This window comes from Amia ocellicauda, unplaced genomic scaffold, assembly GCF_036373705.1.
Source record: "Amia ocellicauda isolate fAmiCal2 unplaced genomic scaffold, fAmiCal2.hap1 HAP1_SCAFFOLD_234, whole genome shotgun sequence".
NCBI classification, from domain to species: Eukaryota; Metazoa; Chordata; class Actinopteri; order Amiiformes; family Amiidae; genus Amia; species Amia ocellicauda.
The window spans coordinates 1-58,128 of NW_027102797.1; the positions used below are offsets into that span (position 1 = coordinate 1).

General features: G+C 44.1%; 5 non-coding genes across 5 annotated transcripts; all 5 read right to left on the reverse strand.

Annotated features, from left to right (window-relative positions):
- Positions 1-10,102: 10,102 nt before the first annotated feature.
- On the reverse strand, positions 10,103-10,174 carry trnaq-cug (transfer RNA glutamine (anticodon CUG)). Its single transcript has one exon. It is a non-coding gene; the product is annotated as a tRNA-Gln (tRNA).
- A 5,819-nt stretch (positions 10,175-15,993) lies between these two features.
- On the reverse strand, positions 15,994-16,065 carry trnaq-uug (transfer RNA glutamine (anticodon UUG)). The gene has a single exon. It is a non-coding gene; the product is annotated as a tRNA-Gln (tRNA).
- Positions 16,066-21,886: 5,821 nt separating this feature from the next.
- trnaq-cug (transfer RNA glutamine (anticodon CUG)) lies at positions 21,887-21,958 on the reverse strand. The gene has a single exon. It is a non-coding gene; the product is annotated as a tRNA-Gln (tRNA).
- Positions 21,959-37,548: 15,590 nt separating this feature from the next.
- trnaq-uug (transfer RNA glutamine (anticodon UUG)) lies at positions 37,549-37,620 on the reverse strand. Its single transcript has one exon. It is a non-coding gene; the product is annotated as a tRNA-Gln (tRNA).
- Positions 37,621-53,203: 15,583 nt separating this feature from the next.
- trnaq-cug (transfer RNA glutamine (anticodon CUG)) lies at positions 53,204-53,275 on the reverse strand. Its single transcript has one exon. It is a non-coding gene; the product is annotated as a tRNA-Gln (tRNA).
- Positions 53,276-58,128: the final 4,853 nt, after the last annotated feature.

Below are 58,128 nucleotides of genomic sequence, written 5' to 3' on the forward strand. Positions count from 1 at the left end.
TAAAACTATTATCACACGCACATTGCATGTTAAAGTATGTCAGTAAGGGAGTAATTAAAAGGGCAAATGTGTGAAGTGCAAGGAGTGGCCTTTAGTCGCAAGGTAAAAAAGTAGACAGACAAACTAAAAAATGACTTGATACAAATCATTTATTTAGTGCAGACAGACCGCGACCAGACACAATAAACTATTCGCACTCAATATAAATTCACAGCAAAATAGGTTCAGTTCACAATATCCTATAACAAGCTCTATTCAACGAATCGGTTAAACGTTACAAAGGGCATTACACTTGTTGAAAAACAATAGCACACGGATCGAACATGCTATCCTCGCTGTTTTATTCGATTTGATTAGACGACTGAAATGTTTTGTGTGCGGACTGAAAGCACACCTTAGCCGAGCACGATCACAATCTATATCCACAGTTAATTTAAGCAGTATCATATTGTAACCGTTTCAGTTTGTTATCAACCCTTCCGGATCCAAAACCAGGAGTCAGACACCCTTTTCGGTAGACACGCTGTTGACTTCTCACAAGCCCCATCCGCCTTCACAAAGGCAGTGCTAGCAGTGGAAAGAAGGAAGAACTGCAGGAGAAACGCCTGGGGCTATTTAGAGCCCGATTACTCATGTAGCGTTATGTTGGGAACAGAGTCCCTGATAAGAGCATTTGGGCTCTGAGCTGAAGCACTGATCTAAAGAAGACCTCTCCCCCCCCAAAGTTATCAGATTTCCTTAGCTCATCAGCTTGGAACTGGTTTGCATCAAAGTGACAGTTTTGGGGAGGATGGCACCAAGAAGAGGCCAAATAGTTTGGAATTCTGCTATGAGATGTCTGGAGAAAGGGGCCTGTAGGTGATAAAAACTCTTTGAAGTGGACGAGAGCCGAAATCCCGACATAGAGCTACGAACCCGGGCCAACCGGCATTTCCAAAAGATGGCATGGATTGACATCAGTCATAAATCAAGCCCCCCTCCAATAGGACACTGGGGGCTGAAACCGAAATCCAATCTCAAGAACTCAGGAACCAATCACCTATTGATCTGACAGACTATAAGGAACAGCGGACGGTCTTTCTCTCTCTCTCTCTCACCTGAACCAGTAACTCGCTGCCACAGCTCAACCTGTAGCTCTGTTGCCAGAACCGGAACCAGAAACCAACCAAGTCTTTGCCGGCAACAGAAGAGTTAAACTGGGAGAAGGAGATTGAGCCGTACGAAGAATTCTTTTAAAGGACTTTATTAAATAAAGAACTTTACAGACTGCGCTGCCCGCCTGTGCCCACCTGATCAGTGGAGTGAATACAGCTGGACAATTGACTAAGTCGACTGTATACGAAAGTGTCAGTCATTTAAATAGCTATTTGAGTCTTAAGAAACTTGACCCTTGGAACAAACAGGGCCCTGCTTTCCTCAAAGAAGATTTTGTGCACAACCTTGGAGCCTTCAAACCAGTGGAAAATCTGTTTGGAAACGACACTACTTTCGAGAAACCCCAATTTCCAGGTGCATCGACTGAGTGGAAGTTCTTGGACAAAGCCGAACCGGACTGCCTTTGTTCCAAACCACACGGACCTCGTGCCGTGTGCTGTTATCTGAGCCCGAAGCCAGAGAGGCCTCTCTGCGACGAAGTTCAGATAAGTTTAACAGTTTGGAGTTCATGATTCATGACATTTGAGAAATCAATTAGAAATGTTAATCTGTGATTCATAACTCTAGAATGTGTAATATCATTTAGTTTTCTTAAATATAAATGTGTGTTGCATTAAACTGTTTTGTTGATAATTTTAGAAATAAAATCTGTCAACGTCGAGAAATATCTTCTCATTCCTGTTTAACTGTTTAGTCTGAAATTGACACAAGTTAATAGACATTAGATTATTGGTGGCCCTGCCTATCCTAAATCATTGAATAATAATCAGTTAAGGGAAAGTGTGGTAACAAGTAATGATAGGATCTTTCTCGGCACCTAAACGTAAATGAGACTGATATATATATAACGAGAAGTTACCTGACATAAATACTAACCTGCGTAGTTATTTAATGTCTGACTAATAATACTAACGAGAGACTCACCTTCGTCTTACTAACCGGTATTGTAGTCAATGTGTTTATAACCTTTTTTGTTAATCGATTTGTGTTATCATATGAAATCCCATGGTCTTTGATTTGGTCACGGAAGTGATTTGTTGATCTAGAGTTGAATTTTAATTAGTTCTTCCCTTTTGTATAATTAGTGTAGTGCTACATTTAGTCTTTGTTTTGAATAAATTTGACAATTTATATCTTTGGAATTGGTGTCTGCGTCCAATTATTACAGAAATTGAGTTCTACAAGATTCCAGGATTCGTGATATGGTGACACTATAAATTCACTTCTTTACTTGAAATTTATAAGTGTACCTTACGCTACAATGTTTAACTTGTGAAAATGAGCCTCATTTTAACTGGGCTGAGGAATGTGTGGCTGCTGTTGCAGACTTGCTGGAGTCAGAGGAGGCCCTTCGGGATCAGGGTTGAAAACCACTGCAGGCTATCATAGAAAAAGCTTAATTTCGAAGGATGTTCTGCAGGGTATGATTAAGTCACTTTGAGTGGCTAACTTACGGATAGTGTCATGTTTGGACAGCAGAACTTGTTAACTTGCAAACCGCATCAAAATGGTCTGAAGCTTTCACTTTGAAACAGTTCAAATACTTATTATGGGGCCAAGCAACACATTTGCTGGAAGCCTTTTGTTATTGTTTAGATTTTATTTTCTATTCCTCCAAAACGCATCTTCTCTGAAAATAATGATGCATAGGATGTGTGACCTGCTGTATAAAGTTGTGTTCAGGGTTGTTCAAGAAAAGTGCATTGTTTATATCGTTTGGCCATGTTGGATTGGTCAGAAATAATTTGTGTGCAGTGTAATATATTTTTGTTAAGTAACAGTGTACAAGCAAACTCTCAGTTGAAAATAATTCCTTCTGAAGTTTTTTATTTTATTATTATTTTACTTTTATGGTTGAGTTTTAAGGAGACACTTCTTAGTAGATTTGTGTTCAGTGCAGAACCTTGTAACTCCAATGTCATAAAAAACAAACAAATGAAAAACAATATAGGCAGTCACAGTAACTTGTCAGCTTAAACTGGCTTGGTCAAGCTGCCTCCCTTCTTGAGCTTAAGTTGCTTGACTGGTATACTGGTTTTTCCAGTTTTTCCTCTTTTGTTTCTGGGAGCAACACAGGTGCTTTTGAGTTGCGGGGGTGACTTCAGGATCTCTAGGTAGCACACTGTTTTAGGCAGGCTCCTTTGAGCATCTCCTGGGAGCACACTGACTCATCAAGGCTCAGGAGCTGGACTCCGTTTTTTAGCAGAAGCACCGTCCTCAGATTTGCGAATGCGTTTCTTCCCAGGCACTTTAAAAACCCTGCTGTCCTGACCAGGATCCGTCCCCACTTCCATTCCCGTGTCCCACACACTGCTCAGTGTTGTCTTCACAGTCTCCATCTTTTCAGTCTGGTCACCAGCCCTCTCGCTGCTCACCCCCACTCCACTACCTGATGCCCCGTCCTGCTGCTGTATACTGCCATCCAGTCCAGTTAAACGGCTGTCATCCGTACTGTCTGATGCTCCACAAACATTAGCTGACACACCGCTAACACCTGGGACCTCCACAGTCGGCACGGTACCGCCGCGGTCGGAAGTCCTCTCAGCGCCCACACTCTCCTGTACCTGGACCTCCAGACCCTCACTCTCTTCAACAGCCTCCCCCGCAGCCCCTCTTCTCGCCTCCTCTGCCACTTCGGCTGCTCCGCTAGTAGGGCGGCCGGGCTGCTCACCACTCCCCGACCTGGCCTGCTTGGGCTGACCCCCCCGTCGACTGGGACCAGCACCCTCATCCTGATCCTTCTCGGGGCAATGCCTAACAGTGTGGCCTTCATTACCGCAGTTGAAGCACTTCATAGAATCAGATGTGACAAAGACAACATAATCATTGCCATCAACCTTGAACTTAAGCACAATGTTCAGATCCCCATTTATGTCATTCAAAATCATGAATACCTGCCTTCTGAACGAAACAACATGTTTCAACTGCTGTGACTTACACCCCAGCGGTATACGTTTCAAACCCGACATTATCCACCCATGTCTCGCCAGTTCCCTCTCTAATAGGTCGTTTGACAGAAAACGAGGGACATTAGACAAAGTAACTCTCCTGGCCGGAGCTGCTAGTGGGGTGACATTGATCAAAACACCACCGATCACTATACCAGTCTCAACGATACGCGAGACCAACTCAATGCTGCTCAGAAACAGCACAACAGACCCGCTCATACGAGCTGCCGACTTTATATTTTCACAACCGACAACTTGCCCGATCGCCAGAACACACTCCTCCAGGGGCAAAAACTCATCAGAGGTCACTTTAACGCCATGCCGACGTGTTAAAGTCTCGAATAAAAAACTCTGATTCCCCCCCTCCCCGACCCAGCCCCAGACATCCCGATCGCTTCGCTGACTGCAGGAGTCAGCTCAGCATGGGGAAACTCTTCAGAAAAACCTCTTACAAAACTGTCAAAGACACATTCAGAAAGAAAGAAAGAAAGAACGAAAAAAGTAGAGGAGAAAAACCACAAACAAACCTGGCAGCAGCAAACATGCACACCTGCACCTCCACACTCACTCCCAACAATCACAGCGGCAGACAGCAAATGTCGATAGTCAATAGTCGATAGATAGATAGATAGATAGATAGATGAGTGAGTGAGTGACAGTGCAGAATCAAATGTCTGGTTGTTACAATAAAAGACATCCTCTTCTATATAGATCGGAGAAAACCAGTGGTATAGGTATCTAGGTATCTAGGTATCATCTCACCTGAATGGCAACAGGCTGCTAAAACTATTATCACACGCACATTGCATGTTAAAGTATGTCAGTAAGGGAGTAATTAAAAGGGCAAATGTGTGAAGTGCAAGGAGTGGCCTTTAGTCGCAAGGTAAAAAAGTAGACAGACAAACTAAAAAATGACTTGATACAAATCATTTATTTAGTGCAGACAGACCGCGACCAGACACAATAAACTATTCGCACTCAATATAAATTCACAGCAAAATAGGTTCAGTTCACAATATCCTATAACAAGCTCTATTCAACGAATCGGTTAAACGTTACAAAGGGCATTACACTTGTTGAAAAACAATAGCACACGGATCGAACATGCTATCCTCGCTGTTTTATTCGATTTGATTAGACGACTGAAATGTTTTGTGTGCGGACTGAAAGCACACCTTAGCCGAGCACGATCACAATCTATATCCACAGTTAATTTAAGCAGTATCATATTGTAACCGTTTCAGTTTGTTATCAACCCTTCCGGATCCAAAACCAGGAGTCAGACACCCTTTTCGGTAGACACGCTGTTGACTTCTCACAAGCCCCATCCGCCTTCACAAAGGCAGTGCTAGCAGTGGAAAGAAGGAAGAACTGCAGGAGAAACGCCTGGGGCTATTTAGAGCCCGATTACTCATGTAGCGTTATGTTGGGAACAGAGTCCCTGATAAGAGCATTTGGGCTCTGAGCTGAAGCACTGATCTAAAGAAGACCTCTCCCCCCCCAAAGTTATCAGATTTCCTTAGCTCATCAGCTTGGAACTGGTTTGCATCAAAGTGACAGTTTTGGGGAGGATGGCACCAAGAAGAGGCCAAATAGTTTGGAATTCTGCTATGAGATGTCTGGAGAAAGGGGCCTGTAGGTGATAAAAACTCTTTGAAGTGGACGAGAGCCGAAATCCCGACATAGAGCTACGAACCCGGGCCAACCGGCATTTCCAAAAGATGGCATGGATTGACATCAGTCATAAATCAAGCCCCCCTCCAATAGGACACTGGGGGCTGAAACCGAAATCCAATCTCAAGAACTCAGGAACCAATCACCTATTGATCTGACAGACTATAAGGAACAGCGGACGGTCTTTCTCTCTCTCTCTCTCACCTGAACCAGTAACTCGCTGCCACAGCTCAACCTGTAGCTCTGTTGCCAGAACCGGAACCAGAAACCAACCAAGTCTTTGCCGGCAACAGAAGAGTTAAACTGGGAGAAGGAGATTGAGCCGTACGAAGAATTCTTTTAAAGGACTTTATTAAATAAAGAACTTTACAGACTGCGCTGCCCGCCTGTGCCCACCTGATCAGTGGAGTGAATACAGCTGGACAATTGACTAAGTCGACTGTATACGAAAGTGTCAGTCATTTAAATAGTTATTTGAGTCTTAAGAAACTTGACCCTTGGAACAAACAGGGCCCTACTTTCCTCAAAGAAGATTTTGTGCACAACCTTGGAGCCTTCAAACCAGTGGAAATTCTGTTTGGAAACGACACTACTTTCGAGAAACCCCAATTTCCAGGTGCATCGACTGAGTGGAAGTTCTTGGACAAAGCCGAACCGGACTGCCTTTGTTCCAAACCACACGGACCTCGTGCCGTGTGCTGTTATCTGAGCCCGAAGCCAGAGAGGCCTCTCTGCGACGAAGTTCAGATAAGTTTAACAGTTTGGAGTTCATGATTCATGACATTTGAGAAATCAATTAGAAATGTTAATCTGTGATTCATAACTCTAGAATGTGTAATATCATTTAGTTTTCTTAAATATAAATGTGTGTTGCATTAAACTGTTTTGTTGATAATTTTAGAAATAAAATCTGTCAACGACAAGAAATATCTTCTCATTCCTGTTTAACTGTTTAGTCTGAAATTGACACAAGTTAATAGACATTAGATTATTGGTGGCCCTGCCTATCCTAAATCATTGAATAATAATCAGTTAAGGGAAAGTGTGGTAACAAGTAATGATAGGATCTTTCTCGGCACCTAAACGTAAATGAGACTGATATATATATAACGAGAAGTTACCTGACATAAATTCTAACCTGCGTAGTTATTTAATGTCTGACTAATAATACTAACGAGAGACTCACCTTCGTCTTACTAACCGGTATTGTAGTCAATGTGTTTATAACCTTTTTTGTTAATCGATTTGTGTTATCATATGAAATCCCATGGTCTTTGATTTGGTCACGGAAGTGATTTGTTGATCTAGAGTTGAATTTTAATTAGTTCTTCCCTTTTGTATAATTAGTGTAGTGCTACATTTAGTCTTTGTTTTGAATAAATTTGACAATTTATATCTTTGGAATTGGTGTCTGCGTCCAATTATTACAGAAATTGAGTTCTACAAGATTCCAGGATTCGTGATAAGGTGACACTATAAATTCACTTCTTTACTTGAAATTTATAAGTGTACCTTACGCTACAATGTTTAACTTGTGAAAATGAGCCTCATTTTAACTGGGCTGAGGAATGTGTGGCTGCTGTTGCAGACTTGCTGGAGTCAGAGGAGGCCCTTCGGGATCAGGGTTGAAAACCACTGCAGGCTATCATAGAAAAAGCTTAATTTCGAAGGATGTTCTTCAGGGTATGATTAAGTCACTTTGAGTGGCTAACTTACGGATAGTGTCATGTTTGGACAGCAGAACTTGTTAACTTGCAAACCGCATCAAAATGGTCTGAAGCTTTCACTTTGAAACAGTTCAAATACTTATTATGGGGCCAAGCAACACATTTGCTGGAAGCCTTTTGTTATTGTTTAGATTTTATTTTCTATTCCTCCAAAACGCATCTTCTCTGAAAATAATGATGCATAGGATGTGTGACCTGCTGTATAAAGTTGTGTTCAGGGTTGTTCAAGAAAAGTGCATTGTTTATATCGTTTGGCCATGTTGGATTGGTCAGAAATAATTTGTGTGCAGTGTAATATATTTTTGTTAAGTAACAGTGTACAAGCAAATTCTCAGTTGAAAATAATTCCTTCTGAAGTTTTTTATTTTATTATTATTTTACTTTTATGGTTGAGTTTTAAGGAGACACTTCTTAGTAGATTTGTGTTCAGTGCAGAACCTTGTAACTCCAATGTCATAAAAAACAAACAAATGAAAAACAATATAGGCAGTCACAGTAACTTGTCAGCTTAAACTGGCTTGGTCAAGCTGCCTCCCTTCTTGAGCTTAAGTTGCTTGACTGGTATACTGGTTTTTCCAGTTTTTCCTCTTTTGTTTCTGGGAGCAACACAGGTGCTTTTGAGTATTGCTCTACAGCCTGCGGGGGTGACTTCAGGATCTCTAGGTAGCACACTGTTTTAGGCAGGCTCCTTTGAGCATCTCCTGGGAGCACACTGACTCATCAAGGCTCAGGAGCTGGACTCCGTTTTTTAGCAGAAGCACCGTCCTCAGATTTGCGAATGCGTTTCTTCCCAGGCACTTTAAAAACCCTGCTGTCCTGACCAGGATCCGTCCCCACTTCCATTCCCGTGTCCCACACACTGCTCAGTGTTGTCTTCACAGTCTCCATCTTTTCAGTCTGGTCACCAGCCCTCTCGCTGCTCACCCCCACTCCACTACCTGATGCCCCGTCCTGCTGCTGTATACTGCCATCCAGTCCAGTTAAACGGCTGTCATCCGTACTGTCTGATGCTCCACAAACATTAGCTGACACACCGCTAACACCTGGGACCTCCACAGTCGGCACGGTACCGCCGCGGTCGGAAGTCCTCTCAGCGCCCACACTCTCCTGTACCTGGACCTCCAGACCCTCACTCTCTTCAACAGCCTCCCCCGCAGCCCCTCTTCTCGCCTCCTCTGCCACTTCGGCTGCTCCGCTAGTAGGGCGGCCGGGCTGCTCACCACTCCCCGACCTGGCCTGCTTGGGCTGACCCCCCCGTCGACTGGGACCAGCACCCTCATCCTGATCCTTCTCGGGGCAATGCCTAACAGTGTGGCCTTCATTACCGCAGTTGAAGCACTTCATAGAATCAGATGTGACAAAGACAACATAATCATTGCCATCAACCTTGAACTTAAGCACAATGTTCAGATCCCCATTTATGTCATTCAAAATCATGAATACCTGCCTTCTGAACGAAACAACATGTTTCAACTGCTGTGACTTACACCCCAGCGGTATACGTTTCAAACCCGACATTATCCACCCATGTCTCGCCAGTTCCCTCTCTAATAGGTCGTTAGACAGAAAACGAGTGACATTAGACAAAGTAACTCTCCTGGCCGGAGCTGCTAGTGGGGTGACATTGATCAAAACACCACCGATCACTATACCAGTCTCAACGATACGCGAGACCAACTCAATGCTGCTCAGAAACAGCACAACAGACCTGCTCATACGAGCTGCCGACTTTATATTTTCACAACCGACAACTTGCCCGATCACCAGAACACACTCCTCCAGGGGCAAAAACTCATCAGAGGTCACTTTAACGCCATGCCGACGTGTTAAAGTCTCGAATAAAAAACTCTGATTCCCCCCCTCCCCGACCCAGCCCCAGACATCCCGATCACTTCGCTGACTGCAGGAGTCAGCTCAGCATGGGGAAACTCTTCAGAAAAACCTCTTACAAAACTGTCAAAGACACATTCAGAAAGAAAGAAAGAAAGAACGAAAAAAGTAGAGGAGAAAAACCACAAACAAACCTGGCAGCAGCAATCATGCACACCTGCACCTCCACACTCACTCCCAACAATCACAGCGGCAGACAGCAAATGTCGATAGTCAATAGTCGATAGATAGATAGATAGATGAGTGAGTGAGTGACAGTGCAGAATCAAATTGTTGTTACAATAAAAGACATCCTCTTCTATATAGATCGGAGAAAACCAGTGGCCGCGAATCAAGCAAAGGAATCCCGAGTGGCAGGCGAGACCTCTACCACTGTAGAGATAGAGATAGATAGATGAGTGAGTGACAGTGCAGACACAAATGTCTGGTTGTTACAATAATAGCCATCCTCTTCTATATAGATCGGGGAAAACCATTATTTCCAAGAAGGGTTCAACACAGGCACCTTCTCCGTTAAAGCCACGCAGTCGCCACCAGGGGGCCCCAGGCCTCGGTGTTTCAGGAAGGTGAACGCAGCACGCCAACCCGGAGGTCTCGCCACTTCGTCTCCAAGCCTCCCAAGAAGAACGTAAACGGCCCTGATCGCAGACACAGGCCCTCACCCAGGGAGACCACCGCTTTGCCGCCGCTGCCCCAGCCATGGGGCCCAGGTCCCACCGAGACTTGAACTCGGATCGCTGGATTCAGAGTCCAGAGTGCTAACCATTACACCATGGAACCAAGCTTGATGCTTGTGCTAAAGGTCTCTGCTCTACGCACACGTCTCGCTCTGTCGCACGGCCAGGTCCCGAGTGAGCCAAGTTGCGCCCAGAGTGCTGTCTGTGGTGGGTCACTTGCGGCGGGCCTTCCTGGTGACAATGAGATATGCAGTTGCATCTAGGTGTGGTGTCCTGTCCTCTTGGCTTCCTTTGGCAAATATCCAGCCTGGCAAGTGTTGTCTTCCTGAGGAAAGGCAAGCAATGCAATCAAGGAATTCCTGGAACTCTGAGAGATGTTTTTGCTGTTGACGACGTGTCACTTTAGAACAGGACAACATGCATCTCTACTTGACTTGGCACAATCTGTGAGGGTTGGGCCAACACAACCTACGCAATGTGTCCACACATTTGCTCGTGTCTTGAAATACTTGGAATGACCTGTGACCCCATGCCATGCAGAAGTCCACAGCTATGCGGGTCAGCATGCACTGCTCCTCATCCCCAATGTGCCACTTGTAAGAACTGTGTAAAAAGCGACATAGAACGTGATCAGCAAAGAAACACAATTCTCCTGAGAACGGATTTTCTAGGTATCGTCTCACCTGAATGGCAACAGGCTGCTAAAACTATTATCACACGCACATTGCATGTTAAAGTATGTCAGTAAGGGAGTAATTAAAAGGGCAAATGTGTGAAGTGCATGAAGTGGCCTTTAGTCGCAAGGTAAAAAAGTAGACAGACATACTAAAAAATGACTTGATACAAATCATTTATTTAGTGCAGACAGACCGAGACCAGACACAATAAACTATTCGCAGTCAATATAAATTCACAGCAAAATAGGTTCAGTTCACAATATCCTATAACAAGCTCTATTCAACGAATCGGTTAAACGTTACAAAGGGCATTACACTTGTTGAAAAACAATAGCACACGGATCGAACATGCTATCCTCGCTGTTTTATTCGATTTGATTAGACGACTGAAATGTTTTGTGTGCGGACTGAAAGCACACCTTAGCCGAGCACGATCACAATCTATATCCACAGTTAATTTAAGCAGTATCATATTGTAACCGTTTCAGTTTGTTATCAACCCTTCCGGATCCAAAACCAGGAGTCAGACACCCTTTTCGGTAGACACGCTGTTGACTTCTCACAAGCCCCATCCGCCTTCACAAAGGCAGTGCTAGCAGTGGAAAGAAGGAAGAACTGCAGGAGAAACGCCTGGGGCTATTTAGAGCCCGATTACTCATGTAGCGTTATGTTGGGAACAGAGTCCCTGATAAGAGCATTTGGGCTCTGAGCTGAAGCACTGATCTAAAGAAGACCTCTCCCCCCCCAAAGTTATCAGATTTCCTTAGCTCATCAGCTTGGAACTGGTTTGCATCAAAGTGACAGTTTTGGGGAGGATGGCACCAAGAAGAGGCCAAATAGTTTGGAATTCTGCTATGAGATGTCTGGAGAAAGGGGCCTGTAGGTGATAAAAACTCTTTGAAGTGGACGAGAGCCGAAATCCCGACATAGAGCTACGAACCCGGGCCAACCGGCATTTCCAAAAGATGGCATGGATTGACATCAGTCATAAATCAAGCCCCCCTCCAATAGGACACTGGGGGCTGAAACCGAAATCCAATCTCAAGAACTCAGGAACCAATCACCTATTGATCTGACAGACTATAAGGAACAGCGGACGGTCTTTCTCTCTCTCTCTCTCACCTGAACCAGTAACTCGCTGCCACAGCTCCACCTGTAGCTCTGTTGCCAGAACCGGAACCAGAAACCAACCAAGTCATTGCCAGCAACAGAAGAGTTAAACTGGGAGAAGGAGATTGAGCCGTACGAAGAATTCTTTTAAAGGACTTTATTAAATAAAGAACTTTACAGACTGCGCTGCCCGCCTGTGCCCACCTGATCAGTGGAGTGAATACAGCTGGACAATTGACTAAGTCGACTGTATACGAAAGTGTCAGTCATTTAAATAGCTATTTGAGTCTTAAGAAACTTGACCCTTGGAACAAACAGGGCCCTGCTTTCCTCAAAGAAGATTTTGTGCACAAACTTGGAGCCTTCAAACCAGTGGAAAATCTGTTTGGAAACGACACTACTTTCGAGAAACCCCAATTTCCAGGTGCATCGACTGAGTGGAAGTTCTTGGACAAAGCCGAACCGGACTGCCTTTGTTCCAAACCACACGGACCTCGTGCCGTGTGCTGTTATCTGAGCCCGAAGCCAGAGAGGCCTCTCTGCGACGAAGTTCAGATAAGTTTAACAGTTTGGAGTTCATGATTCATGACATTTGAGAAATCAATTAGAAATGTTAATCTGTGATTCATAACTCTAGAATGTGTAATATCATTTAGTTTTCTTAAATATAAATGTGTGTTGCATTAAACTGTTTTGTTGATAATTTTAGAAATAAAATCTGTCAACGTCGAGAAATATCTTCTCATTCCTGTTTAACTGTTTAGTCTGAAATTGACACAAGTTAATAGACATTAGATTATTGGTGGCCCTGCCTATCCTAAATCATTGAATAATAATCAGTTAAGGGAAAGTGTGGTAACAAGTAATGATAGGATCTTTCTCGGCACCTAAACGTAAATGAGACTGATATATATATAACGAGAAGTTACCTGACATAAATACTAACCTGCGTAGTTATTTAATGTCTGACTAATAATACTAACGAGAGACTCACCTTCGTCTTACTAACCGGTATTGTAGTCAATGTGTTTATAACCTTTTTTGTTAATCGAATTGTGTTATCATATGAAATCCCATGGTCTTTGATTTGGTCACGGAAGTGATTTGTTGATCTAGAGTTGAATTTTAATTAGTTCTTCCCTTTTGTATAATTAGTGTAGTGCTACATTTAGTCTTTGTTTTGAATAAATTTGACAATTTATATCTTTGGAATTGGTGTCTGCGTCCAATTATTACAGAAATTGAGTTCTACAAGATTCCAGGATTCGTGATAAGGTGACACTATAAATTCACTTCTTTACTTGAAATTTATAAGTGTACCTTACGCTACAATGTTTAACTTGTGAAAATGAGCCTCATTTTAACTGGGCTGAGGAATGTGTGGCTGCTGTTGCAGACTTGCTGGAGTCAGAGGAGGCCCTTCGGGATCAGGGTTGAAAACCACTGCAGGCTATCATAGAAAAAGCTTAATTTCGAAGGATGTTCTGCAGGGTATGATTAAGTCACTTTGAGTGGCTAACTTACGGATAGTGTCATGTTTGGACAGCAGAACTTGTTAACTTGCAAACCGCATCAAAATGGTCTGAAGCTTTCACTTTGAAACAGTTCAAATACTTATTATGGGGCCAAGCAACACATTTGCTGGAAGCCTTTTGTTATTGTTTAGATTTTATTTTCTATTCCTCCAAAACGCATCTTCTCTGAAAATAATGATGCATAGGATGTGTGACCTGCTGTATAAAGTTGTGTTCAGGGTTGTTCAAGAAAAGTGCATTGTTTATATCGTTTGGCCATGTTGGATTGGTCAGAAATAATTTGTGTGCAGTGTAATATATTTTTGTTAAGTAACAGTGTACAAGCAAACTCTCAGTTGAAAATAATTCCTTCTGAAGTTTTTTATTTTATTATTATTTTACTTTTATGGTTGAGTTTTAAGGAGACACTTCTTAGTAGATTTGTGTTCATTGCAGAACCTTGTAACTCCAATGTCATAAAAAACAAACAAATGAAAAACAATATAGGCAGTCACAGTAACTTGTCAGCTTAAACTGGCTTGGTCAAGCTACCTCCCTTCTTGAGCTTAAGTTGCTTGACTGGTATACTGGTTTTTCCAGTTTTTCCTCTTTTGTTTCTGGGAGCAACACAGGTGCTTTTGAGATGCGGGGGTGACTTCAGGATCTCTAGGTAGCACACTGTTTTAGGCAGGCTCCTTTGAGCATCTCCCGGGAGCACACTGACTCATCAAGGCTCAGGAGCTGGACTCCGTTTTTTAGCAGAAGCACCGTCCTCAGATTTGCGAATGCGTTTCTTCCCAGGCACTTTAAAAATCCTGCTGTCCTGACCAGGATCCGTCCCCACTTCCATTCCCGTGTCCCACACACTGCTCAGTGTTGTCTTCACAGTCTCCATCTTTTCAGTCTGGTCACCAGCCCTCTCGCTGCTCACCCCCACTCCACTACCTGATGCCCCATCCTGCTGCTGTATACTGCCATCCAGTCCAGTTAAACGGCTGTCATCCGTACTGTCTGATGCTCCACAAACATTAGCTGACACACCGCTAACACCTGGGACCTCCACAGTCGGCACGGTACCGCCGCGGTCGGAAGTCCTCTCAGCGCCCACACTCTCCTGTACCTGGACCTTCAGACCCTCACTCTCTTCAACAGCCTCCCCCGCAGCCCCTCTTCTCGCCTCCTCTGCCACTTCGGCTGCTCCGCTAGTAGGGCGGCCGGGCTGCTCACCACTCCCCGACCTGGCCTGCTTGGGCTGACCCCCCCGTCGACTGGGACCAGCACCCTCATCCTGATCCTTCTCGGGGCAATGCCTAACAGTGTGGCCTTCATTACCGCAGTTGAAGCACTTCATAGAATCAGATGTGACAAAGACAACATAATCATTGCCATCAACCTTGAACTTAAGCACAATGTTCAGATCCCCATTTATGTCATTCAAAATCATGAATACCTGCCTTCTGAACGAAACAACATGTTTCAACTGCTGTGACTTACACCCCAGCGGTATACGTTTCAAACCCGACATTATCCACCCATGTCTCGCCAGTTCCCTCTCTAATAGGTCGTTTGACAGAAAACGAGGGACATTAGACAAAGTAACTCTCCTGGCCGGAGCTGCTAGTGGGGTGACATTGATCAAAACACCACCGATCACTATACCAGTCTCAACGATACGCGAGACCAACTCAATGCTGCTCAGAAACAGCACAACAGACCCGCTCATACGAGCTGCCGACTTTATATTTTCACAACCGACAACTTGCCCGATCGCCAGAACACACTCCTCCAGGGGCAAAAACTCATCAGAGGTCACTTTAACGCCATGCCGACGTGTTAAAGTCTCGAATAAAAAACTCTGATTCCCCCCCTCCCCGACCCAGCCCCAGACAACCCGATCACTTCGCTGACTGCAGGAGTCAGCTCAGCATGGGGAAACTCTTCAGAAAAACCTCTTACAAAACTGTCAAAGACACATTCAGAAAGAAAGAAAGAAAGAACGAAAAAAGTAGAGGAGAAAAACCACAAACAAACCTGGCAGCAGCAAACATGCACACCTGCACCTCCACACTCACTCCCAACAATCACAGCGGCAGACAGCAAATGTCGATAGTCAATAGTCGATAGATAGATAGATAGATAGATAGATAGATGAGTGAGTCAGTGACAGTGCAGAATCAAATGTCTGGTTGTTACAATAAAAGACATCCTCTTCTATATAGATCGGAGAAAACCAGTGGCCGCGAATCAAGCAAAGGAATCCCGAGTGGCAGGCGAGACCTCTACCACTGTAGAGATAGAGATAGATAGATGAGTGAGTGACAGTGCAGACACAAATGTCTGGTTGTTACAATAATAGCCATCCTCTTCTATATAGATCGGGGAAAACCATTATTTCCAAGAAGGGTTCAACACAGGCACCTTCTCCGTTAAAGCCGCGCAGTCGCCACCAGGGGGCCCCAGGCCTCGGTGTTTCAGGAAGGTGAACGCAGCACGCCAACCCGGAGGTCTCGCCACTTCGTCTCCAAGCCTCCCAAGAAGAACGTAAACGGCCCTGATAACAGACACAGGCCCTCACCCAGGGAGACCACCGCTTTGCCGCCGCTGCCCCAGCCATGGGGCCCAGGTCCCACCGAGACTTGAACTCGGATCGCTGGATTCAAAGTCCAGAGTGCTAACCATTACACCATGGAACCAAGCTTGATGCTCACACTCACGCCAAAGGTTTCTTCTCTACGCACACGTCTCGCTCTGTCGCACGGCCAGGTCCCGAGTGAGCCAAGTTGCGCCCAGAGTGCTGTCTGTGGTGGGTCACTTGCGGCGGGCCTTCCTGGTGACAATGAGATATGCAGTTGCATCTAGGTGTGGTGTCCTGTCCTCTTGGCTTCCTTTGGCAAATATCCAGCCTGGCAAGTGTTGTCTTCCTGAGGAAAGGCAAGCAATGCAATCAAGGAATTCCTGGAACTCTGAGAGATGTTTTTGCTGTTGACGACGTGTCACTTTAGAACAGGACAACATGCATCTCTACTTGACTTGGCACAATCTGTGAGGGTTGGGCCAACACAACCTACGCAATGTGTCCACACATTTGCTCGTGTCTTGAAATACTTGGAATGACCTGTGACCCCATGCCATGCAGAAGTCCACAGCTATGCGGGTCAGCATGCACTGCTCCTCATCCCCAATGTGCCACTTGTAAGAACTGTGTAAAAAGCGACATAGAACGTGATCAGCAAAGAAACACAATTCTCCTGAGAACGGATTTTCTAGGTATCGTCTCACCTGAATGGCAACAGGCTGCTAAAACTATTATCACACGCACATTGCATGTTAAAGTATGTCAGTAAGGGAGTAATTAAAAGGGCAAATGTGTGAAGTGCAAGGAGTGGCCTTTAGTCGCAAGGTAAAAAAGTAGACAGACAAACTAAAAAATGACTTGATACAAATCATTTATTTAGTGCAGACAGACCGCGACCAGACACAATAAACTATTCGCACTCAATATAAATTCACAGCAAAATAGGTTCAGTTCACAATATCCTATAACAAGCTCTATTCAACGAATCGGTTAAACGTTACAAAGGGCATTACACTTGTTGAAAAACAATAGCACACGGATCGAACATGCTATCCTCGCTGTTTTATTCGATTTGATTAGACGACTGAAATGTTTTGTGTGCGGACTGAAAGCACACCTTAGCCGAGCACGATCACAATCTATATCCACAGTTAATTTAAGCAGTATCATATTGTAACCGTTTCAGTTTGTTATCAACCCTTCCGGATCCAAAACCAGGAGTCAGACACCCTTTTCGGTAGACACGCTGTTGACTTCTCACAAGCCCCATCCGCCTTCACAAAGGCAGTGCTAGCAGTGGAAAGAAGGAAGAACTGCAGGAGAAACGCCTGGGGCTATTTAGAGCCCGATTACTCATGTAGCGTTATGTTGGGAACAGAGTCCCTGATAAGAGCATTTGGGCTCTGAGCTGAAGCACTGATCTAAAGAAGACCTCTCCCCCCCCAAAGTTATCAGATTTCCTTAGCTCATCAGCTTGGAACTGGTTTGCATCAAAGTGACAGTTTTGGGGAGGATGGCACCAAGAAGAGGCCAAATAGTTTGGAATTCTGCTATGAGATGTCTGGAGAAAGGGGCCTGTAGGTGATAAAAACTCTTTGAAGTGGACGAGAGCCGAAATCCCGACATAGAGCTACGAACCCGGGCCAACCGGCATTTCCAAAAGATGGCATGGATTGACATCAGTCATAAATCAAGCCCCCCTCCAATAGGACACTGGGGGCTGAAACCGAAATCCAATCTCAAGAACTCAGGAACCAATCACCTATTGATCTGACAGACTATAAGGAACAGCGGACGGTCTTTCTCTCTCTCTCTCTCACCTGAACCAGTAACTCGCTGCCACAGCTCAACCTGTAGCTCTGTTGCCAGAACCGGAACCAGAAACCAACCAAGTCTTTGCCGGCAACAGAAGAGTTAAACTGGGAGAAGGAGATTGAGCCGTACGAAGAATTCTTTTAAAGGACTTTATTAAATAAAGAACTTTACAGACTGCGCTGCCCGCCTGTGCCCACCTGATCAGTGGAGTGAATACAGCTGGACAATTGACTAAGTCGACTGTATACGAAAGTGTCAGTCATTTAAATAGCTATTTGAGTCTTAAGAAACTTGACCCTTGGAACAAACAGGGCCCTGCTTTCCTCAAAGAAGATTTTGTGCACAACCTTGGAGCCTTCAAACCAGTGGAAAATCTGTTTGGAAACGACACTACTTTCGAGAAACCCCAATTTCCAGGTGCATCGACTGAGTGGAAGTTCTTGGACAAAGCCGAACCGGACTGCCTTTGTTCCAAACCACACGGACCTCGTGCCGTGTGCTGTTATCTGAGCCCGAAGCCAGAGAGGCCTCTCTGCGACGAAGTTCAGATAAGTTTAACAGTTTGGAGTTCATGATTCATGACATTTGAGAAATCAATTAGAAATGTTAATCTGTGATTCATAACTCTAGAATGTGTAATATCATTTAGTTTTCTTAAATATAAATGTGTGTTGCATTAAACTGTTTTGTTGATAATTTTAGAAATAAAATCTGTCAACGTCGAGAAATATCTTCTCATTCCTGTTTAACTGTTTAGTCTGAAATTGACACAAGTTAATAGACATTAGATTATTGGTGGCCCTGCCTATCCTAAATCATTGAATAATAATCAGTTAAGGGAAAGTGTGGTAACAAGTAATGATAGGATCTTTCTCGGCACCTAAACGTAAATGAGACTGATATATATATAACGAGAAGTTACCTGACATAAATACTAACCTGCGTAGTTATTTAATGTCTGACTAATAATACTAACGAGAGACTCACCTTCGTCTTACTAACCGGTATTGTAGTCAATGTGTTTATAACCTTTTTTGTTAATCGATTTGTGTTATCATATGAAATCCCATGGTCTTTGATTTGGTCACGGAAGTGATTTGTTGATCTAGAGTTGAATTTTAATTAGTTCTTCCCTTTTGTATAATTAGTGTAGTGCTACATTTAGTCTTTGTTTTGAATAAATTTGACAATTTATATCTTTGGAATTGGTGTCTGCGTCCAATTATTACAGAAATTGAGTTCTACAAGATTCCAGGATTCGTGATATGGTGACACTATAAATTCACTTCTTTACTTGAAATTTATAAGTGTACCTTACGCTACAATGTTTAACTTGTGAAAATGAGCCTCATTTTAACTGGGCTGAGGAATGTGTGGCTGCTGTTGCAGACTTGCTGGAGTCAGAGGAGGCCCTTCGGGATCAGGGTTGAAAACCACTGCAGGCTATCATAGAAAAAGCTTAATTTCGAAGGATGTTCTGCAGGGTATGATTAAGTCACTTTGAGTGGCTAACTTACGGATAGTGTCATGTTTGGACAGCAGAACTTGTTAACTTGCAAACCGCATCAAAATGGTCTGAAGCTTTCACTTTGAAACAGTTCAAATACTTATTATGGGGCCAAGCAACACATTTGCTGGAAGCCTTTTGTTATTGTTTAGATTTTATTTTCTATTCCTCCAAAACGCATCTTCTCTGAAAATAATGATGCATAGGATGTGTGACCTGCTGTATAAAGTTGTGTTCAGGGTTGTTCAAGAAAAGTGCATTGTTTATATCGTTTGGCCATGTTGGATTGGTCAGAAATAATTTGTGTGCAGTGTAATATATTTTTGTTAAGTAACAGTGTACAAGCAAACTCTCAGTTGAAAATAATTCCTTCTGAAGTTTTTTATTTTATTATTATTTTACTTTTATGGTTGAGTTTTAAGGAGACACTTCTTAGTAGATTTGTGTTCAGTGCAGAACCTTGTAACTCCAATGTCATAAAAAACAAACAAATGAAAAACAATATAGGCAGTCACAGTAACTTGTCAGCTTAAACTGGCTTGGTCAAGCTGCCTCCCTTCTTGAGCTTAAGTTGCTTGACTGGTATACTGGTTTTTCCAGTTTTTCCTCTTTTGTTTCTGGGAGCAACACAGGTGCTTTTGAGTTGCGGGGGTGACTTCAGGATCTCTAGGTAGCACACTGTTTTAGGCAGGCTCCTTTGAGCATCTCCTGGGAGCACACTGACTCATCAAGGCTCAGGAGCTGGACTCCGTTTTTTAGCAGAAGCACCGTCCTCAGATTTGCGAATGCGTTTCTTCCCAGGCACTTTAAAAACCCTGCTGTCCTGACCAGGATCCGTCCCCACTTCCATTCCCGTGTCCCACACACTGCTCAGTGTTGTCTTCACAGTCTCCATCTTTTCAGTCTGGTCACCAGCCCTCTCGCTGCTCACCCCCACTCCACTACCTGATGCCCCGTCCTGCTGCTGTATACTGCCATCCAGTCCAGTTAAACGGCTGTCATCCGTACTGTCTGATGCTCCACAAACATTAGCTGACACACCGCTAACACCTGGGACCTCCACAGTCGGCACGGTACCGCCGCGGTCGGAAGTCCTCTCAGCGCCCACACTCTCCTGTACCTTGACCTCCAGACCCTCACTCTCTTCAACAGCCTCCCCCGCAGCCCCTCTTCTCGCCTCCTCTGCCACTTCGGCTGCTCCGCTAGTAGGGCGGCCGGGCTGCTCACCACTCCCCGACCTGGCCTGCTTGGGCTGACCCCCCCGTCGACTGGGACCAGCACCCTCATCCTGATCCTTCTCGGGGCAATGCCTAACAGTGTGGCCTTCATTACCGCAGTTGAAGCACTTCATAGAATCAGATGTGACAAAGACAACATAATCATTGCCATCAACCTTGAACTTAAGCACAATGTTCAGATCCCCATTTATGTCATTCAAAATCATGAATACCTGCCTTCTGAACGAAACAACATGTTTCAACTGCTGTGACTTACACCCCAGCGGTATACGTTTCAAACCCGACATTATCCACCCATGTCTCGCCAGTTCCCTCTCTAATAGGTCGTTTGACAGAAAACGAGGGACATTAGACAAAGTAACTCTCCTGGCCGGAGCTGCTAGTGGGGTGACATTGATCAAAACACCACCGATCACTATACCAGTCTCAACGATACGCGAGACCAACTCAATGCTGCTCAGAAACAGCACAACAGACCCGCTCATACGAGCTGCCGACTTTATATTTTCACAACCGACAACTTGCCCGATCGCCAGAACACACTCCTCCACGGGCAAAAACTCATCAGAGGTCACTTTAACGCCATGCCGACGTGTTAAAGTCTCGAATAAAAAACTCTGATTCCCCCCCTCCCCGACCCAGCCCCAGACATCCCGATCGCTTCGCTGACTGCAGGAGTCAGCTCAGCATGGGGAAACTCTTCAGAAAAACCTCTTACAAAACTGTCAAAGACACATTCAGAAAGAAAGAAAGAAAGAACGAAAAAAGTAGAGGAGAAAAACCACAAACAAACCTGGCAGCAGCAAACATGCACACCTGCACCTCCACACTCACTCCCAACAATCACAGCGGCAGACAGCAAATGTCGATAGTCAATAGTCGATAGATAGATAGATAGATAGATAGATGAGTGAGTGAGTGACAGTGCAGAATCAAATGTCTGGTTGTTACAATAAAAGACATCCTCTTCTATATAGATCGGAGAAAACCAGTGGCCGCGAATCAAGCAAAGGAATCCCGAGTGGCAGGCGAGACCTCTACCACTGTAGAGATAGAGATAGATAGATGAGTGAGTGACAGTGCAGACACAAATGTCTGGTTGTTACAATAATAGCCATCCTCTTCTATATAGATCGGGGAAAACCATTATTTCCAAGAAGGGTTCAACACAGGCACCTTCTCCGTTAAAGCCACGCAGTCGCCACCAGGGGGCCCCAGGCCTCGGTGTTTCAGGAAGGTGAACGCAGCACGCCAACCCGGAGGTCTCGCCACTTCGTCTCCAAGCCTCCCAAGAAGAACGTAAACGGCCCTGATCGCAGACACAGGCCCTCACCCAGGGAGACCACCGCTTTGCCGCCGCTGCCCCAGCCATGGGGCCCAGGTCCCACCGAGACTTGAACTCGGATCGCTGGATTCAGAGTCCATAGTGCTAACCATTACACCATGGAACCAAGCTTGATGCTTGTGCTAAAGGTCTCTGCTCTACGCACACGTCTCGCTCTGTCGCACGGCCAGGTCCCGAGTGAGCCAAGTTGCGCCCAGAGTGCTGTCTGTGGTGGGTCACTTGCGGCGGGCCTTCCTGGTGACAATGAGATATGCAGTTGCATCTAGGTGTGGTGTCCTGTCCTCTTGGCTTCCTTTGGCAAATATCCAGCCTGGCAAGTGTTGTCTTCCTGAGGAAAGGCAAGCAATGCAATCAAGGAATTCCTGGAACTCTGAGAGATGTTTTTGCTGTTGACGACGTGTCACTTTAGAACAGGACAACATGCATCTCTACTTGACTTGGCACAATCTGTGAGGGTTGGGCCAACACAACCTACGCAATGTGTCCACACATTTGCTCGTGTCTTGAAATACTTGGAATGACCTGTGACCCCATGCCATGCAGAAGTCCACAGCTATGCGGGTCAGCATGCACTGCTCCTCATCCCCAATGTGCCACTTGTAAGAACTGTGTAAAAAGCGACATAGAACGTGATCAGCAAAGAAACACAATTCTCCTGAGAACGGATTTTCTAGGTATCGTCTCACCTGAATGGCAACAGGCTGCTAAAACTATTATCACACGCACATTGCATGTTAAAGTATGTCAGTAAGGGAGTAATTAAAAGGGCAAATGTGTGAAGTGCAAGGAGTGGCCTTTAGTCGCAAGGTAAAAAAGTAGACAGACAAACTAAAAAATGACTTGATACAAATCATTTATTTAGTGCAGACAGACCGCGACCAGACACAATAAACTATTCGCACTCAATATAAATTCACAGCAAAATAGGTTCAGTTCACAATATCCTATAACAAGCTCTATTCAACGAATCGGTTAAACGTTACAAAGGGCATTACACTTGTTGAAAAACAATAGCACACGGATCGAACATGCTATCCTCGCTGTTTTATTCGATTTGATTAGACGACTGAAATGTTTTGTGTGCGGACTGAAAGCACACCTTAGCCGAGCACGATCACAATCTATATCCACAGTTAATTTAAGCAGTATCATATTGTAACCGTTTCAGTTTGTTATCAACCCTTCCGGATCCAAAACCAGGAGTCAGACACCCTTTTCGGTAGACACGCTGTTGACTTCTCACAAGCCCCATCCGCCTTCACAAAGGCAGTGCTAGCAGTGGAAAGAAGGAAGAACTGCAGGAGAAACGCCTGGGGCTATTTAGAGCCCGATTACTCATGTAGCGTTATGTTGGGAACAGAGTCCCTGATAAGAGCATTTGGGCTCTGAGCTGAAGCACTGATCTAAAGAAGACCTCTCCCCCCCCAAAGTTATCAGATTTCCTTAGCTCATCAGCTTGGAACTGGTTTGCATCAAAGTGACAGTTTTGGGGAGGATGGCACCAAGAAGAGGCCAAATAGTTTGGAATTCTGCTATGAGATGTCTGGAGAAAGGGGCCTGTAGGTGATAAAAACTCTTTGAAGTGGACGAGAGCCGAAATCCCGACATAGAGCTACGAACCCGGGCCAACCGGCATTTCCAAAAGATGGCATGGATTGACATCAGTCATAAATCAAGCCCCCCTCCAATAGGACACTGGGGGCTGAAACCGAAATCCAATCTCAAGAACTCAGGAACCAATCACCTATTGATCTGACAGACTATAAGGAACAGCGGACGGTCTTTCTCTCTCTCTCTCTCACCTGAACCAGTAACTCGCTGCCACAGCTCAACCTGTAGCTCTGTTGCCAGAACCGGAACCAGAAACCAACCAAGTCTTTGCCGGCAACAGAAGAGTTAAACTGGGAGAAGGAGATTGAGCCGTACGAAGAATTCTTTTAAAGGACTTTATTAAATAAAGAACTTTACAGACTGCGCTGCCCGCCTGTGCCCACCTGATCAGTGGAGTGAATACAGCTGGACAATTGACTAAGTCGACTGTATACGAAAGTGTCAGTCATTTAAATAGCTATTTGAGTCTTAAGAAACTTGACCCTTGGAACAAACAGGGCCCTGCTTTCCTCAAAGAAGATTTTGTGCACAACCTTGGAGCCTTCAAACCAGTGGAAAATCTGTTTGGAAACGACACTACTTTCGAGAAACCCCAATTTCCAGGTGCATCGACTGAGTGGAAGTTCTTGGACAAAGCCGAACCGGACTGCCTTTGTTCCAAACCACACGGACCTCGTGCCGTGTGCTGTTATCTGAGCCCGAAGCCAGAGAGGCCTCTCTGCGACGAAGTTCAGATAAGTTTAACAGTTTGGAGTTCATGATTCATGACATTTGAGAAATCAATTAGAAATGTTAATCTGTGATTCATAACTCTAGAATGTGTAATATCATTTAGTTTTCTTAAATATTAATGTGTGTTGCATTAAACTGTTTTGTTGATAATTTTAGAAATAAAATCTGTCAACGTCGAGAAATATCTTCTCATTCCTGTTTAACTGTTTAGTCTGAAATTGACACAAGTTAATAGACATTAGATTATTGGTGGCCCTGCCTATCCTAAATCATTGAATAATAATCAGTTAAGGGAAAGTGTGGTAACAAGTAATGATAGGATCTTTCTCGGCACCTAAACGTAAATGAGACTGATATATATATAACGAGAAGTTACCTGACATAAATTCTAACCTGCGTAGTTATTTAATGTCTGACTAATAATACTAACGAGAGACTCACCTTCGTCTTACTAACCGGTATTGTAGTCAATGTGTTTATAACCTTTTTTGTTAATCGATTTGTGTTATCATATGAAATCCCATGGTCTTTGATTTGGTCACGGAAGTGATTTGTTGATCTAGAGTTGAATTTTAATTAGTTCTTCCCTTTTGTATAATTAGTGTAGTGCTACATTTAGTCTTTGTTTTGAATAAATTTGACAATTTATATCTTTGGAATTGGTGTGTGCGTCCAATTATTACAGAAATTGAGTTCTACAAGACTCCAGGATTCGTGATAAGGTGACACTATAAATTCACTTCTTTACTTGAAATTTATAAGTGTACCTTACGCTACAATGTTTAACTTGTGAAAATGAGCCTCATTTTAACTGGGCTGAGGAATGTGTGGCTGCTGTTGCAGACTTGCTGGAGTCAGAGGAGGCCCTTCGGGATCAGGGTTGAAAACCACGGCAGGCTATCATAGAAAAAGCTTAATTTCGAAGGATGTTCTTCAGGGTATGATTAAGTCACTTTGAGTGGCTAACTTACGGATAGTGTCATGTTTGGACAGCAGAACTTGTTAACTTGCAAACCACATCAAAATGGTCTGAAGCTTTCACTTTGAAACAGTTCAAATACTTATTATGGGGCCAAGCAACACATTTGCTGGAAGCCTTTTGTTATTGTTTAGATTTTATTTTCTATTCCTCCAAAACGCATCTTCTCTGAAAATAATGATGCATAGGATGTGTGACCTGCTGTATAAAGTTGTGTTCAGGGTTGTTCAAGAAAAGTGCATTGTTTATATCGTTTGGCCATGTTGGATTGGTCAGAAATAATTTGTGTGCAGTGTAATATATTTTTGTTAAGTAACAGTGTACAAGCAAACTCTCAGTTGAAAATAATTCCTTCTGAAGTTTTTTATTTTATTATTATTTTACTTTTATGGTTGAGTTTTAAGGAGACACTTCTTAGTAGATTTGTGTTCAGTGCAGAACCTTGTAACTCCAATGTCATAAAAAACAAACAAATGAAAAACAATATAGGCAGTCACAGTAACTTGTCAGCTTAAACTGGCTTGGTCAAGCTGCCTCCCTTCTTGAGCTTAAGTTGCTTGACTGGTATACTGGTTTCTCCAGTTTTTCCTCTTTTGTTTCTGGGAGCAACACAGGTGCTTTTGAGTATTGCTCTACAGCCTGCGGGGGTGACTTCAGGATCTCTAGGTAGCACACTGTTTTAGGCAGGCTCCTTTGAGCATCTCCTGGGAGCACACTGACTCATCAAGGCTCAGGAGCTGGACTCCGTTTTTTAGCAGAAGCACCGTCCTCAGATTTGCGAATGCGTTTCTTCCCAGGCACTTTAAAAACCCTGCTGTCCTGACCAGGATCCGTCCCCACTTCCATTCCCGTGTCCCACACATTGCTCAGTGTTGTCTTCACAGTCTCCATCTTTTCAGTCTGGTCACCAGCCCTCTCGCTGCTCACCCCCACTCCACTACCTGATGCCCCATCCTGCTGCTGTATACTGCCATCCAGTCCAGTTAAACGGCTGTCATCCGTACTGTCTGATGCTCCACAAACATTAGCTGACACACCGCTAACACCTGGGACCTCCACAGTCGGCACGGTACCGCCGCGGTCGGAAGTCCTCTCAGCGCCCACACTCTCCTGTACCTGGACCTTCAGACCCTCACTCTCTTCAACAGCCTCCCCCGCAGCCCCTCTTCTCGCCTCCTCTGCCACTTCGGCTGCTCCGCTAGTAGGGCGGCCGGGCTGCTCACCACTCCCCGACCTGGCCTGCTTGGGCTGACCCCCCCGTCGACTGGGACCAGCACCCTCATCCTGATCCTTCTCGGGGCAATGCCTAACAGTGTGGCCTTCATTACCGCAGTTGAAGCACTTCATAGAATCAGATGTGACAAAGACAACATAATCATTGCCATCAACCTTGAACTTAAGCACAATGTTCAGATCCCCATTTATGTCATTCAAAATCATGAATACCTGCCTTCTGAACGAAACAACATGTTTCAACTGCTGTGACTTACACCCCAGCGGTATACGTTTCAAACCCGACATTATCCACCCATGTCTCGCCAGTTCCCTCTCTAATAGGTCGTTTGACAGAAAACGAGTGACATTAGACAAAGTAACTCTCCTGGCCGGAGCTGCTAGTGGGGTGACATTGATCAAAACACCACCGATCACTATACCAGTCTCAACGATACGCGAGACCAACTCAATGCTGCTCAGAAACAGCACAACAGACCCGCTCATACGAGCTGCCGACTTTATATTTTCACAACCGACAACTTGCCCGATCACCAGAACACACTCCTCCAGGGGCAAAAACTCATCAGAGGTCACTTTAACGCCATGCCGACGTGTTAAAGTCTCGAATAAAAAACTCTGATTCCCCCCCTCCCCGACCCAGCCCCAGACATCCCGATCACTTGACTGCAGGAGTCAGCTCAGCATGGGGAAACTCTTCAGAAAAACCTCTTACAAAACTGTCAAAGACACATTCAGAAAGAAAGAAAGAAAGAACGAAAAAAGTAGAGGAGAAAAACCACAAACAAACCTGGCAGCAGCAAACATGCACACCTGCACCTCCACACTCACTCCCAACAATCACAGCGGCAGACAGCAAATGTCGATAGTCAATAGTCGATAGATAGATAGATAGATAGATAGATGAGTGAGTGAGTGACAGTGCAGAATCAAATGTCTGGTTGTTACAATAAAAGACATCCTCTTCTATATAGATCGGAGAAAACCAGTGGTATAGGTATCTAGGTATCTAGGTATCGTCTCACCTGAATGGCAACAGGCTTCTAAAACTATTATCACACGCACATTGCATGTTAATGTATGTCAGTAAGGGAGTAATTAAAAGGGCAAATGTGTGAAGTGCAAGGAGTGGCCTTTAGTCGCAAGGTAAAAAAGTAGACAGACAAACTAAAAAATGACTTGATACAAATCATTTATTTAGTGCAGACAGACCGCGACCAGACACAATAAACTATTCGCACTCAATATAAATTCACAGCAAAATAGGTTCAGTTCACAATATCCTATAACAAGCTCTATTCAACGAATCGGTTAAACGTTACAAAGGGCATTACACTTGTTGAAAAACAATAGCACACGGATCGAACATGCTATCCTCGCTGTTTTATTCGATTTGATTAGACGACTGAAATGTTTTGTGTGCGGACTGAAAGCACACCTTAGCCGAGCACGATCACAATCTATATCCACAGTTAATTTAAGCAGTATCATATTGTAACCGTTTCAGTTTGTTATCAACCCTTCCGGATCCAAAACCAGGAGTCAGACACCCTTTTCGGTAGACACGCTGTTGACTTCTCACAAGCCCCATCCGCCTTCACAAAGGCAGTGCTAGCAGTGGAAAGAAGGAAGAACTGCAGGAGAAACGCCTGGGGCTATTTAGAGCCCGATTACTCATGTAGCGTTATGTTGGGAACAGAGTCCCTGATAAGAGCATTTGGGCTCTGAGCTGAAGCACTGATCTAAAGAAGACCTCTCCCCCCCCAAAGTTATCAGATTTCCTTAGCTCATCAGCTTGGAACTGGTTTGCATCAAAGTGACAGTTTTGGGGAGGATGGCACCAAGAAGAGGCCAAATAGTTTGGAATTCTGCTATGAGATGTCTGGAGAAAGGGGCCTGTAGGTGATAAAAACTCTTTGAAGTGGACGAGAGCCGAAATCCCGACATAGAGCTACGAACCCGGGCCAACCGGCATTTCCAAAACATGGCATGGATTGACATCAGTCATAAATCAAGCCCCCCTCCAATAGGACACTGGGGGCTGAAACCGAAATCCAATCTCAAGAACTCAGGAACCAATCACCTATTGATCTGACAGACTATAAGGAACAGCGGACGGTCTTTCTCTCTCTCTCTCTCACCTGAACCAGTAACTCGCTGCCACAGCTCAACCTGTAGCTCTGTTGCCAGAACCGGAACCAGAAACCAACCAAGTCTTTGCCGGCAACAGAAGAGTTAAACTGGGAGAAGGAGATTGAGCCGTAAGAAGAATTCTTTTAAAGGACTTTATTAAATAAAGAACTTTACAGACTGCGCTGCCCGCCTGTGCCCACCTGATCAGTGGAGTGAATACAGCTGGACAATTGACTAAGTCGACTGTATACGAAAGTGTCAGTCATTTAAATAGCTATTTGAGTCTTAAGAAACTTGACCCTTGGAACAAACAGGGCCCTGCTTTCCTCAAAGAAGATTTTGTGCACAACCTTGGAGCCTTCAAACCAGTGGAAAATCTGTTTGGAAACGACACTACTTTCGAGAAACCCCAATTTCCAGGTGCATCGACTGAGTGGAAGTTCTTGGACAAAGCCGAACCGGACTGCCTTTGTTCCAAACCACACGGACCTCGTGCCGTGTGCTGTTATCTGAGCCCGAAGCCAGAGAGGCCTCTCTGCGACGAAGTTCAGATAAGTTTAACAGTTTGGAGTTCATGATTCATGACATTTGAGAAATCAATTAGAAATGTTAATCTGTGATTCATAACTCTAGAATGTGTAATATCATTTAGTTTTCTTAAATATAAATGTGTGTTGCATTAAACTGTTTTGTTGATAATTTTAGAAATAAAATCTGTCAACGTCGAGAAATATCTTCTCATTCCTGTTTAAATGTTTAGTCTGAAATTGACACAAGTTAATAGACATTAGATTATTGGTGGCCCTGCCTATCCTAAATCATTGAATAATAATCAGTTAAGGGAAAGTGTGGTAACAAGTAATGATAGGATCTTTCTCGGCACCTAAACGTAAATGAGACTGATATATATATAACGAGAAGTTACCTGACATAAATACTAACCTGCGTAGTTATTTAATGTCTGACTAATAATACTAACGAGAGACTCACCTTCGTCTTACTAACCGGTATTGTAGTCAATGTGTTTATAACCTTTTTTGTTAATCGATTTGTGTTATCATATGAAATCCCATGGTCTTTGATTTGGTCACGGAAGTGATTTGTTGATCTAGAGTTGAATTTTAATTAGTTCTTCCCTTTTGTATAATTAGTGTAGTGCTACATTTAGTCTTTGTTTTGAATAAATTTGACAATTTATATCTTTGGAATTGGTGTCTGCGTCCAATTATTACAGAAATTGAGTTCTACAAGATTCCAGGATTCGTGATATGGTGACACTATAAATTCACTTCTTTACTTGAAATTTATAAGTGTACCTTACGCTACAATGTTTAACTTGTGAAAATGAGCCTCATTTTAACTGGGCTGAGGAATGTGTGGCTGCTGTTGCAGACTTGCTGGAGTCAGAGGAGGCCCTTCGGGATCAGGGTTGAAAACCACTGCAGGCTATCATAGAAAAAGCTTAATTTTGAAGGATGTTCTGCAGGGTATGATTAAGTCACTTTGAGTGGCTAACTTACGGATAGTGTCATGTTTGGACAGCAGAACTTGTTAACTTGCAAACCGCATCAAAATGGTCTGAAGCTTTCACTTTGAAACAGTTCAAATACTTATTATGGGGCCAAGCAACACATTTGCTGGAAGCCTTTTGTTATTGTTTAGATTTTATTTTCTATTCCTCCAAAACGCATCTTCTCTGAAAATAATGATGCATAGGATGTGTGACCTGCTGTATAAAGTTGTGTTCAGGGTTGTTCAAGAAAAGTGCATTGTTTATATCGTTTGGCCATGTTGGATTGGTCAGAAATAATTTGTGTGCAGTGTAATATATTTTTGTTAAGTAACAGTGTACAAGCAAACTCTCAGTTGAAAATAATTCCTTCTGAAGTTTTTTATTTTATTATTATTTTACTTTTATGGTTGAGTTTTAAGGAGACACTTCTTAGTAGATTTGTGTTCAGTGCAGAACCTTGTAACTCCAATGTCATAAAAAACAAACAAATGAAAAACAATATAGGCAGTCACAGTAACTTGTCAGCTTAAACTGGCTTGGTCAAGCTGCCTCCCTTCTTGAGCTTAAGTTGCTTGACTGGTATACTGGTTTTTCCAGTTTTTCCTCTTTTGTTTCTGGGAGCAACACAGGTGCTTTTGAGTTGCGGGGGTGACTTCAGGATCTCTAGGTAGCACACTGTTTTAGGCAGGCTCCTTTGAGCATCTCCTGGGAGCACACTGACTCATCAAGGCTCAGGAGCTGGACTCCGTTTTTTAGCAGAAGCACCGTCCTCAGATTTGCGAATGCGTTTCTTCCCAGGCACTTTAAAAACCCTGCTGTCCTGACCAGGATCCGTCCCCACTTCCATTCCCGTGTCCCACACACTGCTCAGTGTTGTCTTCACAGTCTCCATCTTTTCAGTCTGGTCACCAGCCCTCTCGCTGCTCACCCCCACTCCACTACCTGATGCCCCATCCTGCTGCTGTATACTGCCATCCAGTCCAGTTAAACGGCTGTCATCCGTACTGTCTGATGCTCCACAAACATTAGCTGACACACCGCTAACACCTGGGACCTCCACAGTCGGCACGGTACCGCCGCGGTCGGAAGTCCTCTCAGCGCCCACACTCTCCTGTACCTGGACCTCCAGACCCTCACTCTCTTCAACAGCCTCCCCCGCAGCCCCTCTTCTCGCCTCCTCTGCCACTTCGGCTGCTCCGCTAGTAGGGCGGCCGGGCTGCTCACCACTCCCCGACCTGGCCTGCTTGGGCTGACCCCCCCGTCGACTGGGACCAGCACCCTCATCCTGATCCTTCTCGGGGCAATGCCTAACAGTGTGGCCTTCATTACCGCAGTTGAAGCACTTCATAGAATCAGATGTGACAAAGACAACATAATCATTGCCATCAACCTTGAACTTAAGCACAATGTTCAGATCCCCATTTATGTCATTCAAAATCATGAATACCTGCCTTCTGAACGAAACAACATGTTTCAACTGCTGTGACTTACACCCCAGCGGTATACGTTTCAAACCCGACATTATCCACCCATGTCTCGCCAGTTCCCTCTCTAATAGGTCGTTTGACAGAAAACGAGGGACATTAGACAAAGTAACTCTCCTGGCCGGAGCTGCTAGTGGGGTGACATTGATCAAAACACCACCGATCACTATACCAGTCTCAACGATACGCGAGACCAACTCAATGCTGCTCAGAAACAGCACAACAGACCCGCTCATACGAGCTGCCGACTTTATATTTTCACAACCGACAACTTGCCCGATCGCCAGAACACACTCCTCCAGGGGCAAAAACTCATCAGAGGTCACTTTAACGCCATGCCGACGTGTTAAAGTCTCGAATAAAAAACTCTGATTCCCCCCCTCCCCGACCCAGCCCCAGACATCCCGATCACTTCGCTGACTGCAGGAGTCAGCTCAGCATGGGGAAACTCTTCAGAAAAACCTCTTACAAAACTGTCAAAGACACATTCAGAAAGAAAGAAAGAAAGAACGAAAAAAGTAGAGGAGAAAAACCACAAACAAACCTGGCAGCAGCAAACATGCACACCTGCACCTCCACACTCACTCCCAACAATCACAGCGGCAGACAGCAAATGTCGATAGTCAATAGTCGATAGATAGATAGATAGATAGATAGATGAGTGAGTGAGTGACAGTGCAGAATCAAATGTCTGGTTGTTACAATAAAAGACATCCTCTTCTATATAGATCGGAGAAAACCAGTGGTATAGGTATCTAGGTATCTAGGTATCATCTCACCTGAATGGCAACAGGCTGCTAAAACTATTATCACACGCACATTGCATGTTAAAGTATGTCAGTAAGGGAGTAATTAAAAGGGCAAATGTGTGAAGTGCAAGGAGTGGCCTTTAGTCGCAAGGTAAAAAAGTAGACAGACAAACTAAAAAATGACTTGATACAAATCATTTATTTAGTGCAGACAGACCGCGACCAGACACAATAAACTATTCGCACTCAATATAAATTCACAGCAAAATAGGTTCAGTTCACAATATCCTATAACAAGCTCTATTCAACGAATCGGTTAAACGTTACAAAGGGCATTACACTTGTTGAAAAACAATAGCACACGGATCGAACATGCTATCCTCGCTGTTTTATTCGATTTGATTAGACGACTGAAATGTTTTGTGTGCGGACTGAAAGCACACCTTAGCCGAGCACGATCACAATCTATATCCACAGTTAATTTAAGCAGTATCATATTGTAACCGTTTCAGTTTGTTATCAACCCTTCCGGATCCAAAACCAGGAGTCAGACACCCTTTTCGGTAGACACGCTGTTGACTTCTCACAAGCCCCATCCGCCTTCACAAAGGCAGTGCTAGCAGTGGAAAGAAGGAAGAACTGCAGGAGAAACGCCTGGGGCTATTTAGAGCCCGATTACTCATGTAGCGTTATGTTGGGAACAGAGTCCCTGATAAGAGCATTTGGGCTCTGAGCTGAAGCACTGATCTAAAGAAGACCTCTCCCCCCCCAAAGTTATCAGATTTCCTTAGCTCATCAGCTTGGAACTGGTTTGCATCAAAGTGACAGTTTTGGGGAGGATGGCACCAAGAAGAGGCCAAATAGTTTGGAATTCTGCTATGAGATGTCTGGAGAAAGGGGCCTGTAGGTGATAAAAACTCTTTGAAGTGGACGAGAGCCGAAATCCCGACATAGAGCTACGAACCCGGGCCAACCGGCATTTCCAAAAGATGGCATGGATTGACATCAGTCATAAATCAAGCCCCCCTCCAATAGGACACTGGGGGCTGAAACCGAAATCCAATCTCAAGAACTCAGGAACCAATCACCTATTGATCTGACAGACTATAAGGAACAGCGGACGGTCTTTCTCTCTCTCTCTCTCACCTGAACCAGTAACTCGCTGCCACAGCTCAACCTGTAGCTCTGTTGCCAGAACCGGAACCAGAAACCAACCAAGTCTTTGCCGGCAACAGAAGAGTTAAACTGGGAGAAGGAGATTGAGCCGTACGAAGAATTCTTTTAAAGGACTTTATTAAATAAAGAACTTTACAGACTGCGCTGCCCGCCTGTGCCCACCTGATCAGTGGAGTGAATACAGCTGGACAATTGACTAAGTCGACTGTATACGAAAGTGTCAGTCATTTAAATAGCTATTTGAGTCTTAAGAAACTTGACCCTTGGAACAAACAGGGCCCTGCTTTCCTCAAAGAAGATTTTGTGCACAACCTTGGAGCCTTCAAACCAGTGGAAAATCTGTTTGGAAACGACACTACTTTCGAGAAACCCCAATTTCCAGGTGCATCGACTGAGTGGAAGTTCTTGGACAAAGCCGAACCGGACTGCCTTTGTTCCAAACCACACGGACCTCGTGCCGTGTGCTGTTATCTGAGCCCGAAGCCAGAGAGGCCTCTCTGCGACGAAGTTCAGATAAGTTTAACAGTTTGGAGTTCATGATTCATGACATTTGAGAAATCAATTAGAAATGTTAATCTGTGATTCATAACTCTAGAATGTGTAATATCATTTAGTTTTCTTAAATATAAATGTGTGTTGCATTAAACTGTTTTGTTGATAATTTTAGAAATAAAATCTGTCAACGTCGAGAAATATCTTCTCATTCCTGTTTAACTGTTTAGTCTGAAATTGACACAAGTTAATAGACATTAGATTATTGGTGGCCCTGCCTATCCTAAATCATTGAATAATAATCAGTTAAGGGAAAGTGTGGTAACAAGTAATGATAGGATCTTTCTCGGCACCTAAACGTAAATGAGACTGATATATATATAACGAGAAGTTACCTGACATAAATACTAACCTGCGTAGTTATTTAATGTCTGACTAATAATACTAACGAGAGACTCACCTTCGTCTTACTAACCGGTATTGTAGTCAATGTGTTTATAACCTTTTTTGTTAATCGATTTGTGTTATCATATGAAATCCCATGGTCTTTGATTTGGTCACGGAAGTGATTTGTTGATCTAGAGTTGAATTTTAATTAGTTCTTCCCTTTTGTATAATTAGTGTAGTGCTACATTTAGTCTTTGTTTTGAATAAATTTGACAATTTATATCTTTGGAATTGGTGTCTGCGTCCAATTATTACAGAAATTGAGTTCTACAAGATTCCAGGATTCGTGATATGGTGACACTATAAATTCACTTCTTTACTTGAAATTTATAAGTGTACCTTACGCTACAATGTTTAACTTGTGAAAATGAGCCTCATTTTAACTGGGTTGAGGAATGTGTGGCTGCTGTTGCAGACTTGCTGGAGTCAGAGGAGGCCCTTCGGGATCAGGGTTGAAAACCACTGCAGGCTATCATAGAAAAAGCTTAATTTTGAAGGATGTTCTGCAGGGTATGATTAAGTCACTTTGAGTGGCTAACTTACGGATAGTGTCATGTTTGGACAGCAGAACTTGTTAACTTGCAAACCGCATCAAAATGGTCTGAAGCTTTCACTTTGAAACAGTTCAAATACTTATTATGGGGCCAAGCAACACATTTGCTGGAAGCCTTTTGTTATTGTTTAGATTTTATTTTCTATTCCTCCAAAACGCATCTTCTCTGAAAATAATGATGCATAGGATGTGTGACCTGCTGTATAAAGTTGTGTTCAGGGTTGTTCAAGAAAAGTGCATTGTTTATATCGTTTGGCCATGTTGGATTGGTCAGAAATAATTTGTGTGCAGTGTAATATATTTTTGTTAAGTAACAGTGTACAAGCAAACTCTCAGTTGAAAATAATTCCTTCTGAAGTTTTTTATTTTATTATTATTTTACTTTTATGGTTGAGTTTTAAGGAGACACTTCTTAGTAGATTTGTGTTCAGTGCAGAACCTTGTAACTCCAATGTCATAAAAAACAAACAAATGAAAAACAATATAGGCAGTCACAGTAACTTGTCAGCTTAAACTGGCTTGGTCAAGCTGCCTCCCTTCTTGAGCTTAAGTTGCTTGACTGGTATACTGGTTTTTCCAGTTTTTCCTCTTTTGTTTCTGGGAGCAACACAGGTGCTTTTGAGTTGCGGGGGTGACTTCAGGATCTCTAGGTAGCACACTGTTTTAGGCAGGCTCCTTTGAGCATCTCCTGGGAGCACACTGACTCATCAAGGCTCAGGAGCTGGACTCCGTTTTTTAGCAGAAGCACCGTCCTCAGATTTGCGAATGCGTTTCTTCCCAGGCACTTTAAAAACCCTGCTGTCCTGACCAGGATCCGTCCCCACTTCCATTCCCGTGTCCCACACACTGCTCAGTGTTGTCTTCACAGTCTCCATCTTTTCAGTCTGGTCACCAGCCCTCTCGCTGCTCACCCCCACTCCACTACCTGATGCCCCGTCCTGCTGCTGTATACTGCCATCCAGTCCAGTTAAACGGCTGTCATCCGTACTGTCTGATGCTCCACAAACATTAGCTGACACACCGCTAACACCTGGGACCTCCACAGTCGGCACGGTACCGCCGCGGTCGGAAGTCCTCTCAGCGCCCACACTCTCCTGTACCTGGACCTCCAGACCCTCACTCTCTTCAACAGCCTCCCCCGCAGCCCCTCTTCTCGCCTCCTCTGCCACTTCGGCTGCTCCGCTAGTAGGGCGGCCGGGCTGCTCACCACTCCCCGACCTGGCCTGCTTGGGCTGACCCCCCCGTCGACTGGGACCAGCACCCTCATCCTGATCCTTCTCGGGGCAATGCCTAACAGTGTGGCCTTCATTACCGCAGTTGAAGCACTTCATAGAATCAGATGTGACAAAGACAACATAATCATTGCCATCAACCTTGAACTTAAGCACAATGTTCAGATCCCCATTTATGTCATTCAAAATCATGAATACCTGCCTTCTGAACGAAACAACATGTTTCAACTGCTGTGACTTACACCCCAGCGGTATACGTTTCAAACCCGACATTATCCACCCATGTCTCGCCAGTTCCCTCTCTAATAGGTCGTTTGACAGAAAACGAGGGACATTAGACAAAGTAACTCTCCTGGCCGGAGCTGCTAGTGGGGTGACATTGATCAAAACACCACCGATCACTATACCAGTCTCAACGATACGCGAGACCAACTCAATGCTGCTCAGAAACAGCACAACAGACCCGCTCATACGAGCTGCCGACTTTATATTTTCACAACCGACAACTTGCCCGATCGCCAGAACACACTCCTCCAGGGGCAAAAACTCATCAGAGGTCACTTTAATGCCATGTCGACGTGTTAAAGTCTCGAATAAAAAACTCTGATTCCCCCCCTCCCCGACCCAGCCCCAGACATCCCGATCACTTCGCTGACTGCAGGAGTCAGCTCAGCATGGGGAAACTCTTCAGAAAAACCTCTTACAAAACTGTCAAAGACACATTCAGAAAGAAAGAAAGAAAGAACGAAAAAAGTAGAGGAGAAAAACCACAAACAAACCTGGCAGCAGCAAACATGCACACCTGCACCTCCACACTCACTCCCAACAATCACAGCGGCAGACAGCAAATGTCGATAGTCAATAGTCGATAGATAGATAGATAGATAGATAGATGAGTGAGTGAGTGACAGTGCAGAATCAAATGTCTGGTTGTTACAATAAAAGACATCCTCTTCTATATAGATCGGAGAAAACCAGTGGCCGCGAATCAAGCAAAGGAATCCCGAGTGGCAGGCGAGACCTCTACCACTGTAGAGATAGAGATAGATAGATGAGTGAGTGACAGTGCAGACACAAATGTCTGGTTGTTACAATAATAGCCATCCTCTTCTATATAGATCGGGGAAAACCATTATTTCCAAGAAGGGTTCAACACAGGCACCTTCTCCGTTAAAGCCACGCAGTCGCCACCAGGGGGCCCCAGGCCTCGGTGTTTCAGGAAGGTGAACGCAGCACGCCAACCCGGAGGTCTCGCCACTTCGTCTCCAAGCCTCCCAAGAAGAACGTAAACGGCCCTGATCGCAGACACAGGCCACCCAGGGAGACCACCGCTTTGCCGCCGCTGCCCCAGCCATGGGGCCCAGGTCCCACCGAGACTTGAACTCGGATCGCTGGATTCAAAGTCCAGAGTGCTAACCATTACACCATGGAACCAAGCTTGATGCTCACACTCACGCCAAAGGTTTCTTCTCTACGCACACGTCTCGCTCTGTCGCACGGCCAGGTCCCGAGTGAGCCAAGTTGCGCCCAGAGTGCTGTCTGTGGTGGGTCACTTGCGGCGGGCCTTCCTGGTGACAATGAGATATGCAGTTGCATCTAGGTGTGGTGTCCTGTCCTCTTGGCTTCCTTTGGCAAATATCCAGCCTGGCAAGTGTTGTCTTCCTGAGGAAAGGCAAGCAATGCAATCAAGGAATTCCTGGAACTCTGAGAGATGTTTTTGCTGTTGACGACGTGTCACTTTAGAACAGGACAACATGCATCTCTACTTGACTTGGCACAATCTGTGAGGGTTGGGCCAACACAACTTACGCAATGTGTCCACACATTTGCTCGTGTCTTGAAATACTTGGAATGACCTGTGACCCCATGCCATGCAGAAGTCCACAGCTATGCGTGTCAGCATGCACTGCTCCTCATCCCCAATGTGCCACTTGTAAGAACTGTGTAAAAAGCGACATAGAACGTGATCAGCAAAGAAACACAATTCTCCTGAGAACGGATTTTCTAGGTATCGTCTCACCTGAATGGCAACAGGCTGCTAAAACTATTATCACACGCACATTGCATGTTAAAGTATGTCAGTAAGGGAGTAATTAAAAGGGCAAATGTGTGAAGTGCAAGGAGTGGCCTTTAGTCGCAAGGTAAAAAAGTAGACAGACAAACTAAAAAATGACTTGATACAAATCATTTATTTAGTGCAGACAGACCGCGACCAGACACAATAAACTATTCGCACTCAATATAAATTCACAGCAAAATAGGTTCAGTTCACAATATCCTATAACAAGCTCTATTCAACGAATCGGTTAAACGTTACAAAGGGCATTACACTTGTTGAAAAACAATAGCACACGGATCGAACATGCTATCCTCGCTGTTTTATTCGATTTGATTAGACGACTGAAATGTTTTGTGTGCGGACTGAAAGCACACCTTAGCCGAGCACGATCACAATCTATATCCACAGTTAATTTAAGCAGTATCATATTGTAACCGTTTCAGTTTGTTATCAACCCTTCCGGATCCAAAACCAGGAGTCAGACACCCTTTTCGGTAGACACGCTGTTGACTTCTCACAAGCCCCATCCGCCTTCACAAAGGCAGTGCTAGCAGTGGAAAGAAGGAAGAACTGCAGGAGAAACGCCTGGGGCTATTTAGAGCCCGATTACTCATGTAGCGTTATGTTGGGAACAGAGTCCCTGATAAGAGCATTTGGGCTCTGAGCTGAAGCACTGATCTAAAGAAGACCTCTCCCCCCCCAAAGTTATCAGATTTCCTTAGCTCATCAGCTTGGAACTGGTTTGCATCAAAGTGACAGTTTTGGGGAGGATGGCACCAAGAAGAGGCCAAATAGTTTGGAATTCTGCTATGAGATGTCTGGAGAAAGGGGCCTGTAGGTGATAAAAACTCTTTGAAGTGGACGAGAGCCGAAATCCCGACATAGAGCTACGAACCCGGGCCAACCGGCATTTCCAAAAGATGGCATGGATTGACATCAGTCATAAATCAAGCCCCCCTCCAATAGGACACTGGGGGCTGAAACCGAAATCCAATCTCAAGAACTCAGGAACCAATCACCTATTGATCTGACAGACTATAAGGAACAGCGGACGGTCTTTCTCTCTCTCTCTCTCACCTGAACCAGTAACTCGCTGCCACAGCTCAACCTGTAGCTCTGTTGCCAGAACCGGAACCAGAAACCAACCAAGTCTTTGCCGGCAACAGAAGAGTTAAACTGGGAGAAGGAGATTGAGCCGTACGAAGAATTCTTTTAAAGGACTTTATTAAATAAAGAACTTTACAGACTGCGCTGCCCGCCTGTGCCCACCTGATCAGTGGAGTGAATACAGCTGGACAATTGACTAAGTCGACTGTATACGAAAGTGTCAGTCATTTAAATAGTTATTTGAGTCTTAAGAAACTTGACCCTTGGAACAAACAGGGCCCTGCTTTCCTCAAAGAAGATTTTGTGCACAACCTTGGAGCCTTCAAACCAGTGGAAAATCTGTTTGGAAACGACACTACTTTCGAGAAACCCCAATTTCCAGGTGCATCGACTGAGTGGAAGTTCTTGGACAAAGCCGAACCGGACTGCCTTTGTTCCAAACCACACGGACCTCGTGCCGTGTGCTGTTATCTGAGCCCGAAGCCAGAGAGGCCTCTCTGCGACGAAGTTCAGATAAGTTTAACAGTTTGGAGTTCATGATTCATGACATTTGAGAAATCAATTAGAAATGTTAATCTGTGATTCATAACTCTAGAATGTGTAATATCATTTAGTTTTCTTAAATATAAATGTGTGTTGCATTAAACTGTTTTGTTGATAATTTTAGAAATAAAATCTGTCAACGTCGAGAAATATCTTCTCATTCCTGTTTAACTGTTTAGTCTGAAATTGACACAAGTTAATAGACATTAGATTATTGGTGGCCCTGCCTATCCTAAATCATTGAATAATAATCAGTTAAGGGAAAGTGTGGTAACAAGTAATGATAGGATCTTTCTCGGCACCTAAACGTAAATGAGACTGATATATATATAACGAGAAGTTACCTGACATAAATTCTAACCTGCGTAGTTATTTAATGTCTGACTAATAATACTAACGAGAGACTCACCTTCGTCTTACTAACCGGTATTGTAGTCAATGTGTTTATAACCTTTTTTGTTAATCGATTTGTGTTATCATATGAAATCCCATGGTCTTTGATTTGGTCACGGAAGTGATTTGTTGATCTAGAGTTGAATTTTAATTAGTTCTTCCCTTTTGTATAATTAGTGTAGTGCTACATTTAGTCTTTGTTTTGAATAAATTTGACAATTTATATCTTTGGAATTGGTGTGTGCGTCCAATTATTACAGAAATTGAGTTCTACAAGATTCCAGGATTCGTGATAAGGTGACACTATAAATTCACTTCTTTACTTGAAATTTATAAGTGTACCTTACGCTACAATGTTTAACTTGTGAAAATGAGCCTCATTTTAACTGGGCTGAGGAATGTGTGGCTGCTGTTGCAGACTTGCTGGAGTCAGAGGAGGCCCTTCGGGATCAGGGTTGAAAACCACTGCAGGCTATCATAGAAAAAGCTTAATTTTGAAGGATGTTCTGCAGGGTATGATTAAGTCACTTTGAGTGGCTAACTTACGGATAGTGTCATGTTTGGACAGCAGAACTTGTTAACTTGCAAACCGCATCAAAATGGTCTGAAGCTTTCACTTTGAAACAGTTCAAATACTTATTATGGGGCCAAGCAACACATTTGCTGGAAGCCTTTTGTTATTGTTTAGATTTTATTTTCTATTCCTCCAAAACGCATCTTCTCTGAAAATAATGATGCATAGGATGTGTGACCTGCTGTATAAAGTTGTGTTCAGGGTTGTTCAAGAAAAGTGCATTGTTTATATCGTTTGGCCATGTTGGATTGGTCAGAAATAATTTGTGTGCAGTGTAATATATTTTTGTTAAGTAACAGTGTACAAGCAAATTCTCAGTTGAAAATAATTCCTTCTGAAGTTTTTTATTTTATTATTATTTTACTTTTATGGTTGAGTTTTAAGGAGACACTTCTTAGTAGATTTGTGTTCAGTGCAGAACCTTGTAACTCCAATGTCATAAAAAACAAACAAATGAAAAACAATATAGGCAGTCACAGTAACTTGTCAGCTTAAACTGGCTTGGTCAAGCTGCCTCCCTTCTTGAGCTTAAGTTGCTTGACTGGTATACTGGTTTTTCCAGTTTTTCCTCTTTTGTTTCTGGGAGCAACACAGGTGCTTTTGAGTTGCGGGGGTGACTTCAGGATCTCTAGGTAGCACACTGTTTTAGGCAGGCTCCTTTGAGCATCTCCTGGGAGCACACTGACTCATCAAGGCTCTGGAGCTGGACTCCGTTTTTTAGCAGAAGCACCGTCCTCAGATTTGCGAATGCGTTTCTTCCCAGGCACTTTAAAAACCCTGCTGTCCTGACCAGGATCCGTCCCCACTTCCATTCCCGTGTCCCACACACTGCTCAGTGTTGTCTTCACAGTCTCCATCTTTTCAGTCTGGTCACCAGCCCTCTCGCTGCTCACCCCCACTCCACTACCTGATGCCCCATCCTGCTGCTGTATACTGCCATCCAGTCCAGTTAAACGGCTGTCATCCGTACTGTCTGATGCTCCACAAACATTAGCTGACACACCGCTAACACCTGGGACCTCCACAGTCGGCACGGTACCGCCGCGGTCGGAAGTCCTCTCAGCGCCCACACTCTCCTGTACCTGGACCTCCAGACCCTCACTCTCTTCAACAGCCTCCCCCGCAGCCCCTCTTCTCGCCTCCTCTGCCACTTCGGCTGCTCCGCTAGTAGGGCGGCCGGGCTGCTCACCACTCCCCGACCTGGCCTGCTTGGGCTGACCCCCCCGTCGACTGGGACCAGCACCCTCATCCTGATCCTTCTCGGGGCAATGCCTAACAGTGTGGCCTTCATTACCGCAGTTGAAGCACTTCATAGAATCAGATGTGACAAAGACAACATAATCATTGCCATCAACCTTGAACTTAAGCACAATGTTCAGATCCCCATTTATGTCATTCAAAATCATGAATACCTGCCTTCTGAACGAAACAACATGTTTCAACTGCTGTGACTTACACCCCAGCGGTATACGTTTCAAACCCGACATTATCCACCCATGTCTCGCCAGTTCCCTCTCTAATAGGTCGTTTGACAGAAAACGAGGGACATTAGACAAAGTAACTCTCCTGGCCGGAGCTGCTAGTGGGGTGACATTGATCAAAACACCACCGATCACTATACCAGTCTCAACGATACGCGAGACCAACTCAATGCTGCTCAGAAACAGCACAACAGACCCGCTCATACGAGCTGCCGACTTTATATTTTCACAACCGACAACTTGCCCGATCGCCAGAACACACTCCTCCAGGGGCAAAAACTCATCAGAGGTCACTTTAACGCCATGCCGACGTGTTAAAGTCTCGAATAAAAAACTCTGATTCCCCCCCTCCCCGACCCAGCCCCAGACATCCCGATCACTTCACTGACTGCAGGAGTCAGCTCAGCATGGGGAAACTCTTCAGAAAAACCTCTTACAAAACTGTCAAAGACACATTCAGAAAGAAAGAACGAAAAAAGTAGAGGAGAAAAACCACAAACAAACCTGGCAGCAGCAAACATGCACACCTGCACCTCCACACTCACTCCCAACAATCACAGCGGCAGACAGCAAATGTCGATAGTCAATAGTCGATAGATAGATAGATAGATAGATAGATGAGTGAGTGAGTGACAGTGCAGAATCAAATGTCTGGTTGTTACAATAAAAGACATCCTCTTCTATATAGATCGGAGAAAACCAGTGGTATAGGTATCTAGGTATCTAGGTATCATCTCACCTGAATGGCAACAGGCTGCTAAAACTATTATCACACGCACATTGCATGTTAAAGTATGTCAGTAAGGGAGTAATTAAAAGGGCAAATGTGTGAAGTGCAAGGAGTGGCCTTTAGTCGCAAGGTAAAAAAGTAGACAGACAAACTAAAAAATGACTTGATACAAATCATTTATTTAGTGCAGACAGACCGCGACCAGACACAATAAACTATTCGCACTCAATATAAATTCACAGCAAAATAGGTTCAGTTCACAATATCCTATAACAAGCTCTATTCAACGAATCGGTTAAACGTTACAAAGGGCATTACACTTGTTGAAAAACAATAGCACACGGATCGAACATGCTATCCTCGCTGTTTTATTCGATTTGATTAGACGACTGAAATGTTTTGTGTGCGGACTGAAAGCACACCTTAGCCGAGCACGATCACAATCTATATCCACAGTTAATTTAAGCAGTATCATATTGTAACCGTTTCAGTTTGTTATCAACCCTTCCGGATCCAAAACCAGGAGTCAGACACCCTTTTCGGTAGACACGCTGTTGACTTCTCACAAGCCCCATCCGCCTTCACAAAGGCAGTGCTAGCAGTGGAAAGAAGGAAGAACTGCAGGAGAAACGCCTGGGGCTATTTAGAGCCCGATTACTCATGTAGCGTTATGTTGGGAACAGAGTCCCTGATAAGAGCATTTGGGCTCTGAGCTGAAGCACTGATCTAAAGAAGACCTCTCCCCCCCCAAAGTTATCAGATTTCCTTAGCTCATCAGCTTGGAACTGGTTTGCATCAAAGTGACAGTTTTGGGGAGGATGGCACCAAGAAGAGGCCAAATAGTTTGGAATTCTGCTATGAGATGTCTGGAGAAAGGGGCCTGTAGGTGATAAAAACTCTTTGAAGTGGACGAGAGCCGAAATCCCGACATAGAGCTACGAACCCGGGCCAACCGGCATTTCCAAAAGATGGCATGGATTGACATCAGTCATAAATCAAGCCCCCCTCCAATAGGACACTGGGGGCTGAAACCGAAATCCAATCTCAAGAACTCAGGAACCAATCACCTATTGATCTGACAGACTATAAGGAACAGCGGACGGTCTTTCTCTCTCTCTCTCTCACCTGAACCAGTAACTCGCTGCCACAGCTCAACCTGTAGCTCTGTTGCCAGAACCGGAACCAGAAACCAACCAAGTCTTTGCCGGCAACAGAAGAGTTAAACTGGGAGAAGGAGATTGAGCCGTACGAAGAATTCTTTTAAAGGACTTTATTAAATAAAGAACTTTACAGACTGCGCTGCCCGCCTGTGCCCACCTGATCAGTGGAGTGAATACAGCTGGACAATTGACTAAGTCGACTGTATACGAAAGTGTCAGTCATTTAAATAGCTATTTGAGTCTTAAGAAACTTGACCCTTGGAACAAACAGGGCCCTGCTTTCCTCAAAGAAGATTTTGTGCACAACCTTGGAGCCTTCAAACCAGTGGAAAATCTGTTTGGAAACGACACTACTTTCGAGAAACCCCAATTTCCAGGTGCATCGACTGAGTGGAAGTTCTTGGACAAAGCCGAACCGGACTGCCTTTGTTCCAAACCACACGGACCTCGTGCCGTGTGCTGTTATCTGAGCCCGAAGCCAGAGAGGCCTCTCTGCGACGAAGTTCAGATAAGTTTAACAGTTTGGAGTTCATGATTCATGACATTTGAGAAATCAATTAGAAATGTTAATCTGTGATTCATAACTCTAGAATGTGTAATATCATTTAGTTTTCTTAAATATAAATGTGTGTTGCATTAAACTGTTTTGTTGATAATTTTAGAAATAAAATCTGTCAACGTCGAGAAATATCTTCTCATTCCTGTTTAACTGTTTAGTCTGAAATTGACACAAGTTAATAGACATTAGATTATTGGTGGCCCTGCCTATCCTAAATCATTGAATAATAATCAGTTAAGGGAAAGTGTGGTAACAAGTAATGATAGGATCTTTCTCGGCACCTAAACGTAAATGAGACTGATATATATATAACGAGAAGTTACCTGACATAAATACTAACCTGCGTAGTTATTTAATGTCTGACTAATAATACTAACGAGAGACTCACCTTCGTCTTACTAACCGGTATTGTAGTCAATGTGTTTATAACCTTTTTTGTTAATCGATTTGTGTTATCATATGAAATCCCATGGTCTTTGATTTGGTCACGGAAGTGATTTGTTGATCTAGAGTTGAATTTTAATTAGTTCTTCCCTTTTGTATAATTAGTGTAGTGCTACATTTAGTCTTTGTTTTGAATAAATTTGACAATTTATATCTTTGGAATTGGTGTCTGCGTCCAATTATTACAGAAATTGAGTTCTACAAGATTCCAGGATTCGTGATATGGTGACACTATAAATTCACTTCTTTACTTGAAATTTATAAGTGTACCTTACGCTACAATGTTTAACTTGTGAAAATGAGCCTCATTTTAACTGGGCTGAGGAATGTGTGGCTGCTGTTGCAGACTTGCTGGAGTCAGAGGAGGCCCTTCGGGATCAGGGTTGAAAACCACTGCAGGCTATCATAGAAAAAGCTTAATTTCGAAGGATGTTCTGCAGGGTATGATTAAGTCACTTTGAGTGGCTAACTTACGGATAGTGTCATGTTTGGACAGCAGAACTTGTTAACTTGCAAACCGCATCAAAATGGTCTGAAGCTTTCACTTTGAAACAGTTCAAATACTTATTATGGGGCCAAGCAACACATTTGCTGGAAGCCTTTTGTTATTGTTTAGATTTTATTTTCTATTCCTCCAAAACGCATCTTCTCTGAAAATAATGATGCATAGGATGTGTGACCTGCTGTATAAAGTTGTGTTCAGGGTTGTTCAAGAAAAGTGCATTGTTTATATCGTTTGGCCATGTTGGATTGGTCAGAAATAATTTGTGTGCAGTGTAATATATTTTTGTTAAGTAACAGTGTACAAGCAAACTCTCAGTTGAAAATAATTCCTTCTGAAGTTTTTTATTTTATTATTATTTTACTTTTATGGTTGAGTTTTAAGGAGACACTTCTTAGTAGATTTGTGTTCAGTGCAGAACCTTGTAACTCCAATGTCATAAAAAACAAACAAATGAAAAACAATATAGGCAGTCACAGTAACTTGTCAGCTTAAACTGGCTTGGTCAAGCTGCCTCCCTTCTTGAGCTTAAGTTGCTTGACTGGTATACTGGTTTTTCCAGTTTTTCCTCTTTTGTTTCTGGGAGCAACACAGGTGCTTTTGAGTTGCGGGGGTGACTTCAGGATCTCTAGGTAGCACACTGTTTTAGGCAGGCTCCTTTGAGCATCTCCTGGGAGCACACTGACTCATCAAGGCTCAGGAGCTGGACTCCGTTTTTTAGCAGAAGCACCGTCCTCAGATTTGCGAATGCGTTTCTTCCCAGGCACTTTAAAAACCCTGCTGTCCTGACCAGGATCCGTCCCCACTTCCATTCCCGTGTCCCACACACTGCTCAGTGTTGTCTTCACAGTCTCCATCTTTTCAGTCTGGTCACCAGCCCTCTCGCTGCTCACCCCCACTCCACTACCTGATGCCCCGTCCTGCTGCTGTATACTGCCATCCAGTCCAGTTAAACGGCTGTCATCCGTACTGTCTGATGCTCCACAAACATTAGCTGACACACCGCTAACACCTGGGACCTCCACAGTCGGCACGGTACCGCCGCGGTCGGAAGTCCTCTCAGCGCCCACACTCTCCTGTACCTGGACCTCCAGACCCTCACTCTCTTCAACAGCCTCCCCCGCAGCCCCTCTTCTCGCCTCCTCTGCCACTTCGGCTGCTCCGCTAGTAGGGCGGCCGGGCTGCTCACCACTCCCCGACCTGGCCTGCTTGGGCTGACCCCCCCGTCGACTGGGACCAGCACCCTCATCCTGATCCTTCTCGGGGCAATGCCTAACAGTGTGGCCTTCATTACCGCAGTTGAAGCACTTCATAGAATCAGATGTGACAAAGACAACATAATCATTGCCATCAACCTTGAACTTAAGCACAATGTTCAGATCCCCATTTATGTCATTCAAAATCATGAATACCTGCCTTCTGAACGAAACAACATGTTTCAACTGCTGTGACTTACACCCCAGCGGTATACGTTTCAAACCCGACATTATCCACCCATGTCTCGCCAGTTCCCTCTCTAATAGGTCGTTTGACAGAAAACGAGGGACATTAGACAAAGTAACTCTCCTGGCCGGAGCTGCTAGTGGGGTGACATTGATCAAAACACCACCGATCACTATACCAGTCTCAACGATACGCGAGACCAACTCAATGCTGCTCAGAAACAGCACAACAGACCCGCTCATACGAGCTGCCGACTTTATATTTTCACAACCGACAACTTGCCCGATCGCCAGAACACACTCCTCCAGGGGCAAAAACTCATCAGAGGTCACTTTAACGCCATGCCGACGTGTTAAAGTCTCGAATAAAAAACTCTGATTCCCCCCCTCCCCGACCCAGCCCCAGACATCCCGATCGCTTCGCTGACTGCAGGAGTCAGCTCAGCATGGGGAAACTCTTCAGAAAAACCTCTTACAAAACTGTCAAAGACACATTCAGAAAGAAAGAAAGAAAGAACGAAAAAAGTAGAGGAGAAAAACCACAAACAAACCTGGCAGCAGCAAACATGCACACCTGCACCTCCACACTCACTCCCAACAATCACAGCGGCAGACAGCAAATGTCGATAGTCAATAGTCGATAGATAGATAGATAGATAGATAGATGAGTGAGTGAGTGACAGTGCAGAATCAAATGTCTGGTTGTTACAATAAAAGACATCCTCTTCTATATAGATCGGAGAAAACCAGTGGTATAGGTATCTAGGTATCTAGGTATCATCTCACCTGAATGGCAACAGGCTGCTAAAACTATTATCACACGCACATTGCATGTTAAAGTATGTCAGTAAGGGAGTAATTAAAAGGGCAAATGTGTGAAGTGCAAGGAGTGGCCTTTAGTCGCAAGGTAAAAAAGTAGACAGACAAACTAAAAAATGACTTGATACAAATCATTTATTTAGTGCAGACAGACCGCGACCAGACACAATAAACTATTCGCACTCAATATAAATTCACAGCAAAATAGGTTCAGTTCACAATATCCTATAACAAGCTCTATTCAACGAATCGGTTAAACGTTACAAAGGGCATTACACTTGTTGAAAAACAATAGCACACGGATCGAACATGCTATCCTCGCTGTTTTATTCGATTTGATTAGACGACTGAAATGTTTTGTGTGCGGACTGAAAGCACACCTTAGCCGAGCACGATCACAATCTATATCCACAGTTAATTTAAGCAGTATCATATTGTAACCGTTTCAGTTTGTTATCAACCCTTCCGGATCCAAAACCAGGAGTCAGACACCCTTTTCGGTAGACACGCTGTTGACTTCTCACAAGCCCCATCCGCCTTCACAAAGGCAGTGCTAGCAGTGGAAAGAAGGAAGAACTGCAGGAGAAACGCCTGGGGCTATTTAGAGCCCGATTACTCATGTAGCGTTATGTTGGGAACAGAGTCCCTGATAAGAGCATTTGGGCTCTGAGCTGAAGCACTGATCTAAAGAAGACCTCTCCCCCCCCAAAGTTATCAGATTTCCTTAGCTCATCAGCTTGGAACTGGTTTGCATCAAAGTGACAGTTTTGGGGAGGATGGCACCAAGAAGAGGCCAAATAGTTTGGAATTCTGCTATGAGATGTCTGGAGAAAGGGGCCTGTAGGTGATAAAAACTCTTTGAAGTGGACGAGAGCCGAAATCCCGACATAGAGCTACGAACCCGGGCCAACCGGCATTTCCAAAAGATGGCATGGATTGACATCAGTCATAAATCAAGCCCCCCTCCAATAGGACACTGGGGGCTGAAACCGAAATCCAATCTCAAGAACTCAGGAACCAATCACCTATTGATCTGACAGACTATAAGGAACAGCGGACGGTCTTTCTCTCTCTCTCTCTCACCTGAACCAGTAACTCGCTGCCACAGCTCAACCTGTAGCTCTGTTGCCAGAACCGGAACCAGAAACCAACCAAGTCTTTGCCGGCAACAGAAGAGTTAAACTGGGAGAAGGAGATTGAGCCGTACGAAGAATTCTTTTAAAGGACTTTATTAAATAAAGAACTTTACAGACTGCGCTGCCCGCCTGTGCCCACCTGATCAGTGGAGTGAATACAGCTGGACAATTGACTAAGTCGACTGTATACGAAAGTGTCAGTCATTTAAATAGTTATTTGAGTCTTAAGAAACTTGACCCTTGGAACAAACAGGGCCCTACTTTCCTCAAAGAAGATTTTGTGCACAACCTTGGAGCCTTCAAACCAGTGGAAATTCTGTTTGGAAACGACACTACTTTCGAGAAACCCCAATTTCCAGGTGCATCGACTGAGTGGAAGTTCTTGGACAAAGCCGAACCGGACTGCCTTTGTTCCAAACCACACGGACCTCGTGCCGTGTGCTGTTATCTGAGCCCGAAGCCAGAGAGGCCTCTCTGCGACGAAGTTCAGATAAGTTTAACAGTTTGGAGTTCATGATTCATGACATTTGAGAAATCAATTAGAAATGTTAATCTGTGATTCATAACTCTAGAATGTGTAATATCATTTAGTTTTCTTAAATATAAATGTGTGTTGCATTAAACTGTTTTGTTGATAATTTTAGAAATAAAATCTGTCAACGACAAGAAATATCTTCTCATTCCTGTTTAACTGTTTAGTCTGAAATTGACACAAGTTAATAGACATTAGATTATTGGTGGCCCTGCCTATCCTAAATCATTGAATAATAATCAGTTAAGGGAAAGTGTGGTAACAAGTAATGATAGGATCTTTCTCGGCACCTAAACGTAAATGAGACTGATATATATATAACGAGAAGTTACCTGACATAAATTCTAACCTGCGTAGTTATTTAATGTCTGACTAATAATACTAACGAGAGACTCACCTTCGTCTTACTAACCGGTATTGTAGTCAATGTGTTTATAACCTTTTTTGTTAATCGATTTGTGTTATCATATGAAATCCCATGGTCTTTGATTTGGTCACGGAAGTGATTTGTTGATCTAGAGTTGAATTTTAATTAGTTCTTCCCTTTTGTATAATTAGTGTAGTGCTACATTTAGTCTTTGTTTTGAATAAATTTGACAATTTATATCTTTGGAATTGGTGTCTGCGTCCAATTATTACAGAAATTGAGTTCTACAAGATTCCAGGATTCGTGATAAGGTGACACTATAAATTCACTTCTTTACTTGAAATTTATAAGTGTACCTTACGCTACAATGTTTAACTTGTGAAAATGAGCCTCATTTTAACTGGGCTGAGGAATGTGTGGCTGCTGTTGCAGACTTGCTGGAGTCAGAGGAGGCCCTTCGGGATCAGGGTTGAAAACCACTGCAGGCTATCATAGAAAAAGCTTAATTTCGAAGGATGTTCTTCAGGGTATGATTAAGTCACTTTGAGTGGCTAACTTACGGATAGTGTCATGTTTGGACAGCAGAACTTGTTAACTTGCAAACCGCATCAAAATGGTCTGAAGCTTTCACTTTGAAACAGTTCAAATACTTATTATGGGGCCAAGCAACACATTTGCTGGAAGCCTTTTGTTATTGTTTAGATTTTATTTTCTATTCCTCCAAAACGCATCTTCTCTGAAAATAATGATGCATAGGATGTGTGACCTGCTGTATAAAGTTGTGTTCAGGGTTGTTCAAGAAAAGTGCATTGTTTATATCGTTTGGCCATGTTGGATTGGTCAGAAATAATTTGTGTGCAGTGTAATATATTTTTGTTAAGTAACAGTGTACAAGCAAATTCTCAGTTGAAAATAATTCCTTCTGAAGTTTTTTATTTTATTATTATTTTACTTTTATGGTTGAGTTTTAAGGAGACACTTCTTAGTAGATTTGTGTTCAGTGCAGAACCTTGTAACTCCAATGTCATAAAAAACAAACAAATGAAAAACAATATAGGCAGTCACAGTAACTTGTCAGCTTAAACTGGCTTGGTCAAGCTGCCTCCCTTCTTGAGCTTAAGTTGCTTGACTGGTATACTGGTTTTTCCAGTTTTTCCTCTTTTGTTTCTGGGAGCAACACAGGTGCTTTTGAGTATTGCTCTACAGCCTGCGGGGGTGACTTCAGGATCTCTAGGTAGCACACTGTTTTAGGCAGGCTCCTTTGAGCATCTCCTGGGAGCACACTGACTCATCAAGGCTCAGGAGCTGGACTCCGTTTTTTAGCAGAAGCACCGTCCTCAGATTTGCGAATGCGTTTCTTCCCAGGCACTTTAAAAACCCTGCTGTCCTGACCAGGATCCGTCCCCACTTCCATTCCCGTGTCCCACACACTGCTCAGTGTTGTCTTCACAGTCTCCATCTTTTCAGTCTGGTCACCAGCCCTCTCGCTGCTCACCCCCACTCCACTACCTGATGCCCCGTCCTGCTGCTGTATACTGCCATCCAGTCCAGTTAAACGGCTGTCATCCGTACTGTCTGATGCTCCACAAACATTAGCTGACACACCGCTAACACCTGGGACCTCCACAGTCGGCACGGTACCGCCGCGGTCGGAAGTCCTCTCAGCGCCCACACTCTCCTGTACCTGGACCTCCAGACCCTCACTCTCTTCAACAGCCTCCCCCGCAGCCCCTCTTCTCGCCTCCTCTGCCACTTCGGCTGCTCCGCTAGTAGGGCGGCCGGGCTGCTCACCACTCCCCGACCTGGCCTGCTTGGGCTGACCCCCCCGTCGACTGGGACCAGCACCCTCATCCTGATCCTTCTCGGGGCAATGCCTAACAGTGTGGCCTTCATTACCGCAGTTGAAGCACTTCATAGAATCAGATGTGACAAAGACAACATAATCATTGCCATCAACCTTGAACTTAAGCACAATGTTCAGATCCCCATTTATGTCATTCAAAATCATGAATACCTGCCTTCTGAACGAAACAACATGTTTCAACTGCTGTGACTTACACCCCAGCGGTATACGTTTCAAACCCGACATTATCCACCCATGTCTCGCCAGTTCCCTCTCTAATAGGTCGTTAGACAGAAAACGAGTGACATTAGACAAAGTAACTCTCCTGGCCGGAGCTGCTAGTGGGGTGACATTGATCAAAACACCACCGATCACTATACCAGTCTCAACGATACGCGAGACCAACTCAATGCTGCTCAGAAACAGCACAACAGACCTGCTCATACGAGCTGCCGACTTTATATTTTCACAACCGACAACTTGCCCGATCACCAGAACACACTCCTCCAGGGGCAAAAACTCATCAGAGGTCACTTTAACGCCATGCCGACGTGTTAAAGTCTCGAATAAAAAACTCTGATTCCCCCCCTCCCCGACCCAGCCCCAGACATCCCGATCACTTCGCTGACTGCAGGAGTCAGCTCAGCATGGGGAAACTCTTCAGAAAAACCTCTTACAAAACTGTCAAAGACACATTCAGAAAGAAAGAAAGAAAGAACGAAAAAAGTAGAGGAGAAAAACCACAAACAAACCTGGCAGCAGCAATCATGCACACCTGCACCTCCACACTCACTCCCAACAATCACAGCGGCAGACAGCAAATGTCGATAGTCAATAGTCGATAGATAGATAGATAGATGAGTGAGTGAGTGACAGTGCAGAATCAAATTGTTGTTACAATAAAAGACATCCTCTTCTATATAGATCGGAGAAAACCAGTGGCCGCGAATCAAGCAAAGGAATCCCGAGTGGCAGGCGAGACCTCTACCACTGTAGAGATAGAGATAGATAGATGAGTGAGTGACAGTGCAGACACAAATGTCTGGTTGTTACAATAATAGCCATCCTCTTCTATATAGATCGGGGAAAACCATTATTTCCAAGAAGGGTTCAACACAGGCACCTTCTCCGTTAAAGCCACGCAGTCGCCACCAGGGGGCCCCAGGCCTCGGTGTTTCAGGAAGGTGAACGCAGCACGCCAACCCGGAGGTCTCGCCACTTCGTCTCCAAGCCTCCCAAGAAGAACGTAAACGGCCCTGATCGCAGACACAGGCCCTCACCCAGGGAGACCACCGCTTTGCCGCCGCTGCCCCAGCCATGGGGCCCAGGTCCCACCGAGACTTGAACTCGGATCGCTGGATTCAGAGTCCAGAGTGCTAACCATTACACCATGGAACCAAGCTTGATGCTTGTGCTAAAGGTCTCTGCTCTACGCACACGTCTCGCTCTGTCGCACGGCCAGGTCCCGAGTGAGCCAAGTTGCGCCCAGAGTGCTGTCTGTGGTGGGTCACTTGCGGCGGGCCTTCCTGGTGACAATGAGATATGCAGTTGCATCTAGGTGTGGTGTCCTGTCCTCTTGGCTTCCTTTGGCAAATATCCAGCCTGGCAAGTGTTGTCTTCCTGAGGAAAGGCAAGCAATGCAATCAAGGAATTCCTGGAACTCTGAGAGATGTTTTTGCTGTTGACGACGTGTCACTTTAGAACAGGACAACATGCATCTCTACTTGACTTGGCACAATCTGTGAGGGTTGGGCCAACACAACCTACGCAATGTGTCCACACATTTGCTCGTGTCTTGAAATACTTGGAATGACCTGTGACCCCATGCCATGCAGAAGTCCACAGCTATGCGGGTCAGCATGCACTGCTCCTCATCCCCAATGTGCCACTTGTAAGAACTGTGTAAAAAGCGACATAGAACGTGATCAGCAAAGAAACACAATTCTCCTGAGAACGGATTTTCTAGGTATCGTCTCACCTGAATGGCAACAGGCTGCTAAAACTATTATCACACGCACATTGCATGTTAAAGTATGTCAGTAAGGGAGTAATTAAAAGGGCAAATGTGTGAAGTGCATGAAGTGGCCTTTAGTCGCAAGGTAAAAAAGTAGACAGACATACTAAAAAATGACTTGATACAAATCATTTATTTAGTGCAGACAGACCGAGACCAGACACAATAAACTATTCGCAGTCAATATAAATTCACAGCAAAATAGGTTCAGTTCACAATATCCTATAACAAGCTCTATTCAACGAATCGGTTAAACGTTACAAAGGGCATTACACTTGTTGAAAAACAATAGCACACGGATCGAACATGCTATCCTCGCTGTTTTATTCGATTTGATTAGACGACTGAAATGTTTTGTGTGCGGACTGAAAGCACACCTTAGCCGAGCACGATCACAATCTATATCCACAGTTAATTTAAGCAGTATCATATTGTAACCGTTTCAGTTTGTTATCAACCCTTCCGGATCCAAAACCAGGAGTCAGACACCCTTTTCGGTAGACACGCTGTTGACTTCTCACAAGCCCCATCCGCCTTCACAAAGGCAGTGCTAGCAGTGGAAAGAAGGAAGAACTGCAGGAGAAACGCCTGGGGCTATTTAGAGCCCGATTACTCATGTAGCGTTATGTTGGGAACAGAGTCCCTGATAAGAGCATTTGGGCTCTGAGCTGAAGCACTGATCTAAAGAAGACCTCTCCCCCCCCAAAGTTATCAGATTTCCTTAGCTCATCAGCTTGGAACTGGTTTGCATCAAAGTGACAGTTTTGGGGAGGATGGCACCAAGAAGAGGCCAAATAGTTTGGAATTCTGCTATGAGATGTCTGGAGAAAGGGGCCTGTAGGTGATAAAAACTCTTTGAAGTGGACGAGAGCCGAAATCCCGACATAGAGCTACGAACCCGGGCCAACCGGCATTTCCAAAAGATGGCATGGATTGACATCAGTCATAAATCAAGCCCCCCTCCAATAGGACACTGGGGGCTGAAACCGAAATCCAATCTCAAGAACTCAGGAACCAATCACCTATTGATCTGACAGACTATAAGGAACAGCGGACGGTCTTTCTCTCTCTCTCTCTCACCTGAACCAGTAACTCGCTGCCACAGCTCCACCTGTAGCTCTGTTGCCAGAACCGGAACCAGAAACCAACCAAGTCATTGCCAGCAACAGAAGAGTTAAACTGGGAGAAGGAGATTGAGCCGTACGAAGAATTCTTTTAAAGGACTTTATTAAATAAAGAACTTTACAGACTGCGCTGCCCGCCTGTGCCCACCTGATCAGTGGAGTGAATACAGCTGGACAATTGACTAAGTCGACTGTATACGAAAGTGTCAGTCATTTAAATAGCTATTTGAGTCTTAAGAAACTTGACCCTTGGAACAAACAGGGCCCTGCTTTCCTCAAAGAAGATTTTGTGCACAAACTTGGAGCCTTCAAACCAGTGGAAAATCTGTTTGGAAACGACACTACTTTCGAGAAACCCCAATTTCCAGGTGCATCGACTGAGTGGAAGTTCTTGGACAAAGCCGAACCGGACTGCCTTTGTTCCAAACCACACGGACCTCGTGCCGTGTGCTGTTATCTGAGCCCGAAGCCAGAGAGGCCTCTCTGCGACGAAGTTCAGATAAGTTTAACAGTTTGGAGTTCATGATTCATGACATTTGAGAAATCAATTAGAAATGTTAATCTGTGATTCATAACTCTAGAATGTGTAATATCATTTAGTTTTCTTAAATATAAATGTGTGTTGCATTAAACTGTTTTGTTGATAATTTTAGAAATAAAATCTGTCAACGTCGAGAAATATCTTCTCATTCCTGTTTAACTGTTTAGTCTGAAATTGACACAAGTTAATAGACATTAGATTATTGGTGGCCCTGCCTATCCTAAATCATTGAATAATAATCAGTTAAGGGAAAGTGTGGTAACAAGTAATGATAGGATCTTTCTCGGCACCTAAACGTAAATGAGACTGATATATATATAACGAGAAGTTACCTGACATAAATACTAACCTGCGTAGTTATTTAATGTCTGACTAATAATACTAACGAGAGACTCACCTTCGTCTTACTAACCGGTATTGTAGTCAATGTGTTTATAACCTTTTTTGTTAATCGAATTGTGTTATCATATGAAATCCCATGGTCTTTGATTTGGTCACGGAAGTGATTTGTTGATCTAGAGTTGAATTTTAATTAGTTCTTCCCTTTTGTATAATTAGTGTAGTGCTACATTTAGTCTTTGTTTTGAATAAATTTGACAATTTATATCTTTGGAATTGGTGTCTGCGTCCAATTATTACAGAAATTGAGTTCTACAAGATTCCAGGATTCGTGATAAGGTGACACTATAAATTCACTTCTTTACTTGAAATTTATAAGTGTACCTTACGCTACAATGTTTAACTTGTGAAAATGAGCCTCATTTTAACTGGGCTGAGGAATGTGTGGCTGCTGTTGCAGACTTGCTGGAGTCAGAGGAGGCCCTTCGGGATCAGGGTTGAAAACCACTGCAGGCTATCATAGAAAAAGCTTAATTTCGAAGGATGTTCTGCAGGGTATGATTAAGTCACTTTGAGTGGCTAACTTACGGATAGTGTCATGTTTGGACAGCAGAACTTGTTAACTTGCAAACCGCATCAAAATGGTCTGAAGCTTTCACTTTGAAACAGTTCAAATACTTATTATGGGGCCAAGCAACACATTTGCTGGAAGCCTTTTGTTATTGTTTAGATTTTATTTTCTATTCCTCCAAAACGCATCTTCTCTGAAAATAATGATGCATAGGATGTGTGACCTGCTGTATAAAGTTGTGTTCAGGGTTGTTCAAGAAAAGTGCATTGTTTATATCGTTTGGCCATGTTGGATTGGTCAGAAATAATTTGTGTGCAGTGTAATATATTTTTGTTAAGTAACAGTGTACAAGCAAACTCTCAGTTGAAAATAATTCCTTCTGAAGTTTTTTATTTTATTATTATTTTACTTTTATGGTTGAGTTTTAAGGAGACACTTCTTAGTAGATTTGTGTTCATTGCAGAACCTTGTAACTCCAATGTCATAAAAAACAAACAAATGAAAAACAATATAGGCAGTCACAGTAACTTGTCAGCTTAAACTGGCTTGGTCAAGCTACCTCCCTTCTTGAGCTTAAGTTGCTTGACTGGTATACTGGTTTTTCCAGTTTTTCCTCTTTTGTTTCTGGGAGCAACACAGGTGCTTTTGAGATGCGGGGGTGACTTCAGGATCTCTAGGTAGCACACTGTTTTAGGCAGGCTCCTTTGAGCATCTCCCGGGAGCACACTGACTCATCAAGGCTCAGGAGCTGGACTCCGTTTTTTAGCAGAAGCACCGTCCTCAGATTTGCGAATGCGTTTCTTCCCAGGCACTTTAAAAATCCTGCTGTCCTGACCAGGATCCGTCCCCACTTCCATTCCCGTGTCCCACACACTGCTCAGTGTTGTCTTCACAGTCTCCATCTTTTCAGTCTGGTCACCAGCCCTCTCGCTGCTCACCCCCACTCCACTACCTGATGCCCCATCCTGCTGCTGTATACTGCCATCCAGTCCAGTTAAACGGCTGTCATCCGTACTGTCTGATGCTCCACAAACATTAGCTGACACACCGCTAACACCTGGGACCTCCACAGTCGGCACGGTACCGCCGCGGTCGGAAGTCCTCTCAGCGCCCACACTCTCCTGTACCTGGACCTTCAGACCCTCACTCTCTTCAACAGCCTCCCCCGCAGCCCCTCTTCTCGCCTCCTCTGCCACTTCGGCTGCTCCGCTAGTAGGGCGGCCGGGCTGCTCACCACTCCCCGACCTGGCCTGCTTGGGCTGACCCCCCCGTCGACTGGGACCAGCACCCTCATCCTGATCCTTCTCGGGGCAATGCCTAACAGTGTGGCCTTCATTACCGCAGTTGAAGCACTTCATAGAATCAGATGTGACAAAGACAACATAATCATTGCCATCAACCTTGAACTTAAGCACAATGTTCAGATCCCCATTTATGTCATTCAAAATCATGAATACCTGCCTTCTGAACGAAACAACATGTTTCAACTGCTGTGACTTACACCCCAGCGGTATACGTTTCAAACCCGACATTATCCACCCATGTCTCGCCAGTTCCCTCTCTAATAGGTCGTTTGACAGAAAACGAGGGACATTAGACAAAGTAACTCTCCTGGCCGGAGCTGCTAGTGGGGTGACATTGATCAAAACACCACCGATCACT